Below are 60,948 nucleotides of genomic sequence, written 5' to 3'. Positions count from 1 at the left end.
TTCAGGCAGGGTATTCACAGCTCAGCTTACTTGGGTCAATCACTCAAGAGGAAAGGAGGGGTGGTGCTTGTGGAGCACAAGGAGCTGTGGCCAGGGCTCAGCTTGACTGTAAGGTTGGAAGGTATTGGCTGTGTGGGGAAGGTTTTGGGGTAAAAGCAATGTTTCTCCCCAGTCCAGGGCCTTTCTCATTCAGCAGAACTGTGAATTGTGAATGATCAGCCTCAGACTGCTCTTCACAGGTCACTGCATGGTTGGGGTTGAGATGTCTGGGGACACCTGGTCCTATTCCTTTGTTCAAGCAGGACCACCCCCAGGCAGCTGCCCAGCACCCTGGCCAGAGGGCTTTTCAATATCCCTAGGGACAGAGACTCCACAGCCTTTCTGGGCAACCCATTACTGGGTTGCCCCCACAGTGAAGTATTTCCTGATGTTCTGAGACTCTTCCTGTGTTTGGGTTTACGCCTTTTGTCTTGTGAGGGTTTGTGCTGGCTCTCCTGGAGGAAATAATACCAAGAGATCAGAGATGAAGTGGTGTATTTGGGACTGCTTCAGGTGAGCTGCAGCCATGGGGAAGAGAAGTGCAGCAGCCCAGAGTGGGGTGTGCAGTTGGGGACATCCCTGGACAACATCCACCCCTTGGAAAAGCACTGCAAGATGTGGTGCTGGCTCAATTCTCTGCTCTGCTGGCACTGTGGAAGGATGCCCAAGGGGAAAGAAACTGAGTGCAAACAGTGTTACCTGTACTCAGGAAGGGAAAATAGCACGGCTACGCACCAGAAGAGCTGTAGCACAGAATTGGAACCCGAGTTTATTTCATGTTAGTCATCTTGTTGTACCTCTTAACGTCCTGAAGCACTGCAGTAGTGAAGGGGAAGTGCACACCCAAGGCTGATGTGAGGATTTACCCATGCTGGGAAAAAAAATAGGGACTCCTTTTCCTTTTTGAGTAAATAGTGTAAAACTAAGTAGGAAAGTGCTTTTGAAGGGAGGTATTGGGATCTCCACTGTGCAAGGGCATTTGCAATGAGTAAGTCCAGGCAAGCACTAGTTATGAGAAAAAGCATCAAACTGGCTGGATACTTGATCCAAACCACAGGCGGGGTCTGTTCTGTGTCTGAGTGAGTGAATGGAGCCGTCTGAGTCATGTATGACTAGCAGTGCTGCCAAGGAAGTATCACAACAACAGGAATTGCAGTTTTCCAGCTCCTCAGCTGGGGCAGGGATGGGATGTGGCCATTGCTGTGGTGAGATAACTCCCTTTAGACACTAGAACAGGGATTTAAACTACTAAGCAACTAAATTGCCACTGACCTTTCCCCCCAAAACAGGTTGGAAGGTGTCTTTTTAATTTATTTAACTATTAATGGAAAATGTATTTTTCAACAGTAAAATCCTATTCTTGACTGTGTCCTTCAATATATAGTTAATTCAGCATTTTATGTAGGAAGTTACTCAGGGTATAAAATAATTGATGACATAGTTTGAGTGCAAGCTCTGTGGGGGGAAATTACCCTTACAAGCCATCTCCTCAGCTCATGCCCTCCTTCGCTTTGGCTGTCGTTTACCAGGGACGTGTCCTTGTCCCTGGATTTGGTGTCTGTCCCATCAGCTGCAGCTTTTCTCTGGCATTGTGCCAGAGACAAATGTGTCTCTGTGTCTGTCTGCCAATGAGACAAATGTGGCATTGGAGAGGAAAACAGAAACCCTGTCACCCATAAGGGAGCACGGGCTGACTCAGCTGGAGACAACGTGTCTGTAAGAGCACAGCTGTTCTGCCCACTGGGAGTGTTTGGGGAGGCAAAGGAACGTGTCAGGTGAGCAGGATGCAGACCCTGCAACCAGGAGCAGAGATGGGAGTGGGCACAGCACAGCCCAAGGAAACTGGAAGAAGGTGATGGTGTAACCAGAGTGGCCGGTGAGTTTATTTATAGACCTGCTGATGGGTTAGCAATCACATCTCTGTTTGCTTGTGTGTGGTGTGACAGCTGGCTGACACGGGGAGCACCTTGTGCAGCAGAATTCACAGTGCACTCGCTCTGACATTATTCCATTTGTGTATGCTGTTGTAGGAAGCAGCAAGCAAAGCTGAGCGCGCAGAGCAGGGGCACCTCAGCTTCTGTCTCTTGCAGAGCCAGTGCATCTGTGGGCAGCAAGCAGGGGTGGACCACGCTCCCACTGCACTGGTGGCCCCATAGCCAGGTTCTTCAGCCCTGGCTAGAACACATCCAGGGACAAGCAGGGCCGAGCCTTGGTGTCCACGAGGACATCCATGTGCAGGAGAGCAGCAGTAGAGGCATGTTTGGTGCCAAGGACAGTAGTTTGAAAGTTGCCTTCTCATCTGTCTCATTCTCTTCCACACAAGCTTTGTGTTTACTTCTGTTCAGGGCTGCCCTGGCTGGTCTCCTGCCCCTTTCAGTCCCCTCATTTGTCTGACTTTCAGTGATGGTTAATAACTGCAAACCCTGATAGTGAGATTTTTACAGGGATGTTCCTTATTCTTAATATTTTACCAGGAGAAGGCCAAGAAGGGAAAGGGAGAGGGAGAGGCTTGTTCTGCAGCTCCAGGGAGGACAAGATGGAAAACCTGCAGAGTGGATGATGTGGAGCAGGGGGTATGTGAGTGATTAATTCCCCAGGAAGTGCAGGGTCAGGAGGCACCCTGGGAAGTGGGCAGGGGGATAGCAGCAGGGATACAGATAAGGCACTAGACCAGAAGTAACATGGACTCTTATTTTAGGGTCTGCTTAGAGACATGACCTCAAGCAGCAGCAACCTTTCATCAGACAAGCAGGTCTGGGATGTCTCGGCCGTTCCCAGGCACATAAGAAGGGCCCATTCCCAGAAAGGGGTGTTGGGGGAAGCTTTTGAAGGTGCTCAGTAGTGTCTCACATTATCAAACAAGAGGAGGGACAGGGGTTGTACATGTGAGCCATGCAGAGAGCCCCTCTGATATCAGCTGGGTAATCCAGAGCCAGTTTGATGAATGGGAAAAAGCAGGATCTTAAACAAGTCCCATCTGATGTCAAAAAAGGTGACACACATGACCAGACAGCAGGACACCTGTGATCAGCCACAATCCCCATCACCACCCAGAGCCCTCCCTGGGGCTTGGCACCATTCTGTACTTGGTGCTGCACAACACTTGGGTGCCCATGGACAATGTCCCAGGGGAGATGCCTGTGCTGGTACTGGGGAGCCATTGCCAATGCCAGGCCACTGCTGCCCCTGTGGTACCAATCCCCTCCACCAGGAACAATGTCCATGGTCCAGAAGTCAGTCTCTGGTCACACAGGATGTCTTCCAGCACCTGAGTGCTGCTTGAAAACACTGCAGGGCTGTTAAGACAACTCAGGATGAAACACATGTTTGCATATAGGCTTGATACCTGCCCCAGCAAGTCCTGAGATGACCAAAAGAGAGGAACATCCATCAGCACTGCTAATGCTTTAATGTACTGTGTGTCAGAAATAGGTGTAGGCTTAGCTAACAGTAATGCTGAGGTCAAGGGAACAGTGAAAACAATAAAGACATCCTCTTGAGCAATAAGAATAATTAAATAAATAAATAGCATGTAATTTTAATTTTTGCTGGTTTTTGAATCCATCTCCTGTTGCCACTAAAATAAGATCAGGGCACAAATAGCAGCAGTAGAAAAAGCAGATGGTGCACTCAAGCAAGCAGATGGTGCACTAGTATGTCACACTTATCACTGTCACTTTTTTATTTCTATTACAGCGGACCTGTGGACAGTCCACACCTGTAATCAATATTGGTGGATTGGATTATTTCTGTTCAGTTAACACTATGCTTCACATACTCATAACAAATCTGTTTGAGAGGTGATTTCTCCCTGTAGTACTGCCACGGCTCACAAAGTCTTTGATGCAGTTGATATTTTTTTGTGTAGAAACATATTTTTGGGAGTGAAGAAAAAAAGAATTGGCAGCGTGTGTTTACTCTATCAGCACACGGGGTCTAAAATAGAGCAGGAAACAGTTTTTGTGGCTCTTCTCTTAGAGCCTTTCCTCTTGCTGTGACCTGGCTGCTTCCCCACTCCTTGGATGCTTACCCGTGCACCAGAAGCTCAATCTGCTTCTGAAAGCGAATCCGAAAGACGCAGGCGAGGAAGAATGTGATTTTCGACTCAAAGCAGTTGGGGGCAGCACGTGAGGGCGGCGGTTTTGTCCTCGCCGTGGGCAGAGGCTGCTGTCGCCGGCTGTCGCAGGCTGTCGCAGGCTGTGGCCGCTGGCACACTCGTCGGCGGCTCGCCGGGCGGACGGCGGGATTTGCTGCGCCCTCCGATAGCCGCGGCCGCAAAGGAGAAGTCCCCTCGAAAGCTGGCCCGCAGGCGGCGGGACGGGCTGGGCACGGCCCGTCTGCACCGCCCTTCGCTCTCACTCGCGGCCCGGCACTGCCCTTGGCCCCGCCGCACGTCGGGAGCGTGTCCCTGTCCCTCCAGCCCCGCCGGGCACGGGGACCGCGCCAGCGGCCCGGCCCGGCCGCTCCACGGCACAGGCAACTCCAAGAACGTCCCTCGCACACACTCCGTGTCAGCCGGGCCGGTCTTTGTAAAGGCCCGTGGATTTATCATCGCTTCTACATTCGGAAATTATTCTACCAAGAAATATTCCTTGTTGGTCTGCCTGCTTTCTTTTATTCTCTTTTTCTTCCCATCTCTATTCTTCATAGTTATCCCTTATATCCCTTTCCCCCCACTATTTCTCAGAGATATCCTGTATATAACTGACTATAAATACCTTCTGTATCTCTGCTGTTCCCCTGGGTGAATCCTCTGGTCCATGTCGTGCTCCTGCCCTTGGCCAGGGGCTGCTGCAGTCGTTTCCATCAGCTGCTGACAGACACCACCTGGCAGAGCTGCGCCATTTCTCCTCCTTGCCCAGCAAGTGTGGTTTGGGACAATCTGGGGTTGGGGCAGCTCTGACTGCTCTGTCCTTCACAACAGAGGAGGGAGAGGAGACAGAGATGCATCCTTCCATGTCTCACCACATGCACCCTATTGCAGTCTTTCACTTCTTCCCATGTATCTTCTCATGGCCCCTGCACGGCAGCTCTGATTGTAATTATCTGTGTTTATTTAGACAGATATCTATATTTATTTAGCCATTTTACTAGGCTCTGCGTGTTTGCTAAAGTAGCCTGCTGCTGTATGCAGCCAGACCAGATGCTGCTGCCAAAATGCGGTAACTGTAGAGCTGCACCCCAGACAACTGCTTTGGTCTATTTTTAACTACTGGTAAATATTAGGAAAACTGTCTGAGCCCATAATATTCTCCCTTCAGTCTCTTTTGAATAGTTTATGGCATAATTAGCTACAAAAAGGGAATGGGGGAGAGCTGCCTGCATGACCTTTTGTTGTTTTCGGTCTCCAGTATTAATTATTTTCCCTGCTACTCACACAGGATGTTTGATTCTTTCTTGTCATCCCAGCCAAAAGGATAAGATAACCAGAGCAGAGCCTTCTCAACCCTCCACTGCAGCCACTTACATCTGCTCCTTCCTACCTCGGAACAAAGGCATTGTCTATCTCCAACAAAGAAAGCTTTTCTCTGAAGTGTTTGCCGGGGATTTGAGTTAAACTGGCCTTTATAAAACCACACGGTCCTCGGAGAGCCCGATCCAGAGAATACTGCAGCAGCAGCAGCAGCACTGGAGGAGGGGGGCTGGTGCAGGAAGGCTCTGCTGGGAGGGAGAGCACCTTGCCACAGCCAGGCAGGGCAGGGACACCGGCATCCCGCAGTCACCGACATGGGTAGGCTGCTCTGAGCTCTTTGGAATGGAGTACTGAGGATACCTGGGCTTTGTTCCAGGTTACTACCTCCAGGGAGGGAAACTGCAGCCAGCACGGATCATCCCAAGGATCTCGCTTGTGCGTTGCTCTGGAAGCTGCACTGCTGGGTGAAACCCATGGGGAAATCAGTGGGTGTAGGCACAAGTATAAGGAAGCAGGATAATGTTAACTGTTTTATTATTCACCTTGGTGCAGCCTTGGGAAGGGAAAGAAAGCAGGGAGAAGTAGGAGTTGGGAGAGAGGGAGAAGCTCTAAGGTTGCCAGGGCTGGGAGCTCTGTGGGGTTCAGACCCCTGATATTCGACGTGAGGATGAAGGTGCTCCTTCCTCATCTAACACTGCCTCAGCTGGCAGCAGCAGAGAAAGGCAACCTAGGTGACTTTGGTCAGAGTTCCACGGATTTATTTAAAAAACTTTGGTTGCCATTTTTAGCTCAGCAAGGCGAACATAATCAAGCACGTTTTCCCTGTAGCACAAGTCGGAGTACAGACCTGTAACATCACTTCTTTTAACTGGTCTTGCATCCATAAGCTGTAGCGAGGACTCCAGGGGAACTTGGAACACATAGGCAGAGTCTGTGGTGTGTGACATGAGAAACACCCTGTTGGGAGTCAGGAGAAATGATTCCACTCTACTTCCCTGTGACTGCTTCTTCCCTGGCAAGGCTGCTGTGCTGCCTTCAGATGCTGTTACTCAATTAAAAGTCTCTGCTGTCAATGACTAGGGCTGTGCGAGCGCTTTGAGCAGGAACTGCATGTGTTACAACAAGCAGTAAGGAGAAAACCACAAGTCACTTCCCAACTGCAGCAGAACTGGAAAACGTGCAAAATAGAACAGTAGTTTCCTAGTTTTACAATTCCCTAAAGGTTTTTCTTGAAAAGGATCCATGCAATTGAGAGGCACAAACCCCGTGTCCCCACCGTGCTGCCTCAACTGTGCTTTTTAGTCACTGATGGCATTTTCACAAAATTTGTCATTCTCTGTCACACAACTGATTCCCTTTTGCGAACAAAACTCTTTAATGTTAGAACCCGATTTGCAGTTTGAATTATCAGCATTTTCCTCACCATCACACAGCAGAGGCCAGGGCTCCACCACAGCAAGTCTTACGCAAATACGGAGAGAAAACTGCTGGTAACCTATGCAATGCAAAAAGAGCTGGCCAGGGAGACCCTTTTAACTTGTTTGATGGGCTGGGATGTGCTAGTGCTGGGAAAGCTGAAGGACGTGAAATGTGCAGTAATGGAGAGCAGGGATGAGCACAGTGAAGCTTAGAAACTACATGGACAGCAGAGAAGGATCGGGATTTAGAACAGCTATAATGGAAAAAATAAACCCCAGTGGCAAAATGAAGCTGACAGCAGAAGGTGCCCAGAGATTCAAGATGATTCTCTGTGTGGACACTTGAGGATGTAACGTCTTGAGAAACCGGGGAAGGAACAAATAGAGATAATTCAGCAGGATAAAATGCTTTTTGCTGTCCTCATTCCGTGTCAAGGAGGCCTAAGGGAAGGGGCAGGGTGGGTTGGGATAGTGCTGGCAAAGCCAGCAGCCATCGGAGGCCTGCAGGACCCATGTCCGTCGTGTCCCCGGGGACACGGGTCCTTCCCTAGGGTGCCACTGCCTGCGCTTGGTGCTGCTCAGTACAACCACAAATCCTGCTGGGAATCACAGGGCCAAATTACCTTCGGCTGCCACTGGAAAATGAAAACAAGGGCTGGGGACAGGAAAAACCGAAGAACACACATTTTTAATAGAATATATGTTGTGACTTGAAGGCTTTTAACAGCTACATGCTGGGCTGGCCCAGGGGAGGCCTTCCAAAACCAACGGATGCAGTGATCCATAACACTGACCCTTCATGGATTTTGGGAGGGGGTTTAGGGCTATTTGTAATCCCAAATCCTTCATCCGGTAAAGCAGTGCCGTGGCCGGGCAGGCACCCGACCCCTTCCCTATCGTATGTGGCAGGCAGGACCTCGACGGCAAAGCTGGTGCCGGGTGCCGGGAAGCTGCGGGAACGGCGGCGCTTCCTCCAAACGGGAAAGCTGGTGCCGGGTGCCGGGAAGCTGCGGGAACGGCGGCGCTTCCCCCAAACGGGAAAGCTGGCGCCGGGTGCCGGGAAGCTGCGGGAACAGGGGGCTGCCCCCAAACGGGAAAGCTGGCGGCGGGCGGGAAGCGGCGGGAAGCGGCGGGAAGCGGCGGGAACGGCGGCGCTCGCCGCGCACGCGGGCGGCGGCGGTTGGCGGGAGCGCTCGTGCCGCGCCGCACGCACCGCTGGGGGGAGGGGAAAGGCGGCGGCCCCGCCCCCCGCGCGCGGGCATTCCCGGCCGCCGCCCGCCCCCGACCTTTCCCCCAGTTTCCAGCGCGCGCTCCCCCGCCCCCGCCGGTCCCGCCCCCTCCCCGCCCTTCCCGCCGGCCGTGCCCACGCGCCGCCCTTCCCGCCGGCACGCCGCGATCACGCCGCCCGCCGCCGCTCATTGGCCGGGCGCGGGCCGCGGCGGGCGCTGATTGGCCCGCGCCGTCCCCTCCGCGCTGTTTGGCGCAGGCTGCGCTCGGAGCGCGCCCCCAGCGCGCGGCCGCGCCGCTCCCGGTGGGCGGGGCCGGGAGGAGGCGGCGCTGGCGGGTGCCGCTCCCGCCGCCGTGTGCGCGCCGCTGCCGCTCCCGCCGCTGCCGCTCCCCGGGAACGCCGCCGCCAACGCCGCCCGCCCGAGCCGCGCCATGCACGGCTCGCCCTGCTCGGACATGGGAGATGCGCCGGCGGTGAGCACCGGGCGCGCGGAGGGAGGGAGGGAAGAGGGGGCGGTGGGGGATAGCCAGCGCCAGTGCAGCCCGGGCACGTGCTCGGTGGCGGGCGGAGTGCGGGGACCGTCGCCGCATCGGCAGGGACCGCTACTCACCCGGCGGGGAGCGGCTTGGTTGGGCAGCGGGTATGGGGCGGCTGTGCCAGGGCCGAGCCCTCAGAAGGGGGTGTTGCTCCGGTCACCTGCGGGGAAGGGGGGCGGCCCTCCTTCAGCCACCGTGCGGGGGCGGCGGCAGCGGCAGGGTGGGAGCTGCCCTCCGCCCCATCCTCCTTTCGGTGGCACCGCCCGGCCGTGGGTCGGGGAGCGGGTGGGGGCCCCTGCGGGCGGGAGGAGGCGCTGCCCTGCGCTGGGACCCGCGCTGCCACCGCGGCACTGCCCGCCCGCTCCCCTTGCAGCCCGCACTGCCCGCACCTCCTTGCCCCTCCGCCCCCATCCTGCCCGGGAGCGACCCGCACTGTCCGCATCTCGCTGCCCGCCCACCATGCTCCCTGCCCGTGCCCCATCCTTCCCGCCAGCGACCCGCCCTGCCCGTCCCCATCCTGCCGGCAGCCCGCGCTCCCCGCTCGTCCCTGCCCGTCCCCATCCTGCCCCTGCCTCCCTGCCCGTCCCCATCCTGCCGGCAGCCCGCGCTCCCCGCTCGTCCCTGCCCGTCCCCATCCTGCCCCTGCCTCCCTGCCCGTCCCCAGCCTGCCGGCAGCCCGCGCTCCCCGCTCGTCCCTGCCCGTCCCCATCCTGCCCCTGCCTCCCTGCCCGTCCCCAGCCTGCCGGCACCCCGCGCACGTAGTTCCCGGCGGGGTGATGTGAGGACAGGCGCCCGGCGCGGTTGGCCATTTCCCTGGCAGCAGCCGGGGAGCCCGCGCTGCAGCGCTCGTCTGCAGAAAGAGCTTTTTTGTGAGGTTTTTTTTTTGTTTTGGTTTGGTTTTGGTTTTGTTTTTGTGTTTTTTTTTTCCCGGGGTATTTTTGAGGAAGCGAGGCACATTTTTTAATGTTTCTTTAGGGAAAGCTGCTCGCCTGAAACGTAGGGTTGGAAGCAGTAAACCTGTGGGCTTGGCTGCAGGCGCACTTAGAGGAACGCTGGCAGACTGCTCAGTGCAGAGCCCCGCCTGGCGTGGCCCCGGTGCGACAGGCCGTTGAGGTCCAGGCTTGCAGGCACACGTCGTGTTTTCCTCTCATTGTTTTTCAGTGGAAATTCTTAGAAGTCTCTTTTCAAGGTGTTAATCGCTTTTACCCCTTCCAGCCCCCGAATCATGACATCTCTGTGCCTGGTATCTCATGTGTTAGGTGAAAGTCCTCTGTGAGTGCAGTACAGATATTTTTGATCCATTATGTTTAGCATGTTTGCCTGCACATCCCTAGAGTGTAAATACAGCTTTACATATTTGTGACAATGTTGAATAAGGATCATCCCACATTTTTTAACTCAGTAACAAAACCCATAGACTTAGTGTATGTGCTGTCACCCAATGAGTAAAATTCCTTCTAGGGCTTGAGGCCATGCTACTGGTGTGGTGTTGCCTTCAGAGTTAAAGCCTTTTTCCTGCAGTACATAAACATTCTGTGTAACAGCAATAGGTTCAAGAGGCTTGGTCCTCCACACTTCTGAATCTCAGCCTTCAAGTTAGTTGGTGTGTCTAAAGACTGGAGGGGTCTGGATGCCTAGCTGAGATTGAGCTGGGATGTGAATAATAACCCATCAGCCTAGCATAGCTTTTGGAGCCACTGCCAAGCACTGTGAGAGCTTTGTGAAGTTTAGATATCCTTGTGCAGAGAAGTCAAGTGTTTTGCATGCATATACATGCACACACAGATATTCTGTGATGCTTGTAATTGGAAACAAATCAGTATGATTACATTTGTCTTCGTTTTCCTCTGAGTGTGCTTTAGATACCTAGCATGACCTATGTAGCAGCAGGCCTTTCTGAAGTACAATGCAAACAGTTCCCACTGCACTTTGAAGACTGTTTTCCTTCCATCTTTTCCCCATCCTGGGTTCTCTATTAAAAATGACGATAAAAGTATTTTGTGATGTGCAGTACTCCAAGTCAATGATCATACCTTAAAGCATCTTACCAGCAGCTGAAATTTATCTTCTAAATGTTTCTAGAATGAGATTAGTGCCGAATAGTCTTTTGGATTCAGGAAACAGCCTTGTTTAAACAAGGTTCAAAGTCAGGATTTTCCTCTTTTATGCTTGTATGCAAGCATGGGGTGTGTTTGTTCAGAGCAGTGTCATCCAGGAAAGTAAGCTTGGAAATGTGAGCCACACACATCTGTCATTTTCCTGGAAAATCACATGTCTTCTTTTTTTTTTTTTTTTTTTTTTTTTTAAGAGAAGGGAATGTGGAGACGAGCTGCTTGGGGGAGAGTGTGAGATGAGCCAGTTGGTAAAAGTCTTGCCACGAGCATGGGATCTGTTTCAGTTGACCTTCATTGTGAGCAGACAGCATGTGGGTGATGTTAGTTTTGTATTCTGACTTGTCCTAATAGCCAGTAATCTGATTACACTCAGGTTGACATTGTGGACATCTATGAGTCTCTCCGTGAACGGCAGCGTCATGACAGTGAAAGGTCCACCTGCAGCACCTTGGAGCAGAATGACATTGAAGCTGTTGAAGCCCTTGTTTGTATGAGCTCCTGGGGTCAAAGATCACAGAAAGGTGACATATTAAAGATAAGGCCCCTCACACCCTTCTCGGATTCTGGGGATTTCACAATGCACGCCGAGGCTACGGCTGAATTACCAAAGGACTATCTATCGACACTGGTAAGAAAAGCATGAACACAAAATAAATATGCTCAACACGTGGATGTCACATCCCTGCAGTGCTTTTACTTGGCTGGAAAAGACAGGCTTGCTCAGGTGTCCCTTTGTCATAGCCTGTGCTGTGTGTGTGCACAGAGTCGTGAGGTGGGCATGTTGAGTTTATGTTTTTTTGCTGTCTCTGGTTTAGCAAATGTAGAGGCTTTTGTTAAGCTTAGGTGTGAAAGCCCTTGCTGACGGGTTATTGGATTCGACAGGGATGTCAAGATGGCTATTGTAGGTTTCTTGGAGCACTTTGAGTAAGAATGGCAGAGTGAGCCTTGGTGATTTGGCATCAACGTATCTGCAAGCACTGTATAAAAAGAGGCCCTTGATGATGTTGTGCTTCACTGGTCACTGTAAGAGAAAGTACACGCTACCATTATGAAATAGGCAGTTTAATTAGTTTCTGTACTATGTGTTTGTACATGTAGTCTGTTATTTCTCCAGACATTGGTCTAGTCCAGCTGACTAATGTTAGTTGAATCAAAATATTTTTTCTTTTGTTTCAATTTATGTTGCAACAAAAGTAGATATTAAAAAAGGGCTTGGTGCCGTTAGGGTTTTAGATGGTTAAGGCCCATTTCAACCAGTAGGCTTCTAGCGTGCAGTTGCCAGGAAAAAGGGGAATAATAGAGGAAAGGGGCTGAAATAAGAGCAGCCTAACAAGCAGCTGCCATATTATCTCCTGCTGTGCAGTGCTGACACTGTCTCTTGAGCAGCACAGGAGATACCTTTCAGTGGGAAAGGAGGAAGAAGAGGTGATGCAGGAAGACAGCATAGAGAGAAATGGATGAATAAGAAGGGACAGAGCAGTTTCATTTGTCTTTATCTAAAAGGTAGCCATGAAACGATGAGGTAATCATTGAGAAAAGATCTAGGGCTTGCTGGGAGCTTGAAATAGAAAAGTAGAGTATTGCTATCTGTTGTTGGTCTGTTTATTCTGCTTATAGCCTCTTACAGCTGTGCCCATGGCTGAGGAGAAAGGAATGAAAGACTGTTTTGTGGTGCAGTGAGTATACTTGCAATGTTTTGTGCAGGTTTACAGCTGCCTCACTGCCTTCCTTTTACTATTATGCTTTTGCGCATAATCAGAATGGTCATGAGATAAGGCAGTGTGGTGTCGTGGTTTTGGCTGGGATAGAATTTTCTTCCTAGTAGCTGCTGCAGTGCTGTGTTTGTGATTTAGATTGAGAATAATGCTGGTAACATACTGATGTTCTAGTTGTTGCTGAGCGGTGCTTACCCCAGGTCAAGGACTTTCCAGTCTCCCATGCTCTGCCAGTGAGGAGGTGCACAGGAAGCTGGGAAGTAGTGTGGCCAGGGCAGGTGATCTGAACTGGCCAGAGGGATATTCCGTACCACAGAGTGTTATGCCCAGCATAAAAACTGGGATGACCAGTGATGTTGGGAAGCACCTGGGCATTGGTCAATGGGTGGTGAGCAATTGTACTGTGCACCACTTGTTTCTCTTGGGTTTTATTGGTCTCTCTCTCTTTTTGGTATCTCCCTGTAATAATAATTACAATTGTTGTTATTGTATTTTACTTTATTCCAATTATTAACTTGTTCTTGTGTCAACACATGAGTTTTATCTTTCTGATTCTCCTCCATGACAGGTCTAACCAGACCAAGTTAAAACAAATTTGTTATCAGGATTCATCTTATTAGTTTATTAGCTGTTGATCACAGTGTTGAATTATTTGCTATCAGAGTTGTTGCATTATGTAACAATTTGCTTCCTGTGTATGTTCCCCCTAGTGTTATGGTAACATTTTTGGGGGCTGGACTAAGATTGTCATTTTATTGTACTGATTTATGTGATAGCACAGAACTGCTGGCGTTGAAACTGATCTGGTTTTCATACTGTCAGCCCCTCGGTCATCACCTCTGTACTTGGGGAACCATCTCTTAGAAACTGCTAATAGCAACACTGTTTGCCTTTCTGCCTCGGAGAGCCAGCCTGTGTAGAAGACACACACAGTCTTCCCCTTCTTCTCCAGGCATGGGAATTTTGGAAATTTTGAATATCCTTGGGATGCTGAAACCGTGGTCCGTGAATGACCAGGAACTGGGAATGTGGTTCAGGTCTTGTTTAAGGTGAGGCAACTGTTTGTGGCTGCTCAGACACTGGCATCATGCAGTGTGACTACTCAGACCCCAGCAAGGGATGATGCAGCTGAGCCTGAGGATGAGCTTGTGCCATTATCAGTTGTGCTTGTACACAAGAAGAAATGAACACCAAAGTCAGCTCATTTAGTGAAGGAGGATGAAGCAGGGCCATCACAAAAACTGGATGGAGGAAGAGACAGAACAAGAGGTAACCACTCTGTCCCTGTCGCTGAGGGATCTGTGGGATATGTGAAGATGTTTCAGCTGCTGTCCAGGTGTGCACATTATCACCTGGCTGCTCCAGTGGGGCTAGTAGTCTAGAATTAGGAGATAGGGAAGCCAAGCAGTTGGGATGACTTCCTAGGGATGAGAACATTGGCGAGGTGATTGGAAAAATGACACAAGTCTTCAGCCTGTGGAGGCAACTCAGTCAGGTGTGAAGGAAAGGTATCCCTTCAGGAAAGATGTAATGTTACCCAGGCAGGTGGGCTACTGTGGGGAGACATATCTGGTACCTGAGGGAATGAGCTGTACCAGAGGGGGTTTATTATGACATGAGCAGGGCACAGTCACCCACAGATCCAGATGAAGTCAGTGTGCCCAACCCACGTGGCAGAAATTTGAACCATCTGCCATGGACTGGTCCGGAACACTTGCAATATATTGATGGTACCATTGTGGGCAGTACAGCAGCAGAAGTTTTTGAGAAAGGGAAGAAGAGAAGATAGTCCAAATCTCTCTGAAAGCTGCCATAAAACAAAGTAAGGTCCAGGAACCTGCATAGAAGATCCAGTTTTTAAGAATTAAATAGTAAGGTGGATGTCATCAGATCTCAATGGATTGAGTAGCAAAATAACAGATACGTTTCTACCAAATAGTACAAAAAACACAAGCTTTCTTAGGCATTGTGGGTTTTTGGAGAATGCACATTCCAAATTACAGTCTGATTGTCAGCCTTCCCTGTCAAGTGACCCAGAAGAAGAATGATTTCAAATGGGGCCCTGAACAACAACAAGCCTTTGAACAAATTAAGCAGGAGATAATTCATGCATAAAATTAACTCTGCCCCAGCCCTTGGGCCAGTCCAGGCAGGACAAGATACAAAAAATGTGCTCTACATCACAGCCAAGGAAAATGGCCCTACCTGGAACCTGTGGTAGAAAGCATAGGTGAGAATTGGGTCAACCTCTAGGGCTTTGGAGTCAGGGGTACAGAGGATCTGAAGCCCACTGTATTCTAGCTGTAAAAGAGATATTGGCAGCTTACAAAGAGGTTCCAGCTGCTTTGGAAGTGATTGGTCCTGAAGCAGAATTCCCCCTGGCATCCTGATTCCTGGTGCTGGGCTGGATGTGCAAAGGGTGGGTCTCTTGCACACCATATGGAATATGGAATGGATGCTATGTGGAATAAGTGGGTCTTGCTGGTCACACTGGGTGCTCAAATAGGAAACTTCAGTCATCGTGATTACTTTCAAGACTCCTGGGATTGGTGAGAAGGCAGACTCCTGGATGCCACCTGATGAGGAGGTGACATGTGCTGAAGAGACTCTATTGTATAAGTTACCACAAATGAGAAATGTTTGATTTCTGCTGTATTGTAGGAAAGCATTGAGGATGAAAAGTGGCTGTATGGCGTATCCTACAAAAAATTACAGAAGCTGCTGAAGGAGAACGTGAATTGAGTTACTTTGCAAAGGTGAACATTGGCTTTAGACTCTGCTGAACAAGAAAAACAGCCAGTGCTTTATCTCTGTACTGATTCACGGCTGGTGGCAAATGCCCCGTGGTGGTGGTTGCAGTGATGGAAGTAGAGCAGAGGTAAACCCATCTGGGCTGCTGCCTTGTGGCAAGATACTGCTGCCTGGGTGGAGACCCTGGTTGTGAAGGTATGTCACGTGGATGCTCATGTACCCAAGAGCTGGGCCACCAAGGAACATCAAAACAACCAACAGGTGGATCAGGCTTTTTAGATTGAAGTGGCTCAGATGGATCTGGATTGGCAAGACTCACAAGAGTGAATTATTTATTGCTTGGTGAGCCCATGACACCTGAGGTCATCAAGGAAGAAATGCAACGTGTAGATGGGGTGATGATTGAGGGGTCGACTTGACCGTGGTCACTCTTGTAGGGCTATCCATAATTGTGAAACATACACTTCAGTTATTCAAGATGAACAGTTAAAGCCTCTTTGGTGTGGAGGACAGTGGCTGAAATATAGATATGGGGACATCTGGCAGATGGACTCTATCAGACTCCCACAAACCCACCAAGGCAAGCACCATATGCTTATGATGGTGGAAGCAACCACTGGATTACTGGGAACATATTCTGTGCCCCATGCCACCTCCTGGAACACTGTCCTGAGCCCTGGAAAGCAAGTCTTAAGGCAACATGGCACCTCAGAAAGAATTGAGCCGGACAAGGGGACTCATTTCCAAAACAACCTCACAGACACCTGGGTTGAAGAGCATGGCATTGTGTGGGTTTATCACATGCACTATGATGTGCCAGTCTCCAGGAAAACTGAATGATAGAACAGACTGTTACTGAGAGCAATGGGTTGTGGACCTTCAAACAATGGGATACACATTTAGCAAAGGTTACCTGGGCAGTCGGCACTAGAGGATCTGCCAGCTGTGCTCAGGCAAAACTTTTACATAGTGTAGAAGGGGATGAAGTCCCTGTAGTGCATCCAAAAAAGCTTCTGGGGAAAACAGTCAGAGTTATTCCTGCATCAGGCAGTGACAACCCCGTCCATAGGATTGCTTTTGCTCAAGGACCTTACTGCACTTGGTGGGTAATGTGGGAGAATAGGGAAGTCCAAAGTTTTGTTCCAGGGGATCTGGTTCTGTGTGAGAACAGCCAGTGATTTGGATTGTATGATGTTAATTGCCATATAACACTCATGTCACCACTGCTGAACCGGCTACACGCAACACCAAGGGTATTAGAGTAGGAGTCACCCAGATTAATGAAGAACAAACTTTGATGGAACTGGACAAACACAGTTGTGGTGGAATGAGAACTAACTTCAATAGGCAGCAATCCAACATAAAGGACTATCTTTCCTGCCCTGAAGAACTGCCATGAATTGGAGCCCAAAGCGATGCATGAATGAGCTCAACAGGTGTTTTAGAAGGATGGCTCATAGACTAAGGGAATGATACCTGTATCAAAAGACACGAAAAATAATGATGGTTAATTGGGATGTATTGAAAAGTGTGGGCGTGATGTAAATGGCATAGAATATGGGGTGGATATTGTCCTGTTTTCAACTGGGATAAAGTTAATTTTCATCCTAGTAGCTGGCACAGTACTGTGTTTGGGATTTAAGATGAGAATAACGTTGATAACACACTGATGTTTTAGAGTAAGCGCTGCTCAGCAACAGTTAAGCCAAGGACTTCTCAGTGTCTCCTGCTCTGCCAGTGAGGAGGAGAAGCCTTGTGAGAGAGCATGGCTAGGACACTACTGACCAAACTGGCCAAAGGGATATTCCACACCATAGAGCATCGTGTTCAGTGTATAAGGTGGGGGGAGTTGGCCAGAAGGGGCCAGTCACTGCTTGGAATCAGGCCAGGTGGGTAGTGAGCAGTTGTACTATGCATCATTTGTTTCTCTTGAGCTTTATTTTTCTCTTTTTATCTACATTTTTATTACAATTAGTATTTTTATTATTGTATTTTCCTGTATTTGAATTATTAACTTGTTCTCATCTCAACCCATAGATTTTACCTTTTTCTGATTTTCCTTCCCATCCATCTGGGGCTGGAGGATGAGTGAGCTTCATGGGACTTGTTTGCTATCTGGGATTAAACCACAGCAGTATACTTTATTCAGTTTGTCCTAAGAGGCACATTCTGAGATACTGGGAGAGGGCATGTAGTTTTATTTTCCGGAGTAAAAATAGGGGAAAATTGTGCTATGGAATTACACTGATCCCCACTGGTGTGGGTTTTTTTTGCAGTGCATGACCCCTCCGCACAGCCCCGACTTTGTTGAGATGTCGTCAGCTACGCTCCTGTCCTCACAAGTGACTTATTCCAAACCAAGGACTGTCATGGCAAATACAGCTGCCTGCTCAGTCACGTCAGCGACCAGTGCCTCTCCCATAACCAAGCCATCTGTTCCCAGCGTGGGACGACAGTGCAGTCAGAAGCCAGTGATCTCTGAATTCTCCGCACCTCAGCCTTGCAGGGCCATGGCAACCAGTGTCATACGTCACACAGGTGATAGTTCTGCTTACCATCACATTCCTCCTGTGCAAGAGAAAACAAAGGTAACTTCAGGCTACAGCACTTCCAGAGACTGGTGTGGAGCGGATGACCGAAAACATTCCGGACTGCCACAGGACACGTGGGCTGCGGATGATTTAATCAACAAAACCTCTCCAGTACATGAGCCTTATGCACATGACTCCAGTGATATTGTGACCAATAAAGGGCAACTACCAGTCCGGCCCGTTTCGCCACAAACCCACTTACCAAAGAATTGTGAGAGTGACTTGCAAAAAAGAGCTACCCCAGTGACACCTGCCCCTGTCTCAAGCCCCCAGGTTCTCTGTCAAATGATCCCTTTAAATGGACAAAGCAGCATGATTAATGCCTATGTCAAGCCTTCAACTCCAGCACTCTCAACTCCCATGAAACCTATTTTACCGCAGACAGCCCCGCTCTCCCAGCCTGTGCTCATGGGACCTTCTGTGCCTCAGGGGACTGTCATGTTGGTTCTTCCGCAGCCCGCTGTCACGCAGACACCGCAGTGCCCGCAGGCCGTGGTGACTGTTGGCAGCACCAAGTTACTGCCCCTCGCCCCTGCTCCTGTGTTCATCGCTTCTGGTCAGACCTGTGCCCCCCAGATGGACTTCTCCAGGCGGAGGAATTACGTTTGTGACTTCCCTGGGTGCAAGAAAACCTATTTCAAAAGTTCCCACCTCAAAGCCCACCTTCGCACCCACACTGGTGTGTACGAGAGGGCTCTGGCTCGTGTTGGGGCGCTGAAATGCATGGTTTTTGCATGGAGGGGGGCGGGAAAGGGAAGAAGCAGGTGATGGGGAAGCTTTTGCTGATCTTGGGGATGGAAGGAATGTTCATTCTTCGTGGACAAGCAAAACAAGACATACTTTGTTCTGAGACCTCAGCTGACCCTGTAGTGTTAGTTGAATTTCACAGGCTTTAGTTGGAGTGAAGCTTTGCCGTCTGTGTGCATGTGTTTAGATCTAAGTGGAATCCTGCCATCTGGACCAGACTGAAATGAATTGTGCAAGTCCCTTGCTTTGGAGCATGGGGAGTCTGGTGTAAGCAAAACACAGTACAGGTAGTTGGTCTTAATTGTTATGTGAGTAAAAGAAAAGAGAAACTCAGAAACTGCTTTTTATGGTTGTTTGGGTTTTGGTGGTTGTTTTTTTTTTTTTTTTTTTTTTTTGTTCCCCTAGAGTTTTGTGTAGGCTAAATGGGAATGCATTGAGATTTTGGGTTGCTGTGTTAGGAAGTAGAGCTCCTACAGGAATGTAACAGTTTATTCAGTTGCAGAAGGGGAATTTTAGAGGTAAATGAAAACTAATTGTAATTAATATTAAGTGATTTGCTCCATAAATTTGGTCAGTGGGGAAACAGTCTCTATGTGTTTCACTTACCCTTTTTCTGCTTCAAGGATCTTGTTAAATTAAAACTAACTTTGAGTTCTCAGTAATTATTTTTGATGTTGAAGGATAGGCATAGTGGGAGATTGGTATAGAATAGTTCTGTCTATTTTTGGTTTTCCTTGACTTTTTTCCCCTACCTGCTGTTAGCCCACAGTCACTGGTTTATTGGATGTCAGCTTGCGTGACGGGATTTGCATTAGTTTGGCAGCTTGTCTTTACAGTTCCTTTAGGGAAAGATCTTAACCTCTACGTGAAGCTGGTAATTCTTGTAAACCATTGTTCAGAGGTAGAATGATGCTTCTGCTTCTGGCTTGAGAGGCTGCTGAATTAAACCTGGTGCTCCAGGATAAACAGACCACCAGCAAGTGCCTTGCTTTGTGCACATGGGAGCCTGTGTGTGTCCCTGTATCCTGATTAAGAATCAGTGGCACGTGAAACACGCTGAGCCCTCACTAGCCAATTCCCATTACAGGATCAGGAGGAAGAGTAGTTCAGCTTTCTTTTTCTGCCTTTTCCCTGCATGCTGATTAGCTAGATCATAGCACATCCAGAAGACACAGACTTTACTCTCAGTACCTGAAGTGAGAACACTCCTGTGGGGCTTCCTTTCTGCGGGCCCCTTCTCTTCTGCTCCGAAGTGTCGCCATAACTTTGGGCCACGTGGTGGATGTTTATCTGGAGCCCTGTGGGAGTTGCAGGCAGTAGTTGCAGTTGTGGTTGTTCAGGACAGCTGGGATGTTCGGCAGTGGCCCAGGATGAGCAGCAGCTGATGTGGGCAGCCATGCTGACCGCTGCCATTCCTGGCAGGACAGGCTTTGCCTCGGGAGTGCTCTCTGGCATGTGTTTGTGTGTGGGACTGGCTCACTGGAGCAGCAGGACCCCAAGGCTCCCTTCCAGGCTTCCTGTTCACCCACAGTATTTGCGGATGACATGCTGCAGCCAGAGAAATACGGATACACGGGGATGGGGCTTGCTTCTAGTTCAGTCAGCAGATAAGGCAGCTTTTTGAAGGCTCTATTTCTTTAAACTGGGATTTTTGACAACTGAAAAACCAGACTTGATTAAAGAAAACTTAAAGAGAGATAGAAGGAAATAAGTAGAACTGATACCTCTTATTTTTCTCTGGAACAGAACTTTAGCTTAATCTTATGTTGACTGCACAGATGAGCAGTTCTGTGGAACTCACTGGTTTTTGCAAAGCAGGTTTTAAGTTAGTCCTTTGATAAGACTGCAACACAGCTTCTCAAAAGTAACAAATGCTTCCTTTATGTCCTGCAGGTGAAAAACCTTTCAGCTGCAACTGGGACGGCTGTGACAAGAAGTTTGCCCGCTCGGATGAGCTGTCACGGCACCGCAGGACGCACACGGGCGAGAAGAAGTTCTCCTGTCCGGTGTGCGAGCGCCGCTTCATGCGCAGCGATCACCTGACCAAGCACACCCGCCGCCACATGACCACCAAGAAGACTCCCAGCTGGCAGACAGAGGTTGGCAAACTCAGCAGAATTGCCACAGCAGAGAAACCCAGGAGCAGCAGCGCTCTCGGTATGCTCATCCCCGTGCCGTCACCCGTCTGCCAGGGCTAGAGTGAAGAAGCACTTCTGCAAACTTTCTGAAGATCAGGAAGAGCTCCGATGGCAACAGCAGAATGGGCAATGGCTTTTGTTTTCCCCCTGTTTGTGTGTACTTTAGTTTCCTGCAGTTTAGGTCCTCTGTTGATAGTGCTATGTGAGAAATGTATCCTATTTCCTCGTCCCTTCCCTGTTGGTTTTTTTCAGTACTTGGGCAATTGCAATCACCAGCACTTCAGGAAAGTAGAATTCCTTGGAAATTATTTTGGCAATAGGTTAAAAAAAATTGTAGTTGTAATGCTTGCTGTTAATATTTTGATGGACAGTAAACCAGGGTGGTTTTTAATTTTTATAGTACTATTTTCTATACCAAATATATTTTGTATTTGTTCATTTTGGTCTTGTCATGCAGGCAAATTACTTGCATTAGTAGGCCTGTACTGGATGTTTCCAGAGTTTTGGAAACTCCTTTTCAGTAAACCTAAACTATTGTATTCAGAGTGTTTTATAAACACTTACCATTTGATTACTCATATTGGTTGGTGTTTTCACACTTGCAGATCCTGATCCTGCAATAGGCTAGTGCTCTTACACTCTCCTTATGCAGGTACATTGGAGATCAAAGTGAGTCAGTAATTTTTAAAACAAACCAAACCACAATGACCTTATTTGAGAATACAAGTGCTGAAATCCTCAACATTTTATGAGTTCATACCCTTTGCAAGTAGAAGCTGATGTGGCTGTTGGTAGAAGCATTCTTGAGACCACATTCCACTGGAGCAAAGTTTGGAGGAGCCAGACTGCTCTGATGGAGATAGAAGCACAAACACTGTTTATAAATTTTGACACTAAAAATCATGCTTTATTTTTGGTCCTACTAAACCAACATATCAAAATAAACTGAAAAATGTGAAACTGGTAAGATAGCCCATTAAAAATTAGTGGCTCTCTCTTTATATTTTTTTGAGTAGAGGAGAAATAAAAAATTAAAGGGTTTTTTTGTATTGTGGATGCTTGTGCACCTTATAGGAAATTGTTCAAGGCTTTCTTTTACCTGTATCAATGCACCAGAGGAAGTACTAATTGTGTCTTGAGTTAAGAAATAGCCACCATGTCAACTTGATGATGCTCTTCATGTGGCCTTATACTTCTCCACAGTACTTTGTATAAAATCACCCTTTTCTATTAAACAATACACTCTCCCTGTTGAATGGATTTTCTTTTACACGAAGTGTAATGATAGTTAAGAAATGGAAGCAATGGCTGCAGGAGTGCTGTGCTGTAATAGCACGGTGTGAGTAACAAAATGCCCGTAGCACAATCGGACTGCTCCATTCCCGAGGTGCAGAAGGAGTGTGTATGTACTGTAGCAGAGCTGACAGGACAGCAGAGCACCAGGTGTTTTGCTGGGAGACAGCTCCCCTCCCCCCCGAATGAAATATTTCTGGAGTGCTTATTCCTTCTGGACTCTTCTCCCTTCAGCCACTCCTGCGCTGAAGGAGTGTTGAGCACTCCTTAGTTGAGCACTGAGGAGGATTGTTCTTCCTCTGTGCATCAGCTGTGGATAACTATAGGAATGCACTCTCTCTTCTGCTGCTTTGTTCTGAAATCCTGGTCTTGCTTCCCAGTGTGGGCAAAGCACGGATCTCATCTATGGAAGTGCTGACTTGCCAACCTCAGCTGGCACTCCCCTGAAATTGGCAGAGACCTGTTTCAGTTAAAGCAGATTATGTCATTATTTTTTATCCTGCAGTCTGTAGTTATAATTAACAGTAGTAAGTTTTCAAGCTGCACCAAATTGGAGTATTGTGCTAGGTGTAGTGAAGTTTTTGTGCCTGACCTTGTGAAGGCCCACACCCTGCTCACTGACACGTGCTGTAATCCAGTGTACGTGCCAGTGAGTGTCTGTGGGCCTTGCTTTGGACTCTCCAAAGGGCTCCGTTGGCACCTCTTTGCCTGGTGAAGTGGATCCTTGTGGTGTTGCTGTTCTCTGTTGCTGCCTAGTTTTCCGAGTTTTTGTGGTGAACAAAGAGATGTTGCTGCTCTTATTTATTTTTTTCTCCTCAGAAATCCCTCAGAACAAGAAGTCTGACTTTTGGATGCTGTTTTTGCATGCTTTTAACCAGGAGAAGCATGTCCTGCCTCAGTTTAGTAGCCAGTTTAGCACTTCATTTTTTTACGGACTGACTATTTATGGTGCTCACCTGAGAAAACAATTTGGAAACTCTTGTCATAATTACAATAAATTGTCATGGTTTTTGCGTTACGGGGGGAGGAAAACAGTGGACTTGGGGAATAGACTTTTAAAAAGTGTGTCATGTATGTGTGTCACGATGTGGAAAAGCAACTGCTCCCTCCTTGTTTGGGTGTACCTGGCCTGCAATTCTGGCAGCCCGTTCTGGGATGTGTGGATCGTTCTCCTGTGGACGTGCGTGAATAGCTGTGCCGCGGTGTGGCTGTGTCTGCTCTGTCTGTTCCTTCCTGCTGTGTAAGGGTTATTTATGGATTAAGCATGACTGGCATAGCTGCTGTCCTTGCACTTTACTGCCTGAACTCTACTGTTCAGTCTTTTTATTTTGAGCCTATATTTTACGGAAATGGAACTGCATTTTTGTACGTGTTTTTAACTTTTATTAAATAAAATGTATGTAACGTGACTGGGTTTAAGTCATAAAAAAAATGATGGATTTTCAGGTTTCATAGGCGTCCATTCCAGAACTGTGTAAATCCTCCAGAATTAGGTTGTGTGTCTAGGCCAGTGGAAGACTTGGTGCTTGCTAATTTACTTACCTGTAAATGCAGAATTTTTTTGGATCCTGTTGTAAATTGGCCAGTGCTCAGTCGTTTATGATTTTACACCACTCATCTCATGTTCTTGGTAGGAGGTGCACACCCCCACCAGGCCTTGAGGCTTCTCTCTGCTACCTGGGAACAAGAGTTCCCAGCTCCACACCACTTCCAGCCCAGCCTCCAGCAGCTGTCAGCAGAAGGGATGTGCTGGGTGCTGCTCCGTTAGTGTCACAAGCTGTGCATGGAGTGAATGCTGGAAATAAGGCAGAGACGAGAATTTAAAGGTGGCTGTGCTAGCCCCAGTTCTTCTGCTGGGGTGGGGATGTGCCTTTGGCAGGCTGGGTGTTACCTCCCAGTCTCAGCTGGGAAGGAGATGTCCAGTGATGGTGACAGCAGCAGCAACTACCTGCATTTTTATGCTGTTTCTATCTGACCAGTTCCTGAACTGCAGAAATAGTTATTTCCAGAAGAAAGGGAGATGGTGTAATGATTCCAGCTTTTTGCAGCCTTTCACTGCAAGGTGGCTCAGTCAGTACAGGCAGAGCCCTCAGGGAGTGACCTGGGAGCAGTGACTCAAGGCTTTGTCCACAGAAGAGCACATTGTTCTTGCAAGTGTGAGGAAGGTGAAGAGATCTCATGGTTGGTTCTGCTTCCCCCTCAGGAGAACAACTGGAAGGGAAAGCTTATGTGCAGGTTTAGTGCTCTGGCAGAACAGCACAAACTTCAGCCCCTGCGCTCTGCAGTTTGCCACAATGCTTTTGTCTCCCAGGGGAAGCTGTCTTACTTATCCCTACTATTTTTCAAGGAAGATTTTTCTGAGCATCCAATTACATCCCTAAGAACATTTGTTTTGGCTAGTTTTTTGCTGATTTTTATTTTGTTTCCCTTTGTTTATGTGAAACGTGGCAATGGATTTCAGTCTGTGCTTACCTTTTCTGCTTTTCCTTAGACCCAAGATGTGGTCTGAGCTGTTCCGTGCAGCCAGGAGGTGCACTCAGTCCACATCCTAATGGGGCTGGAGTCTGGAACAGCTTCATCCAGTGAGAGAAAACAGCCTGCATACGAGGAAGCCTTGCCAACTACCCCTTTGCTGACAGAAGCATTGTTGAGGGCAAGTCTGTCTTAAAGCCATTCTGAATCCCTGACAAGGAATCATTTTCTGAAGGACAATGGATTTGTGCTCAAACGTGTCTATTGGCTTAATGCTTCATCTTGTAGTCCGAGTGGCATTGCTTGTTACACACACCACCCTGTGTGGTTGTACAGCCAAACCCTGGGCTGAGCAGCGGCTTGAGCTGTCTTGCAAACCAATGAGCACTGATCCTCTTGAAGTCTGGACACTGGAAGAGTGAATCCATTCTGATGCTGCAGAGGTGGCAGAGGTGGCCCGTGCTGCGGGGCTGTTGCACGCTTGGTGTGCTCCTCCAGCTGAGGCCACAGCTCTGGCTGATTTTCCCTTTCCAGCTGTGAAAGCTGTACTGAACATCCTTCATCTTTCATCTCATGACCTAAGTCTTGCCCCAGGGTCACCTCTGGACTGAGATCATCTGCAGGGAAAAATCTTCTGACTGGTTTTGAAGTTTAACCTGTGAGCCCATCTGCCTGTTACTTTCCATTCACATCTGGCAAGGCAGCTTGAGGCAGGCAGGCTCTGGCTGTGAGAAGGCAAATTGCTTCCATGTCTGCAGCAAGAGTAAATCATGACTCAAAACCCAGCAACCTCCAGGCTGAAGAAATGGTGAGACATTCCAGGAGGAAGTTGCAAAGCCACATCTCACAGTCCAGGCTGTCCTGGGATCCTCTGTCAAATGCAGCCTTCCTCCTTTTCTGCTTCAGTCCTCAGGTGTAGAAGGAAATTGATGACTTTTATGTGCTGATGTGTGCAGAAGGCAATGGGCATATCTTAAAACATGCAGAAAACCTGAGGAAGCTGGAGCATACCCTTTCCTGGGAGAGTTTGTGCCAGATGGGAAGAATACCTTAGGTTTAATTGTTTCTCTTATAGCATCTCTTGAGTTCAGTGACTTGACTTCTGCTGGTTACCACTGCCCAGATAAATCCACTTCACCCTGTGCAAATAATTGCCATGTCCTGTGTCCAGAGTGAGGTGAGGGGGAAGCCTGCTGTGGATGTGGTCTATGCCAGGCAGCTGGCAAATGTGGTGGGCAGCTCCATGAGGTTCCTGTGGCACAGCTCCAGGCCTGTGGGCCTCTGTGCCCCCCTTGCTGGGGCAGAGGCTCTGTTTCAGCAAGGCTCTCTTGCTCCTTTTGGACTAGTGCAAAATGCAGCATGTAGCATTTGTCTTTGTTAGATGAATAATGTAGTGATTTGGTTAAAAACAACAGCCTTTTGCTGGCTTGTTAATGGAGATTAATAGTGTCAGCTCAAAAGCCATTATCAGCTATCCTGTCTTATGCTGCGGGTACTGAGCAGGAGGGTAGTTTCCAAAATGATGAATAAGAGACTCTCCAGAACCCTGCTTAATTCCAGCAAACTGGTTTAGGAGCAGGAAGTCGAATATTTTTTTAGTGGCAAGCCGAATATTTTTTTGTCCTTCAAGCAGTAGGGATTTGATGGTGGTTATAGAGAAATATCATGAAAAGAAAATGAACTTTCCAATAATTCAGCTAGTTGGATATCAACTTTCACTCCTCGAGATGTGGCAAAGTGATCTCTATAGTGCAGTTGTCCTTTTTTTTTTGTAAAACCCATTAATTCAAGAAGTTTCTCTTGAAATCTGTCATGGGCACAGCCACTGCTTTCATACTATTATTTACTTACAAATGATCTAGTGTCCTATTTTCAGTGAGCAAAAGATGGACCAAAAGCAGAGTTACACTGACACCAGGTAGTTAAACTGTAGTTGTGGCTTCCTAGGCACCAGCTCCAGTGCCACTGTCCCTTTTTGGTGTGGAGCTGGGTGCAGGTTTGACACAGAGGGAGGAGCACAGTCCCCATCAATTCTTGGGCAGACTGGGAGCCTGGTTGGGTACCACCATCCCGTTCTGCATGGTATGAGAATGACGGATGGCTGTGAGCTGTCAGTGCTGGCTGGCTTTGTGCTCTGAGCTCAGTGCTGAGCACACATCATTTTATGGCACAGAGAAAGCCTGCAACAAGACCATACCACAGTGTGAGGTCCCTCCTTGCATCCCCAAACTTCTTTCTTGCACCTTTTCCCTGGTGCAGTGACTGTCCCAGCTGGATCATTCCTTTCTGGACTTTCCTGTGTTTCTGCAGCTCCTCCTTTTCTGTTGGTGATGCTGGAAAGGTTATCTGTGAAACCCACTGCACCTTTGTTACAGGTACAGAAATGTGCCTATCTCTTGGTTATTTTAGAAGCTTATTTTATAAAGCAGCTCAGTGCTTTGCTATGTTCAGTAGAGAGATTTTTTTTTTGCAGCCTAACAGTATGTTCTGCTTAGGTATTCTTTTTAATTAGTCAATTTCTGTAATTGTGAATACTTAGGCTTTCCTTTAGAAGAGTCTGAAATAGGTTGTAGAGCTGTTACTGGGCCAGTCACCAAATGCAGCCTGAGAGAGAGCAGCTCTGTAAGGGCAGGCAGGGCACATGCAGAGTGACCTGGGGGGAGGCAGAGCCCTGGTCCCTGCCTGCTCCTATCACCGCGTGGTCTGACAGCAGTGTGGCTTTCCTGTTTGCTGTGTCATTGGAGGCCATCCAAAAAGGCAGCAATCCACTGGCCCTGTGCTCACAAAGGGGGAGCTGTGACTGAGCTCAGTGAAATATCTCCCCACATGTGCCAGACTCTGGAGACCTTGACGGAAGGTCTTAGTTGAAAGAATGAAATCCAAGTTCAAAGAAAATCTAAAGCACTATTATGATTACAAAAGAATATAGAGTACTGTGCCCCCCTGTGGTGCTGGGGTCACTGTTTTTTCCGCTCTCCTCTTTTCCTCCCAGTAGGCCTTTGAGAGCTGCTGAAAACTAACACAAGCTCTGGGAGATCTGGTGAGTCGGCTCTTGATAAACTGCACAGAAACTGTATTCCTGCCACAGATCAGTGACATTAATAGGTCTAAAAATGACTGTTCATGTGAAAGAAGTGCTATTGTTCAAAATTGGTTTATTCCAGAAGGGTTAGAGAGCCATTGCTCCAGAGAGCCCACCCAACTTCTCCCAACAATGCAGAGACACCTGCTCTCTACTCCAGCTATTTCTGGGCCACCAAGGTATCACAGAATCATAGACCAGCCTGAGTTGGAAGGGTCCTTAAAGATCACCTAGTCCCATCCCCCTACCATGGGAAGGGACACCTTCCACTAGACCAGCTTGCTCAGAGCACCATCCACCCTGGCTTTGAACACTTCCAGGAATGGGGCACTCATAACCTATTCCAGTGCCTCAACACCCCCAAGTGAACAATTTATTCCTTATGTTCAACCCAAATTTAACACACCCTAGCTGGTGTGCTGGGAGCTCCTGCCTCCAAGCATGCATAGCTTTGTGGGAGGTTGGCTCCCTTCCCACTGCCCATCCCGAGCTGCCTGGGGGCTCCCCAGCACCCAGGAAGAGCAGAGTGTCCAGCCTTGCTGAAGGCTGCTGCAGGGAAGACAACTGGGGTGTGAGTCTGTGTGCCAGGGGTGATCTAGTGCCCCCCTCAAGGCATCCCACCTGCCATCCTCCAGGGATGCATCCTGCAGAAATCCCACCTGCCATCCTCCAGGGATGCATCCTGCAGGAATCCCACCTGCCATCCTCAGGGATGCATCCTGCAGGAATCCCACCTGCCATCCTCAGGGATGCATCCTGCAGAAATCCCACCTGCCATCCTCCAGGGATGCATCCTGCAGGAATCCCACCTGCCATCGTCAGGGATGCATCCTTCAGGAATCCCACCTGCCATCCTCCAGGGATGCATCCTCCTTAGTCTCTGCAGGTACCAGAGCATGATTTTTCATTTAAGCCAGAGAGCCTTTTACAGAACATTTGATGCCTTCACTGAGGGCTTCAGAATATAGATGCATTTATTTCTGTTTCACAGGTCCCAGGAATCATAAAGTACTTAAAATACAGCATCTTAAGAGGTGTCCCGCAGTTTTTTCTTGCATTTACATGTAGTGAAAATTTCATGCCTTTTATGCTTCAGCTGAAGATAAAGGATTTTTCTACTTCTGATAATAAACAGATACTCATAATATGTTAACATGCAGATATAAAAAAAGCATAAACCCAAAATATCAGGCTTCTCTGGGAGCACTGAAAATGCTATTTCCTTAGGGGAGAGAAGTTTCTGGTTTACTTTGCAGTCAGCTAATGCTAAAATGCAGTGATTTTTCTTGTAGGACAAGAAATATTTGGGAAAGGCCAGGAGTAGCAATTCTGAAAACTGATCCCAAACAGCTGCTCTACAAGAGCATGCAAATACCTCTCAAGGAGGACGATTGAAATGGGGGTGTGCCTCCTGCTTTCACCCCCATCACTGGGATGGATCCACACCCAGATAGGACACCTATGCTGGGACCCTGCCCCAAAGGGATCATACCAATCCTGTGCTCCCTGATGGCTCCCAGGAACCTAATCTGGCAGTGTGGTGGGATTTGAACTCTGGGATTACAATGCCCTTTCACTTCCCATACTGGGGACCAGACTGAAAGAGACAGTGCCAAATTCAGACCTGGACCTGAGACTTGCACAAGCACAATTTGGCACATTTTAAGGGGCAGAAATGTGAATTTCATTCAACATCCCCTTAAGTTCTGGACCAGATGATATTGCTGCATTTTTTTTTTACTAAGTTCAAAGCAAGATCTTCCTTTAAAGCATCGCATTTCAACACCTCTAGTATGACACAATTCTGGTACATTCATTTAAAAATAGCATTTAGAAATGAGCTTCTAAATATTGATTCTTAAGATGAATTGGTCCCTCTTCCAGTGGCACCAATCAGAAATCAGCAGCTGGTGAGGATCTTCCTGCTCTCACTGGGAGCTGATGGGTGAACTTTCTCCTCTGTGCTTCCCTAGCAGCCACGCAGCCCCTCACGCTCCAGTCCCCTCCACCAGCCACCTCTCCCGTGCTCGCACAGCGAGACGTCGTGGTGCCAGCGGCAGCTCTGCTCAGCTGGGCTCCCAGGACCGCGCCTGACGTTCTCGTGGTGGGGAACTGCATTCAGCGGCAGTACTCCCGCTCGATGCTGGCCATGAGCTCCTCCTCCGAGTAATCATATAATATTGTGGACTGCCCCAGTGGCGTCTTGTTGCTTTCTGGGCACCTATCATGGAAGGGAATGAATTATTGGTGTTATGAGAGAGAATCAGGCTCTGAAGATACAAGAAGATCCTTGCTTCATTTTTTTGTTTTTTTTTGTGAATGGAAAGATTGAGCTGCATGTGGCTCACTGAGACACAGATACTCTGTCACGTCTACTTCCCATACCCCACTGGCACACTGCCTGCTGACATTTGCTATCACTTGGCACCAGTTTAGTCTGTGAGTTCATTATAGTACAACCCTTACAGTGCTCCAGGATCAAGCTCCCAGAACCTTTTGAGTTAGGCTCCAGGCCCAGCTAATGGACAGTGTAATCTTTATTCTACTTTTAAGGTTTTATGCAAAAATAGATTATTTTGTTCATATTTGTAAGGAATCTGAGTTTCAACCAAAACATGAATGCAGCTCCCTCAAACTGCTGTTACGGCTTTTGTTTCCACATCAGCACAGCCCTCCCATGAGTGGGAACTGATGTATAACTCAAAGAGAACTGGTATGGAGTTTATTGCTGTTATCAGAGCTGGTTTATGTTGGGTACAAGAGAAATCTGTCCGTACCTGCATAAGGGAGAACAGTAACAAGTCTTCTGCAGGCTTTGACCACTGTACCTCATGCTACCAATTAAGCCTACTTGATCTTACCCTCCAGGACTCAAGAGAGCAGCCAGCAGCTGACAAGTGAGTGCTCCTCCTTGGCCTTGTAGAGATGTGGGAGGTGAGCAAGCTGGGCTGTCAGGCTTGGAACACATGGCTCCTTGGAATGGAGGTCATGGTGAGGTGCAGAGCTAAGTGGAGAACTGAGCTGGTAAATCCAAACTGGAAAGTGCTCTGCCATGCCATGTTAACCAAGACTTTGTGACCATCCACTAGTGCAGAACAAGTAAGCAAGAAATAAATCTTTTGGTATTGTGTGTCAGTTAGTTTGTTGCCAAAGAGGAGAGATTTTCATATCCACTAGCATGGCTCCAGATCTGTCCCAGACTCATTATCTATTGAATTAATCTAAGGATGAGATCTATCCCAACCATTGCTCTTGCAGCAGGGATGAATAAAATTCATGCATTCGCATCCTTTTATGAAAAAAACTGAGGACCTGTTTACTAGACAAAAATCACATAAACTGCCCCAAAGCAGGTATGTCAATGTAGAATCAGAATTGAAGAAAAGAACCCTGAAATGCTTTTCTAAGGACACTTTCTCCTATAGAGGAGGTGCTTTCATACTGCTCTCCTTGGGCCAGGCAGGGCCCTCAGGCTCCTACCCAGCCCAGGTGCTCTGTGTATGCCATGCCCATGTGTGTCAGAAATAGCCTGGTGTTTTTCCTGGAGTCACCTGATGGCCAGCTGGTGACACTGGCTAGTGTAGGTATTCTACAGTTACTTACACTGCGCTATGCCCTTGATGGCAAGTTCTACTAGCAGCAAGCAGGATTTAGCAACCAGACTCTTTTGCTTATTCCTTTTATTCATTTTCCTGCTGCGGGCTGCAGGGTATCTAATTTCCACTGCACTAGGTTAGACCTGAGAAGAAAGCTACAGGTCCAAGAGCTCGAACCATACAGCAGCATTTACAAAGCAATAATGGGAAAAGGAAGTGCAGAAATCTAAGTTAAAACACACAATTTGCTGATTTAAACTCTGCATTGTGACAATCCTCTAACTAATTTTATGTTACTTGATGAATAAGAGGCAGAGCTCCTGGCAGCTCACTTGCAGGCCCACAGAAGAGCCATTGTTTCTCTTAGCAATTACATAATTTCCCACTGTTAATTATTCTCAATGCTTTGGTTTGCATGGAGAAAATCTCCAGGTAAAATTCATTGAGACACAGATGTGCTTTGGAAAAAACAAAAGCAGACTCCACTTCCTATGCACACCCCAGAAATGAGAGGAAAAGAGAGGGCTGCATTTCTTTCAAGACCAAAGGAAAAGCAAGTTGCTGTTCATTCTATTTCTGTATTTGTGGCAAAGTTCTGTATCATTTATTACAGGAAAACTGAAATAAAATAAAAAATTAGAGCTTTAATCTGGATAAAAGGAGAAACTTCTGCACCCTGAGGACAGCAAGCAGAGGAACAGGCTGTGTGGTTGCACAGGCTCTGTCCTTGGAGGCTTTCAACACCTGATGGGACAAAGCCTGGAGCATTCTGCTCTGACTTCACAGCTGATCCAGCTTGGAGCTAAAGCTCCAAGATTGGACTAGAGACCTCCTGAGGCCATCCCAACCTAAACCTCCGTCACAAAGGCATGCTGGTGCAGCTATTTCTGCTGATCCTAGAATTCAGTGAGCAGCTGTGGCAGGGAAATCCCAAGCTCAGGATGTGCATAGGACAAAAGCTGGTGGATCACAGGCCTGTTCCGTGCTCCTCCAGCTGCTCCAGCAGCAGAGGAGGCACCTTGCTCCTCCAGTCACCACGTGCCAGGGATGCAGAGCCTGGCTTCAAACACACTGAGTCCACCTGAGGGCTGTTAGATCTTCCAGCCAGCAAAATAACATGTCAGTACCTTGAGTGGAAAGATTTTCAAACCCCAGATATTCTGGGGAAGGAGAGAAATCTGTGAAGGAGCAAAGCTGAGAGAGAAGGAGTTAGCTGAAAAGCATACAATAGGGGAATTTGCAGTGTGAGAGGACAGCAAGGAAAAAGAAGGCTAGTGCAGCTCCATCAGGATTACTGGGCAGGCTTCTTGGCGCCTCACTGCTAAAATGCTCTTAACAGCTTGGAGCGAGTTTAGAAAGCAGCAATAAAAGTGATTTAAGATGCTGGAGCAAAGCAATTTAGGAAAGAGGAAAGCAAGAAATGTGCTCCATTTCAGCTACAGGCTTCTCGATGTTCCCTTCTTAAAGGAAGCAGGAATTATGGGTGGGGTTTTTTGTTAAGTGTAAAGACAATGAACTATGCAAAGTGGAGAAGGAAATACAAAGGACAAAATTAGACCAACAGTGAGCAAAACCACCTATGAGCAAGATCCCAGCCATGGGGATGGCTGTCAGTGCCATATCCCTGGTGTGCCTGGTGTGGGGGAGAGCTGCCTGCAGGCTCCCAGTGACATCCCATGACAATGGCCCTGACGGCTGACTAGGGTGACAAGCTCCTAGGCACAAACCTGAGTTAAAACTGGCTGAAAACTCGGTTGGGGTGAATCTAGGCCAGTGTTTTTTATCATTTTGCTGAGGATGGGCAAGTCTAGGGTTAATCATTAAAATGCCTTCTGCAAGACCTAGCAGCTGAAAAATGGGTCAGAACAACGCCCTGGTAACTCTGCCAGTGACACCAGCCTTGGCAGCAATTATAAAATCATTACTGTGTGCCTGGGCTGTGTCATCCACCCGTGAACTACCAGACGCTGGAGAGCAGTTCCCAAAAGATTTTGGGGGAGGGAGGATGAGAAGTAACACAGCCCAACCAGGAGCACATCTGAAGTATTTACCAAGGGCTGGTTCAGATGCTCATGTGGTCTCACATGGGCATGTTCTAGGACAGGAGTGCACGCCCACCTCTAACTCACGTGACTGCTCTCTTGACAGACACTGTTAAGTCTCCATATCTAGTTCTTCTTCTCCTTCCTTGACATTTGCTTCTCCTTTAATTTGCTTTATGGGAATTTCTTCAGTCAGCAACTCTATCAAGACAAGGCTGACTTTTGCTGTTTGTAAAGGGTTTACCTAGAATTATTCCAGCCACAGAAATGTGAAGGATGAGACACCTACACATGCACATTAACCTCTGTTTCTGTGGCTTGATTTGATTTGATTTGATGTCTTCAAAAAAATTGTTGGTTGCTGGGCCATTTCCAAAAAAATGTTTGCATAGTTCTTGCCAGCAGAAATTGCAATTCTGCTTATCTCAGGCAGTACAGGTACTTCACACGTGAGCTGTGCTATTGGACTCTTCAGTGGGTATAAAGTAAATGTTATCTAAATTAAATAATCTCCTTCTCTGTCATCCCAGATCAGAAAACATTTTCTGCTGTCTCAAACCTTCCCCTTGAACATCAAAGAGGGTGGGAGAAGGAAAGCCTTGGCAGGGTGTGAGGGACCAGTGGGTGCCTGGGGCTGGGAAGCTGCACAGGGACCTGGCAGGGCTGGCTGTGCACCCCAGGAGGAGACTGCTCAGTTGCCATCATAGCCCAGAGCCCACTGAGGATGCTGGAAAGCACAGGAGAGGTTCAAATCCCTGTGAGAGCACCTGTACAAGCCTTGCCACCAGAAAAGCCAAGGGCAGATGTGTTTTCCAAGCACTCTGGGAAGCAGCAGCCTTGCCAGGTGAGCTCCCTGCCAGCTGGGAGAGAGAGCAGGAGCAGGAGGGCGGACAGCAGCGGTGCCTGGGCTCTGCTGACACATCCAGCAGCACTGCTCGGCATTGGCAGGTCACACAGCCATGACCAGGCTCTGCACATTAGTCTGCTCTCAAGTGCTGCAGGAGCAGAGGGGCTGGATGAGAATCAGAGCTTAATGCTGAAGAGAGTCTCTCCTTAACGTAAGGAGGTGATATTTTAAGATGGTGTTTCAAGCCTGTGCATTTCACCTTTTTTTAGCATGTGTTAAACTGTCCCCATCCCTGGTGCAGGCAGACTCGGAGGCTCACTCTGCTAAGCTGCTTTGGCTTATGGAAAATTTCAGATTTCTTTTGTTTGGCATCCAGAGCATCACCATTCCCCCAACCCGAGGGGGAAGTTAGAGACTCATGTCTCTAACTGGTGCAGCACTGGAGCATCTGATGGGCTTTCTCTTATGATTCCTGGGGAGCAGAGAGACATTATTCTCCTTTTCCACATGCTGCAGAGCCCACAGGTGAATCAGAGCCTGAGCTCTTTGCTGGAGCAATTCTCCACAGCTTTGCACTAACTACTCCAAGGTGCCCCTCTGACATGTGAACATCCTAAATTCTGATTGCTCACAACCTCTATACGACACTTGAGATGGAGCCTGGATCTTTTCAAGCAGCACCTGATTTTTTTAAAATTTGAAAATAAGTAAAAGGGCAGAATATTTAGGGCTATAAACCATTTCACACTATTCCCAGCTCTTTTGCACAGTGTGAGGATTGCAGAAATAGCATAAAGGTCCCTTGCTTCCACATGTTTTCCCCCCCTGAAGATACCATGAAAGCATGGATACTCACTGCTGGTCAAGGTTGTTGTTCTCTGGGCCTGGTGGGCTTCTGGTTGACAAGGCCTAGGATAGAAGACAAGACGGTTACAACACTTTGAATTCAAGGAAGGTGATTCTCCCCCTCTACTCTGCTCATGTGAGACCCCACCTGCAGTGCTGCATCCAAGTCTAGTGGTCTCAGCACAGGAAAGACATGGACCTGTTGGAATGAGTCCAGAGGGGGACCATGAAAATGATCAGAGACATGGAGCACCTTTCCTGTGAGGACAGCCTGAGGTAGTTGGGGTTGGTCAGCCTGGAAAAGAGAAGGCTCTGGGGATACCTTATTGCAGCCTTTCAGTACTTAAAGGAGATCTACAAGAGAAAGATGGAGAGGGGCTGTTTACAAGACCTGTAGTGACAGGACAAGGGGCAATGGTTTTAAACTGAAAGGGCAGATTTAGATTAGATCTTAGGAAGAAATTTTTACCATGAGAGTTGTGAGGCACTGGAACAGGTTCCCCAGAAAAGCTGTCACTCCCCCATCCCTGGCAGTGTGCAAGGCCAAGCTGAATGGAGCTTTGAGCAATCTGGTGTAGTTGAAGATGTCCTTGTCCATGATGGGGTTTTGAAACTAGCTAATCTTCAAAGCTCCCTTTCAACCTAAACCATTATTTCTTTCTAGGAAATGTATCTCTGTCTGCAGTGGGCAACCTGTCCTAGTTTAAACCCCCTGGTTTGGTTTAAACCATCAAACAACCTCTGTGGAGACAATACAGGTACAAAAGAATCTTCTTTACTAGCCCTGTTGTGCCAGTTCCGTTTCAGCACTTAGGCCAGCTGGGTGGCTGCTGGCTACAGAACCGAAACCCTGAACACTGACCTGTTAAACCTCCCAGTTTTCCACGAATGCCCACTGCGCCACCAGCTGCAAGTAACAGTATGAAAACACCTGCTAAGGGAGAAAGTCATAGCAACATCAACCCAATTTTCACCTGACAAAGACGTTCCCTGGAAAAATTATCCATCTGGGGTGAAACACCCATCTTCCCTATGCCGGAATCTTCAGGCTTTTAACGGGATAACTGGGAAACAACCAAAGTAGAACCTAACAGTATTTAAAATGGGGGCAGGGATGGGACCGTTCATCCCCAGCTGGGCCAGTAATGAAATGAACCCTCTGTAGCCAAATACTACTGAGAATAGTATACCTCTCGTATTTTTCTACCTTTTCACTGTATTCTCAAAGGGAAAGGGAGTGGGACAGAGACTTTGTATCTTGGCTTGGAATCACTTTTTCTGAGGTGCAGTCCTGAAGCTGGTGGGCCTCCTTCATACAAGGTACCCTGAATCTCACGACAACACCAGCAAGTTAAACAGGTAGCACCAAACCAGGGCCTTCCAGAAAACAGAAATGAAAAGCTGCTCCATCAGTGTGGAAGAGAGGAAAGTATTTTCTGTACAAGAAAAAAAGGAAGTGTCTTGGTTTGAAAGACAGGAGGCAGAAGCCCCCCCTGGAATGAAAATGTAAACCCCTTCCCTCAGAATTATTATAATTTTGAAATTAAGGGCCTCTCAGGCAAAGATATGAGAATAGGAATAACAGTTCTTTACTAGTATGTATGATAAAGCAAACAAACAAACAACTCTGGCATCAACACCACACGGAACAGGAGCCCAGTCGCAGCCTCCTCGGCCGCCGCACCTTCCCTCTGGTGCGGTTCCGGGCACAGCCAGCAGGGGCGCTGCTGGCTCCCGGCGGGCAGGGCAGCGGTGATTCCCCCGCGCCTGCAGGGGGCGCTGTGGCGCGGGCTCGGGGAGCGCGCGGTCATGGCGGCTCGGCCCAGACGGAAGGGATGGAAGGGAGGGTTGGCTTCACAAACCCCGGGGGCAGCCGATCCCGGTGCCCCAGCAGGACTCTGGGAAGCAGCAAGCGGGGCCAGCAGGACGGCTCGGCAGGCAGGGGGTGCGAGGCTACAGTGGAGTGAGAGCTCGGAGCAGTGCTGAAGAGACACTGGGGGCAGGGCAGGGGCGGCCTGGCTGCCAGCAGGGCAGGGAAAGGCGAGCTCAGGATCCCAGGCACCCGAGCAGATGGGGACACGTCCCTCTTTTAGTGAGGTGGGTGTCAATAAGGCCCCAGTTCAGTGGCTGCTCTCACTAGCAGAGGCTCACCCCATGGTGGAAGCAGCAGCTCTGGGCTGGGGTCTGGTGGCAGCAGTGAATTCCCTTCCCCAAGCAGCAGCTCCGACCGTTCTCATCCGACGCCGAGAGAGAGAGAGAGAGAGAGAGAACAAAAGGAAAGAAACGTAACCCCCAGCAGGAGGCAAAGGAACCAGGAACTTGTGGAAAAGCTTAGAATGCAGAGCCATTGCCTGTTCCTCTGCTGTGTTTCTGCAGGGCTGGATGGGATCAAGTGATTCCCCAGTAAGATCATGTATATGCTCTTAGAATAGCTCAAACCTGTGCTGCCTCAAGGTCATGCATGGGACTGGTGCTGTAAAGTGTGGGAGCTATGGAGGAGCAATGCCTCACTATAGGCACTGCTGTCTACAACAGTGATGGCTTCACAGAGTTTTGCACCAATTAAAACCTGTTGGTATTGGTAAGGCTTGTATGTGCCATCCACTAGGTAGAAATGTCCACCTGGGTGTCATATTGCATGACACCTGATTTTAATTTGCAAGGATCTTTTTTCATTACACTCTTTCCTCAGCCACTTCTCATGAGGAATGGACAGGAGCTGAAGTTTAAACACCGTGGTCTCAGACACTGCGAGGCAGACAAAGAGGTCATTGGCAGCAAACTGCTCAGTTCTTCCCTGCCTCTTGCAAGAGCTTTGTGCTGCTGTGGTCACCTTTGGCTCCCTTGCTTCAGCAGGTGAAGAGAGCTGCAGCAAGGACACCTCTCTCCTGGCTCTGGGTGAACATCTCTTCCAGGTGAGCCCTTAGTAGCTTCCATTTCAGGAGCCAGGAAAGGTATTTTTTATACACTGTATTTCACATCCTAGCTTCCAGCTTAAAATGACAAAAGATGTTGCCAGTCTTTCATAGAGTATTAGTGTAATAGCTGTCAAAAGGCATTCCACATCCTTTCAGAAGAGCCCCTGCTCTTTGACAACACTTTGTTTTCTCTGGAAGAGGCTGAACTAGTCTAGAAAGAACTTCTGGGTCCAAGTGGAGACAAGGGTATGTGATAAAGCTGACAGTGAGGTAAGACAGTTCTCTCCTGGTTATTTACGATTGTTTCTTGGCAATCTCCCACATGTAACAAGAGCAAGAAGCAGGGCCAGGAGAACAGCATGCTGAGCTCCAATGGCTGACTTCTCCTGGGATTGCATCCCACAATGCAGCTCCTCATCCATCATCCACTGGACTACTGTTGCAGCCCGAGTTTCCTTCCACCAGGTGAAGAACATTATTCATCCTCAGCACCAAGGGAAAGAGTGTTCTTTAGGAGTGCTTTGATGATATTTTTCCCACTGTGAGAACCCAGCTTCCAATACTTCTGTGTAAAGGATGGGTTTGGATCATTTTAGGGAGGCGTCTGGATTGTACAGTACGTTGTCTGTTTTTTCTTCTTGTGGCTGACTCCTCCATATTACGAGCTGTACGTGTTGTGTGGGTGGAAGACAGAATTAATTCGTCATCAGGATAGTGCAGCTCTGGTTAGGAAAATCTGCTTCTCTGTGCAAAACCCGCTCCCACCTTTTCCAAGGGATCTGTCAGCAGCAGTACTTATTTCCCAAGAGAATTTGGATCTGGCACATGTAGATTTCTACCAACATTTCATCCAGTGCATTAATCAAAAACAGTGGCAAGTAAAAACAAAAGTCACCTTCAGCCTCTGCCTTTACCCTGCCATGAGAGTCTCCATGGTTTGGGAGACTCCCCATTCCTGCGGGCAAAGGACACCTGGCTCGGTGGTGCCCGGGTGACACCGTGTGCCAAGCAGCAGGCAGGGCGTGGAGCACCGGCTGCCGTGGGCTGTGAGACACAATAAAACTGACCCCACCCAGCTGGCTGGGGATTGCTGTAATGGGTATCTTGCAAGTTCAGCAGATAATTAGTATTAGCCCTTTATGTGGGTTAGGATGATGCGTGTGTCAGAACACTTTAATATTACGGGTTCCTATCCTACAGCTAAATAAGTAATTGCTGGCCTGGTTGGCCTGTGTCCTGGTAAGAGTTAAATGAAGTCAGCTTCTTTCTGCAGCTTGCAGTCATCTTTTTATTACTCATCTAGACTGTGGCGTGTCTCCTCATTTTCCACCCCATTCTCAGCACAGGCATCCTGTGCTGACGTCTGCTGTGCCATAAAGCCCCATAAAGCCCTCTCCTCCAAGTTAAAGGCTTGGATATTAAGCTCATCCAGCATGTATCCACATTTAATTTAATATCATGACATGTGGGGTGGAATGGTTTGACAGTCATTGCTCACACAGTTCAACCACCCTTTAGGGCAGCAGCTCCTGGGAGCATGGCTGAGCTGAGAGCTGGAAGCAAGAGCTATTTCTCTCTGCCGCATGCATAAACCAGCACTCCTGGGGTGCAGCTTCCTACTCACCCCAATCCTCGTGGCCCTGCCATGAGGGCCCAGCCCTTAACCCCCTACTTCTTCTGTTAGCTCCAGCAGCTGTGAATAAGCTGGGTGAGAACACCCTTTCCTGGAACCTTCCACACGGGGATCTGGAGCCATGTACCTTTGGAAGCTCTAGAGCTGCTCCCAAGCTGCAGTGCAACCAGCCACCTACAGTCTTAACTAACATTGTCTCCAAAACTGAGAGGCCAAATTCAAGCCCTCTTTGAGATGGTCCCTTTGCTGGTCCCCCTAAGCAATGCACAGGCATTATTTGGGAGACTACAAGCTGGTCCTAACCAAAAATCATGCCAGCTCAGTGGGACAGACCATCAAGATCCAGCACTGGGCAGCTGCTATGGTACAGTTTACCAGTATGGATACAGCCCCGAGATGCAGGAGAAATACAGACTCTGAGTGCAGTTCAGGTGCAACACACGTCCAAGGAGTGACTGAGCCACATAAAGTATCTACACAGGAGCAGTGTGGTCTCTGCCAGTGATGGTCCACTGGGTGTGCTTTAATAGTGCAGAGTTTCTGAAAAATGTACGCCAGTGCCTCTTTCCCTGCCTCTGCTGCTCCCAAATGCCTCTTCACAAACACTCCATGAATTGGACCAGTGGATCAGTCTGAGCTGAAATGCCAACCTGCTGCTGTGGCAGGGAGGGAGGGCATCAGCTGGAGAGCCCTGCAGGTGCAATCTGCAGCGGAGTGTGGAGGGCTGAGCTGGCACTGCAGCAGGGCAGCACCCTCCAGCAATGCCAGCACAGGACTGGGGCTGAGACAGGCAGCACTGCTGGAATCATGCCTCTCCAACCTGCAGCCAGTTATTGCTGGCTAAAAAAAGTCGCTTACCTTGGGTGCCAGTAGGTACCAAATGTGACACGCAACCCCAGCTGCACCCCAGGCAAAGCACTCCCAGGCAAAGCACTTCCAGCTTTGCTTTGGTCTGCAGCAACATCCTCTGGCCAGTGAAGGAATTAGGAGCAGGCGGTGGACGGGAAGTGGGCAGGGATGCAAGGAGTTCCCACGCTTCTCCTCTCCTGCCAACTAAAACAGCAGCTCCCAGCTATTCTGTACATGCCCTGGGCTTAGTTTTTTAGATCATGAATAGTTTCCAGGGCAAAAGCCACACATGCTGTGCCATGTGAAAGGGGGGAGTTGTGGAAAATACCTAGTCAGCAGTTTTCCAAGTCCAGGTGCAACACAGCTGTGCTGGGAGGGTGATGCTGACTGAGGTGACAGCCCAGCTCACTACTTCTGGTCTCTGGTAAAGTTTCAGGTGCTTTGAACAAGACAAGAAATACAATGGCATAGAGAGGGAGACCTTTAACTCAGCAACCGCCAGATCTACAACTGGACATTGACTGCAGAATCTGAAATAATCTGACTTTGGGAAGTTCAGGGAATCCCAGATATTCAAATGGAAATGACATTTTCTAAAGGCCCCATGCTCCCTATGAAAGTGTAGCACAATGTCTTGATTCGAGGGCATTTTTGACTATTAACACAAGCAGGAACAAAATGTTGAAATAAACTGCTAACAACGTGGAATTAGATGAAATTTCTGTTTGAGGGAACTACATTTTAACAAGAGTATAAAAATAAACCTGAGTTCGAGGGAACTACATTTTAACAAGAGTATAAAAATAAACCTGAGTTCCTGTAAGAAGCTAATGGGGCATGGCATTTAATGTTCCTGCAGGACCCTTTTGTGTTTGCAGCTGGGGATCAGCCAGCCACGAGGTGACGCTGTACCACATCAGTCTGCAGAAAAAATATCTGGCTGAAAAAATCAGGCTAAGTTTTGAACACTTGAGTGTTTTAAAATTATATGATAATCCCTCTAGAAGTTGGTGAATACACCCTCTACCTGTGTTACTCCTGTGCTGCAGCTGGGGTGATTTGCTTCATGGAATCACATCCTGTCTCCAGTCAGGCGGAGCGATGGTGCCATGGAAAAAGCTGTTATAACCGAAACCCTAACGTGTCTGTATTATTCCTCGATTTCAGGAAACCAATGGGGAAATGCCTGAGGCCACGGCCTCTGCCCTGGCTTCCACCAAGAGCTGCCACCCCTGCTCTGTGCTGCACAGGCACCTGCAAAACCTCAACTACATTTTTCTGTCTTGAGCGAAGAAACAAGGAAAAGCACATACAACCATCTGGAATTGAGAGCAAAGCTGAAAACGGATGTTTGATGCTGACAAGGGGTATTGGGGTCTGCTCTGAGGCATGTGCAGGTTCCCCATCAGGATTTGGTTCCCAGCCTGCTGCTGTGATATGCTTTCACCCTTTTTCCTCCCAAGCACTATTTGAATATAATAAAGGTGGCTCAAGCCTTTAAAGGCAGCTGCATGCCTCTCCACCAGCCCTTGTCACCTGGCCTGACTGCCCATCAGTGCTGTCAGCTTGCTGCTGGATGTCAAATTGTGCCAGGGTTCAGCTGTTAAACACAACGCTGAAGTACATCATGCCCAGGAGAAACCCAACCGGGACAGCAAAATGATGAGTCCTGTTTGCAATTCTGCTTTCCTCTTACTGGTGTCAAAGGTCTCTTTTACTCCCACTGGCCAGAATCTGCTCCTCCAGGGGCTATTTCTCATCAGACTTTCTTACTGTGATACCTCCTTGTTGCCTTTCCTGTTCCTGCCTCACCTTTCCCCCATTAACTCTGTTGAATTAACTCACCCTTTCTTCTCTGAAATTTCTTTGCTTATCCTCCAATTTGGACAACTGAACAGGGCAAAGCAAGCAAATTCCTACCACAAGACAGAAACTACAAATGACTTGGAAAGCTGGCAAGACTGAGAGAAATTGCCCTAAAATCACTTGCAATGCAATTAAGCTGATATCCTTTTCCAGAAACCTCCTCCCCCAACCTCCCGGGAAGGGTGGGACTGCAGTTTGCACAACAACCTAAAAGACTAAACTGCACTCAGTAAACAACCAAAACCTGGTGCTGCCAACAGTTTCCTCCCTCCTTTTCACAGGCTAGTGACTTTTTAGGCCTCAAGGAGTCAGAATAGTATGCCCATGACTGCTGTCTCTGCCATCTCAGGTTCAGGAAAATAAAGTGCTACCAAGAAAAGCTTCAAGTTTGCCCTGAAACTACTTCAGACTTCTCTTGTACGTCTATTGTATCTTTGAAAAATACTGGTAGTTCTTTGCTCTCTTTGTCTGGGTGCAACCAGAGGTGTGAGCTTCCTCCCAAGAAAGAGGCAGCAGCAACAGCTGGACGAGGACACACACAAGATGCTCAGCATCACTGCTGCCTCACTGGTGGCACTGCTGTGTACTGCACACACACTTGGCCTCACTGGATGACCAAGGCCCCACATGCCTGCTCCAAGCTGAGTTTTGAGGACCCTCATGGACATCTCTGTGCTGCAAAGCTTGACAGCATTCCCACGCTGGGTCTGCACCATAACCTGGGGTGGCCAAGGTGATGCTACAGGTTCCTCACCATCATTTCTGCTAGAGAGGGAAGTCTGAAGCAGGGATTGGGGCATAGTGACCCCCCCACTCTACCGCCCACATACCCCAAGGGCCACATCTTAAATTCCTCAGCCTCTATAGTTTGCTCCTTGTCATTAGTTCACTGGTATCTACTGCCGTAGTGGACTGTCTCTACTGGTGTTAGAAAAGAAAGATGAGGGCAGCTCCATTGCCTTTCTGATATGTTATTACCCAGGATATACATCACTTCAGAATAGGGCTAAGATACTGACTTATGCACAGGAAAACTCACAGCTTATTAGAATTATTAAAGATACAGCCATGATACTCACATGTGGAAAAAGAGGGAAAATGAATACCAGCAGCCTCTATTCCCATAAGTAAAGATAAATGGGAGAAGTGAGCAGGATTACTCCTAAATGAGAGACCCTCAGAGGAGAAAGTAGTGCTGGAGTAAGCTCCATTCATTCTGCAGGAGGGTTTGGAGTTTAAAGAGCAAGGAAAAAAATATGTCAGTACAAGATGTCTATTTTTTTTTTCTTCAATTTCCAAACCTTACTTTGAGGTTTTTCTTTAAAACCTGTCTAAATAAAGGGTTCTCATACAGAACCCTGCCAAGTTTCCTAATGGAAAATTTAGTTTGTATTAAAGTAATCCTTAACCCATGGATGTGCAGTTCAGCGATGGAAATGATACCCTTCTGAAGAGCAAAACTGAGGCATACAATACAGTATGTTCCTGGGTCCTAAATATTTATTTCAGTTTTTGAATTTATTACTTTATTCTGACTTTTGTGTATCTGTGGAGAGTAGTGTTTATGTAACAAAAAACACACAGCTTCCAAAGCCAAGCTAAGATGAAAGATGTCGGTGATTTTTGACCTCATCACCAGCTGATATATACACTGCTGTTATTCTTGGGTTGGAAAAAAAGCCCAAAAGATAATCTCAACACCCTCGGAAACAAATCCATTATTTGTTAAAGAGACGGAAATGTTCCTTTAGGAAGAGCCAGACTGCAGTTGCAGCGGACTGGCAAGCACTAAAGGGCAGCTTTATTGTTCACATTTTAAACCTTCTGTTTACAAGCCCGACCCAGGAAAAAGCAGGAACCGAACTTTAAGAAGTCGACCTACTTCTACAAGTCAGGAAAAGAAACTTCCAGTAGCACCGGGAGACCGAAAAACGGGATGGCCCCTCTCGGGACCGTGCTTCCCTTCCACCGGAGACTGAAAACGCAAACAGAGCAGCAAAGAGAAAACGCAAAGAGAGCATCGAGCCCGGCTCTCAGCGAAGATTAAAGGAGTTTAACGCCGCTGACGTTCGGAGGAAGCCACGGCCGCGGCGGGTGGCGCCGGCTGCGGCAGGGCTGCCCAGGGCGGCGGGGACAGCCGGGCTGGGCTGCGCTGGGCTGGGGGGCCCGGGGCCACCGCCGGGAGGGTCGGGGGTCCCGTTCGGGGCCGGCGGGCACTTACCGCCTGCTGGAGCGGGGCCCCGCCGCCGCCTCCCGCCGCCTCCGCGCTGCTGCCGCCGGCGGCCGGGGCTCGGCGGCCGGGGCCGGGCGGTGCCGCCGCCCCCTCGCCGTCGGCCGGCGCGGTCCCCGGCAGGCCCCGGCTCTGCCCCGCTCTGCCCGCGGGCCCCCGCCGCCGGCTGCTGCCGCTGCCCATGGCCGGACCCGGCGGGCAGCGCTCCGGGCCGCCGCCTCTCCCGGCCGGGGCGGGAGCGGCGCTCGGCGGTCCGGGAGCCTTTCGGGGGGAGAATCCCACCCGGGAGCGCCCTGGGGCCGGGGGAGGGAGCGGGCGGCGCAGGGGAGGGGTGCGCGGCCGTCTCTGATCGCGGGTTTGGGCAGGCTGCCGCGCTCCTCTGTCTCTGCCAAAACTTTCCAGCGCAGCCCGTTAGCTCGGGCCTCCCAAGCACCAGATCCTTACACACATCTCCCCGAGCTGCGGGGAGGACATTATCATCTTCGGGGACCATGCAGCAGGGGCAGCACTCCTGGGCTACTACACTTAAGCACAGCTCTCGCAGACGGGTGTTGCAGACTCGTGGAGAACAGCCAGCCCGGGGGAAGCCCTGCGGGGCGGGTTTGTGGCACTGAGTGCGGTTCTGGCCATATTCCTGGAGTTACAGGGAACTCCGGGCAAAGGATGGGCCAGCCGGGCACGCCTTTAGCCGATGCCCACAGACGGAGTCACTCTGCTTCCCGACAGCCTGTCAAGCCTGTGGAGCTGATCCCCCAACCATCCTCGGCTGCTCTTTGCTTCCAGCAGTGCAATATTTGCACATTGTTCGACAGTGGAAGATTACAGATACTAAAGGCGAGGCTGTCATTCCCTCCAGGGATGGAGGGCAGGGGAGTACAGTGGCTGCTTGGTGTCCAGCCCGTTCTGCCTCCCTTCCTTCCAAACCAGAGGCTGATAAAGGCAGGAGGCACAGAGGTGTAATTCCTCTTGCTGCTCCTTGGCACTGACTGCAATGATTGGATCTACCAGTCACTGATTCTGCTGGTTCTTCCTAAACCACTGACCTAAAGCCCAAGAGTTTGTAATAGAGGGGCTGGAGGAAAGAAGGCAACGAGAGGTCAGATCATTGCCAGAAAGATGAGCTCATAGCCGTGGGGACTTACAATAAAGATGGGGACGGACTTTCTACTAGAGCATGTATTGACGGGACAAGGAGTAAGGTTTTAAACTAAAAGAGGGCAGATCTAGACCAGATGTAAGGAAGATATTTTTTTACAAAGAGAGTGGTGAAATACTGGCACAGGTTGCCCAGGGAGGTGGTAGATGTCCCATCCCTAGAAACATTTAAGGACAGAGCGATGGGGCTCTGAGAGACTGGGTGTAGTGGAATGGCAGGGGTTGAACTAGATGACCTTTATAAGTCCCCACACAAACTGGGACTGAGAAAGATGTTCTGTTGGACGAGTAGATCATCTGGGAGCGTGGGGGTGTGGTGTCACATGCAGAGCCCTGGGTCCAGAGCCAAGCCAGTCAAAGTTGTATTGAATCTAAGGCAGGTCTTGGAGAAAGGAGAAATTATGAGGCCTGGTTGCTGAGGAGGATATGATGGATCTGAATATGGGATTAAATAGCCCCAAACAAAAAGTCCCAAGGGAACAGGCTCTGCAAGCATCAGAGACAAAAATTCTTCTCAACAAGAAGTGAGCAAATTCCTCCTACTCCCCCATCCCTTCTGGCTGTCTCTGAGGGAGTGGAGCCTCCTGGAAAGTTTCCTGGCTGCCCCCATGGAAACAGTTCATTCCAGGACAGTTCCCCAGATTCACTTGGAAGCAATGCTGGCTCCATAAACCAGCTGTCAAAACGAGCCAAATGCCTTGTGTTTTGAAGCAGATCATTGCTGGAGCCAGGAAAGTGTTTGAGCAGCAGTGATCTCAAATGCTGCTGTGATTTAGTAGTGACACTGAAGGACTCTGAGGCCATTCAGTGATATTTCCCTGCCCCTAAAGGACTGGTGAGAATTAAAGAGAAAATTTCCCAAAAGCTAAAGGCTTAATGAGCACATAACTCCTCAGAAAAATTAATTTAAATTGGCAAATTCCTTTTTATGGTGGCCTGGTGCCTTTTAAGACCATTTCCCTGCAGGGCCAGTGGACAGTACCTTGGCTGATCTTCAAGAGCAAGGGTGGAAGTGTGTAGTAGAAGTGCCAAATATGGCACGTGGATCAATTTTGCATGGCACCCAGCCAGACCAGCAAGGAGCCAGAATCCTTCACATCAAAAGCACAGTGTTGAAGGAGCCAGCAGTGCTGGCTCCTGCTTCTCCCAAATCCTGTGGGAGCCCAGGAGCTCTTCTAGACAATGATGCTGTAGTTACATGGTAGATGGCCTCTTCTGACTCCTGCTGGGTTGGCACTCTCAGCCTCTGCTTTGGGAAAGAAAAGGATGTGTGCTATGGATGCCCGCTGTTAGCACTCTTCAATCATGCCTTCTAATAAAAGATTTAATTATAGAGAGATAGATGCATACATGCATATACACACACGTTTATACTTGTAGATATTTACATCCGAGTCTTTCTAAACCATCACGTTTATATGAGCAATGTGGGATTATTTTAAGATTACCATTATCCATTGAAGCCACTAGCACTTATTTGTCCTGCTATAGAATTTGACTAGACTTTTATGAGCAAAGGCCAAAGAGGAGTTGAGGCATGCAATTGCCTGGACAAAATGTTACTTTCAGATCTTATTTTCAGATTGCTCAGTCTCCAAGTATGAGACTAAACTGTACTGTTAACTCATACCTATCTCTACCTCATGCCATGTTTCATCCTGTCCCCGGACTACAGGCAGGAGTGTCACTCCTCTCTCCTGACAGTCTTTCATCTGTGAAGAGAAAGGGCATGTGAAAAATTGCAGCCAGCTCCAGCAACATTTTTTGTTGCTTCCCCTTTCCTATGGTTGCTGTGGAATAATCTCAGAGACCCTATCCTACACCTCACTTTAACCTCAAATGGAGACCCTCTAGTTCAGACTTGTTCTTTGTTAAAGCTAAGGAATTGTTGTTGTTCTGTGATGCAGAGCCTGAGCTTTTTGCTTCCTCAAGTCTTTGATCTCTTGTCTTCAACTCCTGGAGCAACCAACCCTTTGGCCACAGGACAGATCTCCATGGTTGTAGCTAGTGCAAGCCCAGCCTAACTTGGCCCTTGCACTCAGCAGTGTTGGTGCCAGGCAGGGATGGGGAAGATGGAAGAACATACCCTGTGCCCCATAGACACATTCCCCTGGCAGGGAAAACACCCTGAGAAGATCCCAGCACCAGCATTTGGGAGGGGTGTTGTGCTGGGCTGTGTTGCTGCTCACCCTGGTGAGGTGTGATGGGCACCTGCAGCACTACCAGGAGTTAATGATGGGAGCGGCAGAGAGCCAAGCACGAGGAGTTTCCTTGCTGGGTAAAATAACAGGCTCCCTCCAATACAATAATCAAAACAGAACCTGGGGAGCTGAGTTTTTCTGGGTTTTTGTTCCCACCAGAAATTTTCTAAGCTATTTACAGTTAGCTGACTGAAGGAACTGATCTTGTAACAATACATATCACAGCACATGTGTTTAGATTTAATTTTCTTTCCTAATACTTGCTGTGTTTTCAGCAAGGCTTCAACAAGTATAGATGTAGTCCCTTGTCATAACAGTTCTGGAAAACTATGAGGGTTTTTTTTTTTTTTTGTGGTCACCTGTATTAACCACAAAAAGCATTAAAATTCAAAGTTAATTACACAATGTCAGATTGGAGCTATCCCTCTTGCTTGCTTACTGAAAGGGTGATTTCTCCCATGCTTCCCAGGCATCCTTTGCAGGGTATCCACTTCCCTAGAATGTAGCATGGGGAGATGCTGCCTCTTCCTGTCTGTCCTCCACTATGGCATGGATGCTGGTTGACCACTGCCAGGACCTGGACACTCCTGCCTTGTACCATGAGGACACCATGGCACGCTTGGAGAGAGCCTGGAGGTCTTGGTACAGATTTTCACAGTGGATTTGTTAGAAGAAGCCCATTGAATATCCATCAGAAGGTTGTTTAGATTTCAAACTAGCTTAGACAGCTTTTGCCATGATCTGAGAAGAAAACAATAAGATTTAGTCTCTATGGAACAAGCAGGAAAACCTTCATTTCCCCACTGCAAATTGCTGGATTGGTGTTACCCTTCAGTGAACAAGTTTATATATTAATCTGCCTTTCTAACATTAACTTGTGTGTAGCAAAGGCAATGTGTACCTTGCTCAAAGTAGAGCCAGCACCCATCACTTAGCTTCCCAAATGTTTACCCAGATAATGTCTTCACTTGGGTTTTTCTACAATTGTGACCCAAAACCCTCTGGAAAATTTATTTCTAATGTTGACAACTCTTCAGGTACTTGCTTTGATGCAGAGACCTTATATCTGTTGGGTCTGTGCCATGTCCTGAGCTGATGTGCTGTGGAAATTCAGTGGATGGAAAAAGCTGGACTTGAGAAAGAGCACAGAGCCAGTGTTGTCTGCCTGGGGACCCAAACAGGGAGTGGGAGCAGGAAATTTGCTTTTCCCCCACAAGTTCCCCAGAGAAAAATATCTGCAAGAGAGAGGCCATTGAGATGCAGAGAAGAAAGGTCCAAGAGGCTGAGTTGGATGGTGAGGGTTAGGAGTTCATGTTCCTAAACCTGTTTCATCTCTGCTGCTCCTCAAGGTGCTCCCTCACGCTGCACATAACCTTTCCCTGCTGAGATGAGCTGGAAAGGTGGGTGCTTTCCAGCAGGGAAAACCAATTCCCTGACTGAAGAGCTATCCTTCAGCAGCTTTGGGCCAGGATGCAGCGGGGAAGCCACAGCTGGAGGACGGAGGGAGGTTGCCCTGTGTAATTAATGGATCTGGGCTGTGGCCCAGGGCTGGAGTTTGACTCATCTGATTCACAAAAAACCTGCTGAGAACAGATGTTTAAATATAAAAGCATATTTTTAGGAGTGTTCTTTCAGCACATCTTGGATTTTACTGCAACCTAAGCATTGCCAGTAAATACTTATTTTCTCCCTGCTTCCCACATTTCAAGGGATGGGCTCTGCTTTGTTCAAAAACACAAGAATGAAGACCCAGCCCAGCAAAGAGCTGTCTTTCGTGTCTCTCACCACGCTGTCTTCCTGCTGTCTTTCCTTTGGGAGCATGGAGGGCTCAGGCCATGGGAGCACTTCCAGCAGTGGCAGCTGCAGCTGGCTCCTGCCTGAGCGTCTCCGCATGCCGGAAAGGCAGCTGTGCCACAGCTGGAGTGTGACGGTGTGTCCTGTGTGAGCAGCTTGTGTGCTCGTAAGACAGCCCTTCCTTTTGAGTCCCTCTGAGTCCCAAACTATGGCCAGATGAGGAAAAATTCCAAAATCACTGTCACCTGCAGTGGAGGTGGGGAAGCTCCACAGCAGGTAAGAAACAGCACAATGCAGATGAGCTGGTGTCCACCTGGTAGTGCTGTGTTCCCACCAGTGACTTAAAACTCAAGCTGCAAATTCCAGTCAGTGGCCACAGGATGGATGCAGTTAGGAAAGTGAGGATGTCTGCATGGTGTTCTCACATCATCAGTAGCATAAATGCTGCCCCTGACTCCACTCGGCCCCTCTGAGTTTGTCCCAGCTTGCTCATTTCAATTCTGACTTCCCCCTGGCCTTTCCCACTGTGACTCCCACCCCCAGCATATCTCTGAACAGGGATGCCCTGGGGATTCCAAAGCCCTGCTCCATCCCCAGTAGGCTTCTCTTCTGCAGAGAGCCCTGCTGGGTGTCGTGCTGAGGCTCCCTGGCCACATCCTTCTCCTCTCTTTGTCCTGGTATTCAGAGTGGGACTTTGTGGGTGGCCCTTAGAGTTGGCTGCCTCTCATTCTGTAGGGTAAACACAAGAGTGTAAAGAAGCAGGACAGCTCCACAGAGATCCTGTGGGTGTGTGAAGCTAATCAGCCAGACATGAACTCCCCTTCCTGGAGAAACTTTGTTCTTGTTCCAGGTCTGTGAAGATTTTTTTCTCATCCTCAGGGAGGACGGGATTGAGATTTCTGAAAGCTGGCTGATCTTGGACAGGCTCCATTCCCAGTGTTTGGCGGGCTACATGATTTCAGCTACGGCACTAAATCCCAGACTTCAGTGGAGTCACAGCTGCTGCTGGGCTTGGACCTCAGCAGACCTGAACAAGCCTGGGGTGACAGCAGGCAGTGTGTAGGGAAGCAGGCAGGTGACAGGCCTGGCTTTGTACAGCAGAAACTGCTTTGGACAGACCAGTTCTCCTGTGGCTTTTGCACTGTCCCAGCCTGGAAGAAGGCAAGGGGCTACAGGAGCACTTCCCCTGCTGCTTGCCCAGCACAGATGTGCTGCAGCCTCGTGATCCTTTGTCCAGAGAGCAAAAGGCAGCTGTGACATCTGGCATTGCTGTTGGTCCACTTTGCCAAATTGAGCCTTGCAGATGTCCGTGACCAGGGACACCTCTTCTCTGACACCCGCACCTTTGCTTTCTGTTCCAGCCCGAGAGCCTGGAGCCCTGCAAGAGAGGTGAGGGGAGGTCAAGGGCAAATGTAAACTCCTGTGACTTGAGACCCTGTTAGGTTGTGTCTCAGCTCTGCAGCCTTTATAGTCACCAAACTGGGACTCCTGCTATTAACTAAAGACTCTGCTCTGTGGAGCCAGGGCCAAGCCCTGGTTATGCAGGGAAGCCTGATAGAGAGAGACCACCAAATACAGATGCAATCAAACTGGTTTAACTTGCACAGAGGAAGAAAATAGCTGAGGTTAATGCCTTATCAGCAAGTAATAAAACTCACCTGGTATTCGGACACATATCTGAGTTATGGGAGCTGTCAGGGTTGTCCTCTGACAACTGGGCTGTGCTGGCAGTCCCTCTGTCCTTAGCCCACTTCAGACTCGAGCTACATCCATGCCTCCCAGATGACCTGGGATAAAGACATGCATTTGGGTAATGTTGGGTTTTATGGCATAGTCCACGGAATAATTTCCTGATGGCTGGGCTGGGATTCTGCCCGGTGCCTCCATGGTATGCATGACCTATCCTAGTGCTAGCAACCCTGTGTCTCCTAGCTAGTCCTGGAGGCAAGGTGGGTTTGTTACAAAGATTTCTGAAGCTGGCCTGTGATAGAGCATATCCATCTCCTAGATGGAGTGGAGGTGGGACCAGAGCTGGGTGGCCTGAGGGAGAGGCAGGGCAGGACCTCCCAGGGTTTTATCTTCCAAGGTGGAGTCAACAGGATGAGATCACTTGTGAAGAGACCTTCCTTTCATCTACCCTGTCTTTAATGTGCAAAATTGTGTGCTTTAACCTCAGAGGAAGCCTTAGCATTCTTCTAGTTGAAATAATTTGAAATTTTTGGTATTTCACATCTGAAGGGATTAATGGCAAGGAAGTTTTTAAAAGCATTTCCTTTATAAAAGCGTTCACCTGTACAGACTGTAGCTAATGTACAATGTACCTTTGAGCATGTAGCTAAAAATGTCAAGCTGTGCTTTTACAGAAGGTAGGCCTGAGGTATGGGAGCTCAGGAGTTGGCATTGCTTGCATTTTTGCACTGTTGGGAATTAAAAAGGGAAAGAGGAGACACAGGATTGTTCCCTTGAAATCCCCAGAAATATGGGTCACAGATCCAAGGGTTTGGGTCTTGTAAACTCAGTGACTCCATCTCTTCTGACATCTGCAAACACGGAGTAGCTTCACTAGGAATAGAGATGGGCAAATTGGTACTGCTGGCAAAGATTTTTTCTTTTTCAGCTCATGGAGGAGCGGAGACTCCAGAAAACTGAATCTCCACATGGGAAAACAGAACCATTTGAGATGTCCTAGAGGTGTCACCCCTGGAAGGTCTCTAGTCCAACCTTCTGCTTAACGCAGGGCCAGCCAGATAAGGCTGCTCAGGGTCTGGTCCACTTTTAAGTATCTCCAAAGATGGAGACTCCCCATCCTCTCTGGGAAGCTTGCTCCATTGCCTGATCACATTCACAGCAAAAACTCATTTCCCTTCTTCCAGTGTGTGGCTCCTGTCCTGCTCCTCTGAGAAGAGTCATGGATGTTGTGATTGAGTAGAGCACTGACACCAGCCCATGACTGCAGTCAGAAGCATCGGATATCCTGAGTTGCAAGGGACCAATGAGGACCACAAGTCCAACTCTGGGATTGCTTGGGCAATCAGATTCCACATGGAGAGGAGGGTGTATTATTGCTAATGTGCATGCAGCCTGTCTGCACAGCAGGAAAACAGCACACAGCCCAGCTCCTGAGGAGTAGAAACAACTGAGCTCAATGGTGGTGCTGCCTTTTTCACCTTTCCCACAGAGGCCACTGAAGTGCTCAGGTTCTTTGTTCAGGATTACTCCCAATACTCATTTGTGTGACCAGATCCATCAGTCATTATTGTCTCAAAATGTCTTTCCTTTCCTTGGCCTCCACAGGTGCTGGGGAGGTCAGATTTTCACCCTTACCTCTCAGACTGGAGACTGGTGTGAAGAGAATGGAGCTGAGGAGAGGTGGCCAGGCTGTGTCAGGTGGGCCCTGCTCGTAGACAAGCCCTGTCCAGCCTTATTTACATGCACAGATGGACCCTCTGAATCTCCTCTGGAGCTGATGGAAAGTTGGAGGTGGATATACATGGGAGTAAATTATAGACTTAGCAGATTTGTCACCTATATGTGGCTGGAGATTGGAAACCCAAGGAGGAGATGGGGATATTTTATGGTGGCAGACCCCAGGGAGCAAAGATGCTCTCCATAGAAAAATAATTTCAAACAAAATTATGGAATCTGTCACATGGTGTACTTATTACCTTTAATCTCACATGTGATTTTCTTCTGCCATTACTCCAATTTTCTGTTTATTTACTCCGAACTGTTTATTACTGTGACCCCAGCCATGACCTTAAATAACCCTTTATGCCCTTGATTTTAAATATCTGTGTACAATACCACCAGGACATCATCTCTGCAAAATCTTTCCTTTTCTTCCTCTAGGGCTCTTGTCCCTGTTTAGCCAGCTCCAGGATGTCATGAAATGTCAGCAATGCTTCAGCAGGGCATGCAGTCAGGTCTGTGCTTTCAAAACACAGGGTGAAATTCCCAGAAGGAGCAGGTCAAGTGCCTCAGGTATTTCTAGGTATTAGCACTCAAATACCATCTGAGAGTGATCAAACAGAAACATGTTTTGTCCAAGAGATATCAAAACATATATCTGCTGAGGGCCTTTAGTGGCCTTCATTAACAAAACATAGGGAAGCTCATTGTCACATCTGCTCAGGTGCCTTGGGCCCAAGAGAGACCAGTGCCTCACCCTGGGATCAGTGACACATTGCTGTGAAGTCACAGCTCAGGTCACACAATGAACAGCACAGCTTTGCCAGCTCTGTTCACCAGTCCTGAAAAATATATTTGGTTTAGGCCAGAAGACACCAATCCATCTGCCTTTCCTCTGTTCTTGTGTTCACATAGCCACCTGAACCAGGCTTGTTTTCAATGAAGGCAAAACTTTTTTTTTTCTTTTTTTTTTTTTTTCTTTTTTTTTTTTTTAAGCAGTGGGGTAAATAGTGCTCCCTCCCCCTCCCTGCATCAGAGAGTTAGTTAAAGCAATTTTTTTGCCTAGTACCTGCTTCTTCTGAGACATGTCAGGGCATCTGTAAGACACGAGTGTACTTGCGTAGGAATAATAGGTTGATTAATAGCAAGGAATTTTTTTGCTGAGTTTTGTGAAATGCCCCTTACACAAATTGGATATTAAAGTCCTGGAGACACTGCTTTATTATGTGACCCTAATTATGACAAAATGAAACTGTAAACACATGGCTTCCCTGTGAAAGTGTTGTGTAACCATCAGTTAATGAAACTTTCCAGCCCCTCTTGGGGTGGATGTGGTTATCTCCTCTCTATAAGGGCAAAGCAGAGTGCAGAGATGCTTTGATGGCTGGCATAAACACTTCCCTCCTCCCCAGAAGAACTTAATGCTAAATCTCCTGTTAATGTGGCTAGGTCTTAGTTTTGAAGTAACTTTTTTAATTAAAAGTTTTGTGTGGGCTTTTTTTTTTCCTTTTACAACTGCAGTTACAAAGGCTGTGGAAGAGGCTGCCTTCACTTTCCTTTGTGGTAATGTGCTGCACAACTGACTGAAGAGACATCCCATTGTGCCTTTTGGAGGCCCAGAGTGGTGATTGTTAGTGAATGTCCCTGGTGCTGCTGCAGGATCACTCACTGAGGTGCAGCTACAGGCAGAGGAACTGTGTTTCCTCTAAGTGCACATGGTTAATGGATTTCACTGCAAAGCTTCCAAAGCCTGTGTAGAACAGAGCAGTGCCAGTGTGGGTTTGTGCTATCATGAAATGGCTTTCCACAGAGCAAGGTAAGGGCTTATGAATTGCTGGCTCTCAATAACCAAGTGGCCCCAGCCTGCTGGAATAATAAAGATGTGAGAAAAGTGGGAAGCCAGGCATGGCTGCACTATTTCTAGCAAGAGAGTGCTCCAAGCAAGAGATGGAAAGGTGAGGATTTAATTGCAAAGTGCTGACACCAAGGCAGGCTGCAATTTTTTTCCCAGTCTGAGTGGTTTGTAGGATGCTGAAAATGAGTGTAGCCATTAGCATGCTAACTGCTGCCATTGCATCTTCAGGATCTTGTTTGACACCTTGGAGTAATAAAGATGGAAATATCGTGTGCTATAAAACCTTGTGCTGGACTCCCTTTGTGCTGATGGTGGCTCATTTCCCATAAGTCAGTGTAATCCCATGCTGCCTTTAGCTGAGTCAGTCCATGGCATCATAAAGAGCTTTTGCTCAAGCTGGCAGTGATTCAGGAGCTGTTGGGTTGAATGCAGATCTTTGTGTTCTCTTTTGAGGTGAGTGGTCCCCAAAGGATCCTTATTTTAGAGGTGTGAGCCTCAGCCTGTTGTGACAGTAGGTTTAGTTAATTTTTGAAGATCTGTTAAAATAGTATGAGGGCTCCTGGGGTCTGTGGAGAACATACAGTGGCAACCATTGGCAATGGGTCTCTGCCTTGGAACACGAAGGTCAGATTTTATTCTTTGTTCTCCTGTTAACTGGCTCTGTGACTGAATTTATCTTTCTATTTTTCAGGTATGTGCTCCTTGTACCTTAACTCAGCACCCAGCAAAATGGGTCCTGCTGTGCCCACTGGAGACAGGGTTTAAGTTATGCAGCTCCTGGCCACTGAGTGTTCTGAGAAATGTCCACACCCCAACACAGGTGTTTGGGGATGCACCCACATGCTAGACCACACTCACAAAGTACAGGCAGAACATGCCAAGCACCAGGCCCTCCTGTGCACTTGTGTCTGTTCCTCTGTGACTGAGTGGTGATGCCTCCTGCACCCACCTAAGAGGAAGTTGCTCATCCCTGGGACACTCTGTGGTGTGACTGGCATGGAGTGCCCTCCCCAAGCAGGGCAGCTGGACACACTGGGGCTAAGAGAAGCCGCCTCAGTCACTGTCTCTGCCTGCTTTTTGCAGTGTTCCCAGCTCTCCCTGGCAAGAGCAATACAAACAGGCCATAATCCGAATGATCTGCCACCTGCTGAGATGGAGAAGTCCTGGACTGCAACCTGCAGGTGGTGCAGGGGAGCACGACCACATTCCTGCAGTGCTTTGGATGCCTCTGCAGCAGGATTGCCTAAAACCCTGTAATCCATTAACACTGACTGCTTGAATGTTGTACCAGGGTTACCATGGTTTTATTAGCCAGAAGAGTCATGCAATGACTTTGAGAGTGTGCTGCTTTTACAGATGTATCCTTACATTTTCATTTAAGACAAAAGGGGAACAAAGACCTTTTTAAAGTTGGACTCAGTAACTTCTTATAAAGGAGAATTAAATTTGTATCACCTGGTGAGACGTTAGAAATTCTCAGTCCTTTGATTTTTTATTTAGCTTTCTTAAGCTTTTTTTTTTTTGGTAATATTCAGATTTTTATACGAATTTCTGATGTGGCTATTTCATAGACTTTATTTTAAATACTATTAATCATGCCAAACCAACATCTTAGTAATCTACATTATATTTCAAACACCAGCTGGCATTGACAGGCATTTTACTGAATATTCTGATTGCTTTTCATCTAGTTTCATTTTAAAAAATGGGAAAAAGGAAATGTCTGGTCTTCTAAAATAGCTGTATGATGGCTGTTAGTTTTGACTGCTGAATACAGGCATTTCTAAGCAAGTTGTTGCTCTTTTGCAATCTCAATGTACTTAATTTTCATCTTATCATAAGGGAGTCTTTTAACCCTTATATAACTGAACCTGTTAATAAATGCATGTAGGATTGGGATTTGCTCATGGTCTGAGCTAAGGGGGATCACAAAGAAGGACTCTTCACAACACAGAGGGTAACTGTAGTAGCAGAGGTCTGATTTGAGAAGAAAGAAGATATGATTTCTTCTTCTCTTTCCTTTTTTTTACACCAATGTTTGTTTTATACTGTTTCCTGAAGAGCTTCCCATAAAGAAGTTGAGTTTGAAACAAAGCTTCTGTTAGCTCACCAGAGAAAGCTTGATCCTAGCTCTTGTTTAACATAGATTAGACTCAAAAGCAGACATTGGAAAGCATTTTAAGTAGAATAATAATCATCTTGAAAGGATTGTGAGTGAAAAACCATCCTCCTAGTGAATAAATCAGCCATTTAATACTTAATAGAGACCAGGGAACTTTTCTGGATTAGAAACATGGGGTTTTTTTCTAGCTCACTGCCTAGAGGCTAATGTGGCTTTAGGTCCAGGAAACCCAACAAACCCTCCCCAACTTCACCATGTTTTTTCTTTTGCTAAACCCAGACTAAATGTAAAACAACCCTAGCTGGTTGTACAATGTTATAAGAAACCAAAGTGGCTCGAGCTAACAGTGAGAAGATGTCTGAAAATATGCTCATAAAATGGCACTGAATTTGCAGTTTGGTGACAAATTTACAATTTGGTGACAGAAGTCAGTTTTCTGTTACCTCAGTAAATGGTGATTTTTATGAGCACCTCTCAAACACGAGCATCTGATGTGTCACCTTTTGGAATTCTGAGTAGTCTTCTGGGGTGCAGCCAGCAGTGCTTTTATCTCTCACACTACACAGTTCAAAACACAGATGTACGTGGAAATGTCAGTCAATATCGGGCACTGAGGGAGGATGAAAACCTGGCAGTAGTGCTTGTCTGGGAAACCCACTGTTTACCCCCAGGACATGTCACTGATGGTACCCAGGATGTCCCTTGCCCAGCACTATCCCTGACACACAGCCATGATTACATCCAGGAGCTCAAAAGAGGGGATGGAGAGGGTTGAACAGTTCAGCAGCATTTCCTTTTGCATGACTCTGTCCTCCCTGCCAGGTCCTGGTTTCCTGGGAGTAACACCACCGCTGACTGCTTTTGTGGGGTGATTTGGCCATGGCCACCCAGTTTTGAAGGCTGTTCCCCCCTGTGCTACTTGTAATCCCTGATGATGCTGTGGTTGCAGCCTGGGGAGTGCCAGGAGATCGAGGATGAGACTCAGCTTGCGAGGTCGCTCCTCAGCCTTGCCCACTGGAGAGCTGTGCCAGAGCCCCTGAGGGGCCAGCTGCTGCCTCTGGGCTGGGTACAGAATTCCCAGCCCACGGGACATGCCTGGCACTTCAGAAGGAGCTCAGAGGTTTGCAGCCGCCCGCTGCTCCCAGCGCAGGCGCTGCTGTGTTGCACGCACAGACTGCGTGCCAGCAGAGCATCACTGCGTGCCAGCAGAGCATCACTGCGTGCCAGCAGAGCATCACTGCGTGCCTGGTGCAGGGCATGCGCCTCTCCTGCCGCAGCAGCAGCAGGCAGGGCTGCTTTTAGCCCCTGGCCTGAATTTAGCTGGCTCAAAGTAGTTAATAGCTAAAGGGGTGGTGCTTTGCAGTGTTTTCTCACCTCTCCACCTCTGAAAGTTAGCAATGCTTTGTTCCCACCTCCACTTGCCGAGCTGTAGATTGCAGGGGGACTGCACTTCACCCACTGAAGTCTAGACTCACATAATGAAATTAGGATTAAAAGCCCCAGCTGACTCTGGAGGCGGAGTAAGAGCTGTGGAGGGAGGTGGTGATGTCTGCACTGTGTCCCTTGAGGCCTGGACCATGCTCAAGGCAGGCAGCCAAGTGCTTTTTTTGGTTTGACAGCAGGGTGGTGGTTACTCTTGACATCATCAGGTACTTGTACAGATGCCCTGTTGCTAAATATGTTTGGTTTTGCTCTATTTCTGTTCAGCCTTATCAGAGTAGATTATAGCTGCTCACCTGTCTCCACAATCACTGAGAGCAGAGCCAGCTTAGCCCCACTGAGAGGTAAGAAAATTCTGAGCTGTGGTTGCTCCTCCTGTGCTTGCCAGGCAAGCCGAATACACTTTCTTCTCAATTTAACAAAACTTTGCATGATTTGTGGCTGCACTCAGTTGGACTGATTTGAAAAATGAAGCAGCTGTGGGTCTGTGTTTCTCACAATCCCCGACACCTTCCCCTTTTATTAGCGCTCCTATATGAAACCAGTGTGAGCACATTAGGAAAAGGCGTTGGGTAAAGGCACGTTTTCCTCCTGGCAACGGTGAGAGCTGGAAATACTTGGCCAGAAGTTAAAGTGTATTTTCTCTAACCCATTAGCACTCCCGTGGGAGACAAGGGCCTGCTCTTGGCTCTCATCTGATGATCATTCCTCTCAGCATTTAAATGTCCATGTGAATCATTTTTTTGGTGGTTAACTAATTCCTGGTGATGACAGGCACCTAAGAAAACAGTGCTGACCTTAATTCCTTCTGCTTTCATCCCACGGCACAACTTTCTCTGAGTTCTAAGGTTATTGCTATAGATTATTTACAGGCTATTGAGAGGTGTTTGTTTTGTAGAAGCAGTGTGATGGAAGCAGCCCTGTAGTGCCTCTTTCCAGGTGATGTGGCTGAAGCCTGCTCAGCATGGCTACCAAGCTGCTTTCCTCCAGTGCCTGACTTTCTCTGGGTTTTAAGATTAATGGCCCATCAGCTGGGGAAAGAGGAGGAGGTGATAGGGAGAATGGAAATCTGAAAGTAGTAGGGTCTGAATTTAACCCAGTGCTTATCTCCACCTCTGGTATTTCCTAGTGTTTTGATAACTGCCAGCACAAGATAGGGAGAGTGTGTTCTGCTCAGGGCAGGGCAGCTGCTGGCAGGAGCTTGGGCCATTTTAATGTTATTTCTTAAAAAAAAAAAAAAAAAAAAAAAGGCACCAGAGTGCATGAATTTCAGGAAGACCAGAAGGAAGAAGGAAAGGAGCTCTGGTCTACTCTTCTCCTGCTCCCCACTTTTCAAAGTCCAAACAGCTCAGATCCTCTGCACCCTCTCCTCTCCCCTGTGCAGCCTTGCTGTTCCAGGCTCTGTGCCTGTGCTCATTAACTTTGCAGCCAAGCATCCATGAGCTCTGCAGAGAGGAGATAACAGGATAGCAGCTGTGTAGCAGTCTCATCCCTTTTCTGGACAGTGACCTGAGGAAACACTTCATTGCCCAGGTTATCACATGCCTGTGTTTTCACTGCATGGAGCTGGGGACATCATGGCTCACCATAAGGGATGTGTAGCTGGCATGTCAGGACTGCAGCCAGGGAAGGGATGTGTCCTTCATGGGGTACAGGCTGCTTTCCAAAGCTGCTTTTGAGCTGGGATCTGTGCTGAGCTGGGACAGGTGGGCACTGGATCTGGGGCAATTGTGGAAAATGAGAGTGGAAGTGGCTGAGGAAAGCTGGTGCTGACAGCTCAGAAATGAGCTTCAGGGTCAAGGTGGAGAGGGAGCAGGATCCCAGTGGAAAGAGGATGCAAATTTCCTTGTCCTGAGCAATTAATGTGGCAGCACTGGAGAAAAGGGGATCGATGGGAACTTAAAGCTAACACGAAAAAATAAAGAAGAGATGGGGACAGTCACAGGGAAGGCAGCTCTTGTAGAAAGTTTTATATGGATATGCAGTTCTGCCAGTGCAGTATAGGCAAAGAATGGTCATATAATGCCTTGCTGTCTCCATCTGTGATTGGTGTAGCATGTTTACAAAATAGAAGCTTTCCAAATTCCTGCTAGGAAGGAAACACCAGCAGTACGTCAGCTGCATAATTCCTTTTCCCCCAGGGCTGGTGGGGAAAAGGAGGAAGGAGTGGATCTGTTTAATGGTTTTCAAAGGAAGGGAATATGGAAAATGCTATATCCTTTAAGGGAATTATTTGTGTCTCAGCTTCACTGAAAATGTTAGGGGTCACTAAAGCCTCAAGAGGGAGATGTGGCAATATGTGGGGGAGCAGGTACAGTGGGGCTCTGTTGGTAAGAGACCTGATGTCTCCTGTTTTATACAGGGTTTTTTTTTAATGCTGGAATTACATGAGACCAGAGTGTTTTGCTGCAACAAAATATCAGTGATTTATTTATTTATTGATGTATTCAGTGTTAAAACTTTATCTTGAAGATTCTTCCCCCCCCCCCCCTTTCTTCAGCTGGGTGTGCCAACAGGCATAGCTGGGGAGAAGCACCTGGCATGCCCTTGAGCTTGCTGTGCAATGAAAGAACATCTTGATGGATGCCAGACAAAAGGACTAATAAAAT

The 60,948-nt window shown here is 48.2% G+C and overlaps 2 protein-coding genes and 1 long non-coding RNA gene across 3 annotated transcripts; 2 read left to right on the top strand and 1 right to left on the bottom strand.

The window, feature by feature from the left end:
* Positions 1-664: 664 nt before the first annotated feature.
* Positions 665-44,551, bottom strand: CYS1 (cystin 1). The gene is made up of 4 exons (XM_068183479.1): positions 44,356-44,551; positions 34,879-34,931; positions 29,102-29,758; positions 665-675 (listed from the first exon to the last, which is right to left on the bottom strand). The coding sequence occupies exons 1-3, from the start codon at positions 44,545-44,547 to the stop codon at positions 29,656-29,658; spliced, it is 348 nt and encodes a 115-aa protein (XP_068039580.1). The 5' UTR covers positions 44,548-44,551; the 3' UTR covers positions 665-675; positions 29,102-29,655.
* KLF11 (KLF transcription factor 11) lies at positions 8,398-23,392 on the top strand. The gene is made up of 4 exons (XM_068183477.1): positions 8,398-8,571; positions 11,122-11,376; positions 17,491-18,484; positions 20,446-23,392. The coding sequence occupies exons 1-4, from the start codon at positions 8,530-8,532 to the stop codon at positions 20,748-20,750; spliced, it is 1,596 nt and encodes a 531-aa protein (XP_068039578.1). The 5' UTR covers positions 8,398-8,529; the 3' UTR covers positions 20,751-23,392.
* On the top strand, positions 37,142-37,784 carry LOC137472006 (uncharacterized). The gene is made up of 2 exons (XR_010997962.1): positions 37,142-37,271; positions 37,561-37,784. It is a non-coding gene; the product is annotated as an uncharacterized lncRNA (long non-coding RNA).
* Positions 44,552-60,948: the final 16,397 nt, after the last annotated feature.

The sequence above is a fragment of the Anomalospiza imberbis genome, chromosome 3 (genome assembly GCF_031753505.1).
Source record: "Anomalospiza imberbis isolate Cuckoo-Finch-1a 21T00152 chromosome 3, ASM3175350v1, whole genome shotgun sequence".
Taxonomy (NCBI): domain Eukaryota; kingdom Metazoa; phylum Chordata; class Aves; order Passeriformes; family Viduidae; genus Anomalospiza; species Anomalospiza imberbis.
This window is presented reverse-complemented; position numbering and strand designations above follow the sequence as displayed.

Bases quoted from the DNA above. Each gene is read 5' to 3' on its own strand.
- KLF11 (XM_068183477.1), top strand. From the start codon at position 8,530: ATGCACGGCTCGCCCTGCTCGGACATGGGAGATGCGCCGGCG. The intron at 11,377-17,490 runs GTAAGAAAAGCA...TTTTTTTTGCAG, and splicing joins AGGACTATCTATCGACACTG to TGCATGACCCCTCCGCACAG. The intron at 18,485-20,445 runs GTGTGTACGAGA...TATGTCCTGCAG, and splicing joins CCACCTTCGCACCCACACTG to GTGAAAAACCTTTCAGCTGC.
- CYS1 (XM_068183479.1), bottom strand. From the start codon at position 44,547: ATGGGCAGCGGCAGCAGCCGGCGGCGGGGGCCCGCGGGCAGAGCGGGG. The intron at 34,932-44,355 runs GTAAGTGCCCGC...CTTCTATCCTAG, and splicing joins GGGCCCCGCTCCAGCAGGCG to GCCTTGTCAACCAGAAGCCC. The intron at 29,759-34,878 runs GTGAGTATCCAT...CTTCCATGATAG, and splicing joins AACAACAACCTTGACCAGCA to GTGCCCAGAAAGCAACAAGA.